The 69,297-nt window shown below is 35.1% G+C and overlaps 1 protein-coding gene across 1 annotated transcript; it reads right to left on the bottom strand.

Moving 5' to 3' along the window:
• Positions 1-25,612: 25,612 nt before the first annotated feature.
• Positions 25,613-58,945, bottom strand: LOC123542861 (zinc finger protein 808-like). The gene is made up of 3 exons (XM_053532116.1): positions 58,676-58,945; positions 45,760-46,725; positions 25,613-26,557 (listed from the first exon to the last, which is right to left on the bottom strand). Exons 2-3 carry the CDS (start codon positions 46,429-46,431, stop codon positions 25,640-25,642), a joined length of 1,590 nt encoding a protein of 529 aa, XP_053388091.1. The 5' UTR covers positions 46,432-46,725; positions 58,676-58,945; the 3' UTR covers positions 25,613-25,639.
• Positions 58,946-69,297: the final 10,352 nt, after the last annotated feature.

Here is a 69,297-nt window from a genome sequence, read left to right on the forward strand (position 1 = left end):
ACTACAGATCCGATAAGAGTTAAGGGTTATCCTATTCCTTTTCATTTGCAGCCAGTAGTGAAAGCGGAAGTAGATAAAATGTTGGATTGGGAGTAATCGAACCATCAAATGCTCCGTTTTCCTCCCATATTGTCCTCATAAGGAAAAAAGATAACAGTATCAGGTTCTGTACAGATTTTCGACAGGTCAACAAACTGACGGTTTTCGATGCTGAACCTATGCCAATCACGGAGGAGATGTTTTCTAAATTATCTAAGTATAGATATTTTTCTAAACTAGATTTGAGCAAAGGTTACTGGCAAGTTCCTTTCTATGAAAAGGCAAAACCCATGACTGCTTTTGAAACCCCGAAAGGTTTGTTTCAATTCCGTAAGATGGATTAGTTAACGCCCCTGCAACGTTTTGCAGACTGATGCGGAATGTTTTGAAGGACCTTGGGCACTCAGATAGCTTCATTGATGATATCCTGGTGTATACAATCACATGGCCAGAACATGTAATAGCTCTTGCTGAGTTGTTCACCAGACTAAGAGAGGCTAAGTTAACAGTGAAACCGACTAAGTGTTTTATAGGTTTTCAGAAGTTAGAATGTTTAGGACATATGATAGGAGATGTCCAGACCCTTGAACCAGTTCCAAATAAGGTACAGGCCATACAGAATGCCGAGAGACGGAAAACCAAGAAGGCAATAAGTTCATTCTTAGGTGTTGTCGGATTTTACAGAAAGTTTATCCCAAATTTTGCCGCCATTGCAGTTCCACTCACAGATTTGACGAAAAAGGGTCAGCCAAATCTTGTAGAGTGGGGTGAGAGTCAAGAAAAGGCTTTCCAGACTTTAAAGGCTAGCTTAATGTGTCCACCTATTTTGAAGTTGCCAGAATTAGATCAGACTTTTATATTGAGAGTAGATGCTTCAGATGTAGGTTTGGGCTCAGTATTGCTTCAGGAAAGTGATGGAGAGAAATTCCCTGTAGCGTATGCTAGAAGAAATTGCTACCTAGAGAGCAAAATTATTCAGTGATACAGAAGGGGTGTTTAGCGATAGTATGGGCAGTAGCTAAGTTTCACTGGTATTTGTTCGGTAAAGACTTTGTATGAGAGACAGATCATCAGCCGCTCACTTATTTAAATAAAGCGAAACTTAGCAATTCCATGTTGATGAGATAGGCATTAGCGTTGCAGCTATATAGAATCAGTGTTAGAACAATTCCTGGTAGAGAAAATGTAGGCGCAGATTATTTGAGTAGAGTGTAGACAGGTGGCTATATTATATGGTGTACAGATAGTGACAGTGTGTTTTTTTGTGTGTGTTATTTTCAGTATGTCATTCTGTTTTCATTTAAGAAAATTATATTTTTTTAAGTTGGGACGTGTGTCACAAACTGACATACGGGCCTCATTGTAACTGTAGTGTAAATGCAGGTATTGCATCATCTTTTTGTAAATTTTTGAGTTATTAAGATAAATGTCTGATTTTTCGCATAAAATACCTCTCATGTTTTTCTGTATTTCATAACTTAAATTTCCATGTAAATTTTATTAAATTCGGTTCAGTAATAGGAAAGTTGATATCTTATAAACTTCAGTAATTCATAATTTTATCCCCAAAACCACTATAACGGGCCTTAAATTGTCAATTTCAATCCGCGCCAAAGTAGTCAGATTTCCCGGCTATATCGTGAAACCCGTAGAAATACAAATAGTCAGAGTACACGCATTAGTCGTGAGTCCCATGAAATTTAGTATTTGGCGGGACATTACACTATAAATAGACTGGTCTAGATATGCCTAGCGCACACCACATTTCGACATTAGACGAATCTATGTCAAATTGATTTTTCTTGGTAGAAATTTATGCTCGATCGAGGTAGGAGGTTTATTTGTTAGATTTTTGTATAATTTTTGAATTGCGATTTTCATTTAGTAAAATTTTGGTCATTCTACAGAATTCTGTAACATTTACTTTTCGGCATGTGATTTTGGCTAGTTTCGGTATGTCAGGATTATTTATTAAATTTTTCAGGCTTTTGTAAATTATTTCGAAAGAGGAATCTAAAATGTTTCGTTTATATAAGCTGTAAGATTTGTACTGAAATTTGAGTAACATGATAATTGTAAAGTACTCTTTCAAAAAAATATGTCAAACATTTTGTTGTTATGGAACGCCGATACTGCATTGCACTGTAATGTTAAATCTATGTGACAAGTCTTGTACCATGTATGTAATATGCTACTGTAATTTGAAATTATTGTGTGCCAGTCTATAGCACATCTAAACAGTGTCCATTTTGTTGTATGGCATTTGATATTATATTCATGCTAGCTTTTGAATAACGTTTATTTCGCACTACATTGTGCTAATTTGTAGTTGTAAATAATAGCTGCAGTTTATCATTTCCGGATCTATAATTTTTCATCGAAACTTTTCATATCTTTTCCATTCTTCAACATTAGACTTTTAAGTAATTAATTTTAGTAATAATGGAAGAAATAAGTGACGTATTTTAATCACGTGAAGTCTGAACTAAGTAGCACATATATTTTGTATAAGTAGCACGTATTATTTATGGGAGCCTACGGAGGTATGGTGTACCCAAAGGAGCAGTTTTATGCCCTGACTTATTTGTTTTGCTATGGTGCTTACCATATGTTATATATTTTAGCTTCTTCCGCCAGACGACTTTTACCTGGTGATGCTGTCACAACACGGAAGTACAATACCCAAGGTCCATTTGTCTTCACTCGCCTGGATGTGATTTTCCCAGCGCAGAGCTTTCGTCCCATGGTTGTGCCGTAAACCGCAAAGACGATGACTTTAGTGATCCACTGAAGTCAGCTCAGGGATCCAATCACTTACCATCATAGGGAGCCAAAACGGAGTCAACGTATTCACGGTAAGGACTTTACTTGAAGAGATGTTGTATTTTGTGCTACTTAAAGTTCGAAATTAACGGAAACAACTGTGCCACGTCACACTAAAACGGAACTGTCAGTGTTAGAACTTTATATCTAGAGATACTGAGCTCAGATGTTTTTATTTTTTTCTTATAATCGGTTTGTTTTTCATTTATCATTTATTTATTGTAAATAATCATTTTCTGTAAATAAATTTGTAAATATTGTAATGGGTGTTGATTTGTTCTGATGGTTATTGTCCCCGGTACGTCCATCCTGTCACAGAACCTAACATGCCCAATGCACAACTACTGTTGTTACTCATCACTTGTGTGGTTTCATTAAATTGTGTCAAGGGGATGAGGAGAGATGGTATGCACAAGATTGTGTCTACGGACAGACAGACAACCTGAAACCAGTATACCCCTTTACAACTTTGTTGTCGGGGGTACAATAATGTCCTATTCAATTTTAAAATCTATAGGTCAGTTTAGTTACAGAAACTAATTTGAGATTATTGTCAATATTATTATACCAGATTTATATAGCGCCCTTTTCATGATCAGTCACGTTCAAAAGGCGTTTTACATAGTTTAAATGCAGCCACACAGGACGCATAATTCATCCTCTACTAGTACAGACACAGAACGATCTGACCAGAGGGAAAGAGTGAGACAAAGCCACCCCCCCCCCACCCCCCACGACAGAGAGATCAGAAATCAGATACATGCTTGTCCGGCTAACTTAGCCTAGCTCGTTGCGAATAGACAGTCTGGTTCTTTAACGTGCCCAGTGTATAGCACTGATACACGCAAGATGTCGCTGATAACTTTAGGTTTTCGGTGGTACTACCATTTTGAAAATGAAACAAAAACATCGGTATTTCAAACATATTTCTTTATTCGTGGTACTATTAATAGATTTTAATACGCTATTTATATTGCTAAACATTAGAACAGGCTATATAATAACCGTAATACACTGTTAACAACAAGGCATTCTCCTCCTATCATGTTGTGAATGCAAACTTTATATTTAACAAACAAACATGTAGATATATTAAAAATGATATAGACCTTTTAAGTACATAAATCGTTTGCAAGTTTAACCATAAACATATTCAATTTGATCATACTGTTCAATCACATACAAAGTATCAACAACGTCATTAAATCAACACATAAATCATTGATGTATATTATACACAGTTATAAAGATGTTAAGAATCCACCAACAAAATTACGTAATAAATGTAATGACATGTACATGTATCAATAATATCAACCATGTAGCTATACCAGAGCATGTGTACCATATACAATTGTATTCAATTCAAACAAATACACATACCCGAACATACATTTTGTACATATCTATGCATCAAAAACAAAAATAGTCATATCCGATTTAACAACTTGTACATCTATTATACATATCAGCGAAACAAATAGTTTTATATGAACTTACATATACAAAAACCAAACAAGCAAATAAACATACATACTTGGCAACTTTTTGGTGGACGAAGCCCCATGTGCCATTCCGGGCTTTATTTCTGGCATGGATGTGCACACTGGTAGAACCTTTAAGAAACGTTAAGTAATGGGACTTCACGTGAAACCAAAATACCGGTATATTCCATATCTTGTTAATATCTTGGTTATATTTTTTATTGTGAATTTTAATTAAAACAAAAGGACTGCATTCTCACTCTCGCTGTAGTTATCTTTTCCGAGAGTAAATTTTCTATTTACATTGTATTTCCGACTTTGTCCAATAACATAAAATGCGTAAGTGAAAGTAGTGATCAGAGGAGAAAGTAGACGAACAGTTACTCTGTTTATGAGATTATACAGATTAAAATGTTCAATTCTTGTTTTATTATGTAAATCATAGACAAGCAAAGAATTTAACATTTATTCAGCAGTTTGTTGAAGATTCGTTTAATCTACATGCAAACTAAAGGATTTATGGTGAAACTAAAAGTTGCAAGACATTTATGATATCGAGAAATCTGATTACTTGTATTTTCAAAAGGATGGAACAACACGTTCATAACATTGGTAAATAAGCTTTTGTGTGTTCTCATCAGCCATTAATTCTTTCATAGCCATGTCTTTCTTCACTATTCAAATCAGCCCAAAACTCTTTGGAATTAAGTGAGTATGGGTTATCCCGAATGAATGGTTTGAAGAAACAAGATTTTACTTCGTGTTTCCCTTCTTTATCTTTACAGATATAAACAAGTATGTCGTACTGAGCCCGAGTGTCGTAGCAGTTGTTGACTTGCAAAGAGCGAGATTGCTTTGCACCATGGTATTTTTGTGGCTCGATATTAAATTTAGCATCTATCCAAATGTCTTCAAAGTTTTCTAATTGTGTTTTTATGAGCTTCTTTAAATGCATATTGCAATCGTTTACGTCATATTCTGTTGCCTTGAAAATCAGTTTGTTTAGCATGATCAAAGCAGCGCTGCTCCCAACAGTAACTAGAGTATGTACAGCTCCGGATATATCATTTGTTCTTACGAAACCACGAACAACTAAGTAAACAGCAAGTAATGCTAACAGCATAAATACTATTTCAATGAAAGCCCTTATAAAGAGAGAACTTTTTAACCCCGGTGAGAGATTTCCTGGTTTTGATACCAGTTTGTCTACAAATGACTGTGGAATATGCAAATATGGCAAATGTTCAGGTTCCTCATATCTATGGAAAAGAAACAAACCAGTCACAGATAGAAATGTTAGACCGTTTTCCTCTGCAAATATCCCGACACGATGACCATCGTTTTTTTTCTTGTTATTCTGGGGCAATTTCATCGCTACATTTTTATCTTCACTTATTGCTGATACAAAGTGTTTTTCTCGAGTGTCCTCACTTAGTTCAAGTACAAGGTCGATCACCTTTCGATTGAAAGTATTTATTTTATGCTGAACTCCGCTTAAACAATTAACAATGTACGTTAAGATCATAAGAATCAAAATGATTGTGTCAAATATATGCTCATAGTTTAAGAAAAGGCCAATTATAATGTAGGCAATGCAATTTGTGTAAAATACAACACATTCAATAATAAAAACCAGTTCATAGTAACCAATAATTATAAATGTATATACAGGTATTAATATGAAATAGAAACATTTTGCAGATTTGTCTTGCCATAGATTCCGGCAACAAATTATTGTAAATGGGAGCACCGGCAGCGAGCAGAACAATGCGAACATAAAACTAAAAATAACAAAAGGCGGCAGAAGAAAATAACTATACCACGCATATTTAAAGTATATCAATGGATACAGAAAAAGAGACACAACTAGTTTAGTTTTTTTCTGCAACGTAAATTTGTGGAAGTTTCGCAAACTTCGTTTAAATGTTTGTCCAACCGTTAATTTGTTTGATGGTTTTTTGGTAAACATGGTAAAAGGCGAAATAAAAAATATCAGGATGATAACACATAAAGAAATAATGCTGAAAGTATAGAATCCTGTTCCAAATGTAGAATTGGTCATAACATAACTTAAAATAGTTCTGACAATTAAAGGACTGCAAAAAAATAAAAAAGATAAGATTTTGAAAACTGCTCTTAAACAGATAGTACGAAGTGTGTCTCCTGAGTAATAGCATTTGGTTTTACAGCAGTCGCCCCTCACAAAAATACCACCGAATGTTTTGTTGAGACTTTGTAATAGTCCTGTGGAAGCACTGAGTTCTGAAACAAGTTCATAATCTTTCCTGATCACGGATTTAACATACAGGTTGTAGGTTTCTTCATATACAGTTTCTCCATCATCTGAATTGAGCTCCTCCTGTAACGTACTACAAAACTCTTTTAACAATACTCCATCTAAATTCGTAACTTCTGTCCAATGCGAAACATTGGGCTTTTCTCTAAACAATTTTATTTTTAGCTTCAATCTGGTATTCAAGAGGGAGAAAAGATTGTGTTTTTCCTCTTCATACACTGATCTTGGAATGAGATAGATGCAGTGTGACAATACTATAATTGACAAAATTAGTCTAACCCACTTGAAAATATTCACCAAACTATCTTCCAAAAGTTCGATGCATTTAACATCCGAACCCGATAACGAAAGATTACAGCAACTTCCTTTAGAGTCCATTCTCTCTGTACATATATGTAATAAACTGACTTCATCTTCGTTAAATGCTTTGGATGTCATGGGAAGCGTTAGCAAAGAAAATTTCAAGAGCTTATTTGCATCGTCGACTGTCATGTTTCCTAGACAATCTTCAGGTTCTTGAACTAATGAAAGATGCATGTCTGCAATGCCGTAAGATAATGTTCCAAGAGACATATCAAGGTAATCGTCATCCAACATAAGTAAATGTTGTCCTGTAGCATCCGTTGTCATAAACCATTGCATTTGTCCTGGGTATGGTTCATTTAGAGGTTTTGAATTCCATTTTACCATTATATTGAGTTTAATAAGACGATTATCTTGATCAATTAACTTCAGTTGGATAATTGATCAAGATAATCGTCTTATTCAGACGACGCATTAACACTCATAACTGCAATAAGCGAAAAAAGAAATAACCACAAAAATAGTATTATGGACATCTTTCTATCCCTGCCACATCTTTACGTTTAAAGTTTGATAACAAGAGTGTGACTGAAACATATATATTCACAACATATGATAATAATCTTACATATGTTTATCAAAACAGGATCTACCCGTGAATCAAGGTATGCTCTCCTATTATAGACATAACTTTTCTAATATGAAAAAGTACATGACCTTTTTGTGCACTCAAACACTGGAAGATGGCGTGTCTATGGCATGTCATTTGGCGCAATACAGGCGCAGAGAATGAGTGCTTCCACATTTGATCTAATACTTTTAATAGATACGTTTCAGAGTCGAAATGATATAACAGACTGCTGTTACATTTGATTAACACACACGGTATTAACACACCTCTAAGTTATTCTGCCGCCAGACGTGTTCCTTCCCATATTTTACTATTAATTGTTAAAACATTTTTACACGTTGACGTCACTTTGACCTATTTTATTTGGCGCCAAAAATACGCCATGAAATAGTGCTTGCTACCTTAGTTCACATTTTACTTGTTTACATAAAATACATATCAGAAACGCAATAACATATAGCAGAACATATTCAACGAATCGGTTTTACGCTGCGTGCATAATTCACTCGGCTTACGCTCCCTTGAAATCTTTTGTTTTCGTTAAACATTGTTCCGTTGTATATTTCTTAACTTATCTAAGCATCTATTCATTTATACTTATAAATATTTGAATATTGATTAATTACGAAATGATATTCAGATATACTTTTATATCACATATACATGATGAGAAGTCATGAATATGTCTGGATGAGTGAAATATACTGAACAGCAAAAGCAACTATCCAGTTTTATAACTGGGTTATTTTTTATTAAATAACTTCAATTCATAATTCACTTGTGTTTTTCACATTACTCTTGAAGAACTTCACATGTAAATTTTTTTTAAAATCAATCAACCGTGAAGTCAGTAGTCCCACAATAGCGGTTTTGCACGAAATTCACGTGCGCCTGTAATTAACAATTTTCTTTGTGAAATTTTATTGTCATTGGAAATATTGATGATTGGCTAACTCGAAAAACAGCATAAAGTTTAAAAAATAGTGTTGGTTGCACCGCATGACTATCAAATTTAGCGCGAGCGCCCAATTGGGATGATACAATGCAATTGACGCGCAGAAGATATAGCCTTTCAAACGGCTATTGTGGGACTACAGACTTCACGGTTGATTGATTTTTAAAAATTTATCACGTGAAGATCTTCAAGTGTACTTTTGGTATGAAGAAACAGTTCAAATTTGAAAAAAATTATTTCAAAATATACCAGATATACATCTAGATAGTTTCTTTTGCTGTTCAGTATAGTTATTGCCTTTGTTAGATACCAGGCTTAAACTTTGTGGTAATTGAAACTTAAAGTCATGTATGTTACAAAGTGTGACTTGTTCAAATGATCAAAGTTGAAGGATTTGTTAAAACAAGCTATATTTATAATTGAATACATTGTCTTATTATCTAAAATGTCACCAAACGTTCCATATCAGAGCTTGTACCACTTGGTGACAGCTTGTTTTAAAGATATCTTAAATATATATAATTTGTGAAATTATGAAGGCAAATGTATTATTTCATATGTGTGTATTAACTTCCGCTTATTAAAAAGCAAGAATGTGATGTTTAAAATAAATTACTGCTAAGAAATAACGGGCCTGCTAAAAGTTACTAAAATCTAGTTAACCCTGCTGAAATATTAACGGTTGTCTAAACATTATTTTAGCCCACCTGGCAGGTATTGCTCGTTGGATGTCTGCCATCTGTCCGTCGTCCACAACTGCCTCCAACAACATCTCCGTCTAAACCACTGTTGTCAAATTTAACCAAACTTCACAGGAATGTTTCTTTGACGGTCTCCTATAAAACTGATGCAAGGAATTTCATTGAATGCCACAACCACAAAAAAAACCCCCAAAAACTTAACTTTTTAAATAGTCTTATCTAAAACAGTAATGCCATGTGCTTATTATCAGATAATTTGCACGTTGCATTGTCTGAGTTTGTTCAAATCATGTCCCTGGCTTTAGTACACAGACATATAAAAACTTAAAAGTCATCTTTTTAAACCGTGATGTACTGAGTAAGATGTTTGGCATATAGCAATTGTGGTGGTACTTCACCAAATTCGTACAATGCAAGCTCGTGGGGACCATATTGGCCCCATTCTTTAGAGTTCATTTGTTTAACATAGATGTATATCGAAACAATACATATAAAAAAATATATATATATATATATCGAAAAAAAATCTTCCTATCTTAAACCTCAATCCCTTGACCTGTAGTTTGGTTATCGTTACCAAGTTTCGTTCAGTTCATCACTATTTGGATCAAAATAATCCTTTATAAAAGAGAACCTTTCAAGCTTTCTTGTATTAGCAGTACTATGCATTAGGTTTAAATAGTACATGTACGACAGTACTGAATATGTGTATAGATAAACACAGAACAAATGTATACTACCACTAAAAACTGGCTGTGTTGTAACAATCAATTGTAACTGAATGGCATTTAATTGTAGCTCTATACAGAATATTGATTAATATGTTTAATAACGTTAAATACATTTAATCATTTGAAGTATTTCCAAAGATGAAATATTATACTGAAAGATGGAAATACGGTATTTTTAAGAAATGTCAGAAAGAGATGTAAAGTATCCTAATTTCTGTCCAAAGTGTTATCGTCGTACTAAAGGTACAAAAGATGTCTTTGCTTGTTAGTCTGTATCAAGAAGTCTTTATACTTCATTGATCACAGAAAACTGTACAAACGAGTTATAGAAAGGTTGTACCAAATATGATTATTTTCTTTTGGCAGGTTATCAATATGAATTAGCTCAGAAAAGAGTGACCAATTTTCTACTTCTTTGAAAAGCATTCAATTTCCACTGGTTATGATCACTTTGCACTCACCAACGCGGGGTTCGAAATCTCACAAGTATGTGAATAATAGTGATACAGAAGCCAGACAGCTGGGTTTGGTAGGTCCATGCTTCTACCCAGGTACCCGCCCATGTCTGTAACATTATCTTCCATCATGCAAAGCCGAAAAAGTTTTTAAACCCAACAAAACCAATTAATGAAGGCTGGTAAAATATTCATATTAATACCTACATCACCTTTTTATCGGAAGCCATAATATAAAATACCGTGAAAAAATATTTTAATTTATGCTATTTGTGACTATTAAGGAGGAATAGCCCTTTGCATTTTTTTTACAAACCGCGTTTGATTTTGATATCATATTCTAATACTAGTATGCTAGTCTCTGTTAAAAAAAAACCTTACGCTAGAATGACGTTACGGTCACGTGCGATGACATCAAAGACGTTTTTTGCCACCAAGAAAGAGCGCTTACATATTTTATTTACTGTTTAGATTAAGAGCATATTAGAATCGAAATGACTCATGGCAAAGAATGTTTAACACTATTTATACGCTTGGGCGGTAGTACGTCATACAAATAATTTCACTCGGGCCGACGTATATCCACTCATCGTGCATAAATAGTGTTAAAACACTCTTTTGCTATAACTTATTTCTTAATTAAAATAGAAGCTACCCCCATTATAAATGCCGTTAAAAAGCGATTAAATTCGGTTTATTTTCTCTCATCTGTTTGTTTTCAATTTACAGCAATGAAATTTATACCTTTATGTGTATTATATAAAGGTCTAGGAGGCTATACTTTTGTTTTCTAAACGATGGAAAAAAATGAAGAAAAACATTCTGAAAATTTTAGTTTTATCTAAAATTCGCACACTCGTTTTCTTTACGGGAAACAAAACAGACCCACTTTAGATATTGGTAGTAATCTACAATTAGGAAATAATTTTTATTCCTCGTCCTTTGGGATCATGGAGTCCATTCAACAGATGTGTAATATGTGTGCTTGTTCCGCTTAACCAGGTGCTGAGGGGGTGGGGGCGGTCTCGAGAGGTGTCTGCTATTATTATTTTTTGGCTGCATTCTTTGCTTCCATATACTAGTACATATTATATTTTATCTTATTTCTCGAATAATTTTTCTAAAAAGACTTGTCAATATATTCGTTCCTATCTGTACTCAATTTTGTTCGTACTTTAAATAATTCGAATGTAAAGTTATTATACTTTATAAATTGTGCTCCTGCTTAACAAATTTTTCAAAGAAGCCTAATATGAAAAGCTATTAGTTTATAATAACGAGAGACTTAAAAATCGCTTTAAAACCTTCCGGGTCCAGTTGTTCGAAACTTTAATAGGCGATTAGGCTAACGTTTGATTAACTTTAAGAGCTATTTTTCGGCATTTCAGACGACTTTGAAAAACAAATGTATGAGGTAAGAATTATGAACAATGAAAACTCTTTACAATAAAATCAAAACATTATACCATCATTTCTCACCAAGTCTAGTATTTTGAATCAAAATTTAACAAGCGGTTAGTTTAACAGCCGGTTAAAGTTTCGAACAACCGACCCCTGTTCGTATTTTTATAGTCTTGTTGAATTCTGGGCCCTGGTTTTGCGTATTTAAAGCATGTTTATCGTTTTCAACGGAAGAACATATCTGTAAAGAAGTTAACAAAAAACAAGCATATTGTATAGCCTAACACGTCTTAAGTCAAATGAATAAATCCTGGTCCACTATTAAAGATAAAGGTTTCTATCTAATGATGAATCTGATGTCTTGAACAGACATTAAAGGGGGATGTTCATTTCCCAGGGAAACATATTAACATTCCAGCATGTCAATAATTAATAGTCATCAGCGAATTGGATACTCAGTAAGTGGTCGGCAGAACCATATATTTATTTTGCATATTAATTACCATCACATGTGTTTTATGGTTTGGCTTGGTATAATCAGTACTTTCTTCTTTTTTTTTCAAGAAAAAAGAGACTGTGTAAACGATGCTGTTTGCAGCTGTAGTATTATTTTCTTTGCAATGTCATTCTCGCTATTAATTCTTACGCTGGATAATATAGTTCTCAGCATTTTATAGGTCCTAATAATGGAAGCTATTTAGAAGAAATTCAGCCACTGTCTAACACCTTGCAATAATAAAGTTATTATGGATGAATTTCATAAAAAAAATAATGTGATGTAATCAATGTTAATTATATTAATTAATTATGAGATGACTATATGTATACGCTGGTCAATATCCAATCGTAAGTGTTATGTGCGTTGTCTGCAAATGTTCCGTATATACGATTTTTCAAGTTAAATTAAATTTTGTACTAGATCATAAGTCGACGGTACACTTTTGAGGATGAAACAATTTTGTTTATTCCCATTATTACAGCTTCTCAAAGAAAACAAAACGAATTGACTCACTAGTCTGTGTACACTAATCATTTCTGAAATAACTTTAATTTTGCTGTTGCAAAAATTATATATAGTCATAGTGTATAAGCGATTTTAACGCGTAAGAAAAATGATCTAACATGACTGTCCGTGTAAGACTGTAAGATTCTTTCACTGGTTATAGGTGCAGATGGGAATTTCCGGCCTCGAGGGTAACGGTTTAGGAGGTAACCGGGTTCCTACCGAGTTACCGCCAAAACAGTTACCCAAGAGTCGGATAGATCTATTCCCATCTGCACATATAACCGATGACAGAATCTTTTTCTTGCATACCGATATCAAGAACTAGATCTAATAATATAAATAAAATCAGTCGAACGGCTTTCTTTTTAGAACCGTTTTTCATATAGTATCGTATTTAAACAAAGCGCGGGAAATCAACGTCCGTAAATAGGAAAGACGTCATGACGGTTCAAAACAAATATTCTAATATGATCCGATTCATTTTCCTATTAAACAAAGAAGGTTGGAAACAGTGAATTATTAAACAACAATTCACTGTTCTGACGTCACAATTATTACGTCATAGCGTGAAACGGCGTAGCGGCGCGCTGGAAAAGAAACCGATTGAAAATGGGGAAGTATGTAATGAATGCCAACAAGGATGTTCTTTAAAGTCCTTGGTAACGTGTTAGAATCGAAATAATATATCTCATTTAGTGATTTGCTCTTGAATAAATCACTGTTTGTCGTTCAGATGCGTAGTATTACATCACTCGGGCTGCGCCCTCGTGATATAATTCCTTCGCATTTGAACTCCAAACAGTGATTTATTCAGCGACAAATTACCGATGAGATATATTTAACAAATAATCAAGGCCTTCGAGTTGTTTATCGTCTAATTTACCACGGTTCAGAGTTCAGATGCGTAGGGATTGAACCACGAGGGCGTTAGCCCGAGTGGTTAAATACTGAAGCATCTGAACGATGAACCGTGGTAAATTAGACGATAAATAACAAGAAGGCCTTGATTGTTTTCATTCCGACATGCTCATTGATATATTTTAATAAATATTATACTGGACTTCATTTACGCGAGGAGTAATGTATCGGACGTCATGCGGTAATTTGACGTCATAATTGACGTCATAATGCTCTCTTACCGGTCCGCGCGTCAACCGTTGTTTACCGCAGAATATACAGAGCTTGATTTCCTTCTTTGTTTAACTGGAAATCAAGCCGAGTCATGTTAGAATATTTCTTAAACAATGTTTAGTTCCGGTTTTGTTTTATCAGTTGTAGCGTAACGGTATGAAGTTTTGATGAAATAACGTGATTTGAATCGAGAATTATACTAGATCTACCAGGAACTAATAGGAACTGTCAAGGTATTGAATTTTTATTCCGTTTTTTTTTTTTTTTTTTTTTTTTTTTTTTTACAGCACGAGAGTCATCTTACACACCCCGGGGTATAAGATGGATTTTTTTCCAGCACCATGCAGCAAAGATACCGGAAATCTCCATCTGGTATGCAAGAAACGCTATAATTCCTCCTTCCGTGGGAGAATGTCGGTATTATTTTGACAGTAGAGCTTATGTAAATCTTGGTTAAGTATGTTACATAGACTTGTTCAGGTTATCAAGCTGAAGGATTTGAATCACTTTATTGACAAATGTTGCTGAATTTGGTAATTATCATTTAGATAATAATTATATCTTTCTATATATGTGCAAGTACCAGTTAGTGACAACTTGTTCATCTTTAAATGCTCAAATCGGCCACCGCGAGGGATATTTTGAGCTTGTGAAATTTTAATTATTAAGGCAAAAGTAGGCACACATATTTGTGTCATAACGTCTCATCATTAATTCGTTAGTTTGATACTGATTTGGGAAAAGGCTACACAAATATTTAAATCATCCTTAATATTAACTGCTAACCCTAAACGTTTACAACAATATGCTCTATGTAAACAGTGATGGAAGAAACACGTTAATATATCGTGGTAGTATACAGTGAAATGTTTCAGTTCTTGTTTTCTTTTTTCACATAAGGTGCTGAGACTACATAAATGTTTGTAACTATATGGCGAAGCGTTGGTATGAGCGGCCTTTTATCATTAATGTACTCCATGATGCAAAATGATCAGAAAAATAACAACACTGAGGGCCATGTACTTTGAGACTTTTACCGTCGCTACACGACACCTAAAAATTGCTCTGGTCGTTAGTAAATATTTTGAAATATTCTACGAAATCGATGCGGGGCTGACGTGCACTATCCGTCGCCTCTCATGCACACACTCATCAAACCGAGCGTGCTATTTATACACGGTGGGGAAACCACGTGACTAAATCGGATAACGTGCACGCAAAAGTGCTAAAAATAGGCCCGCTTCAGGTATGTTTTTTCACTATTACTTTTTTGATCCGCAATTGTTTTAAACGAGATAACGTGCATAAACCCCGCAATAAAAAGCTCTTTCAGCGGATATATGTAACTTGATGAAACCCCCTCCCGTTTTTACGTAATCCTTGCCCAACCGATTCGAAAGATGCAAAATATTTTGGTAACGAACACGTCTGTTCACAAGTTACGCATCTAGACATATTCTGCAGAGAATTTTCGCTGGAATGTAGGTTTAGAATAAAGCTTGTCATTGTCCAAAGTCCTGTACCAAATATTTAACATGACTATTGATGAATATTGAAGATATCGTAAGACAAAGGGTGCGGTAACGTACACGTTGCGGTTTTCAGGAGGTAACGTACACGTCATTTTCCCCAGAGGATAACGTACACGTCAAAGACTATTTATCATGCATGTAGAATATATTTGTCTTTAAATGATTGAACTGTAAACATTTTGATATTGTTAAAAAAAGACGCAGATGCTGGAAATAGGCTGTTTTTCTTTCGATAGGTTAGTATATACACAAAAATGCTACAGTGAAAATGAGCAGCGTCATTCCTCACCCTAACTTGGAAATAATTATACGTTTACTGCTCTTTAAACGTTTCTTGTATATCTATACATAAAAAGGTAAAATGATAAAATTTTGAAATTATTTTGCTCTAAATATATCATATGCGCAACCGACCATGTATCTTTGAGTGAAAATGTTGACAGTTGTTTACGGGGGATGGAAGCCTAGTACTTGTTCTTTCCAGTAACGATGGTTAGTTTAGTTGTCCGCACCATATGACTATGACGTTTGAAAGAGGACGTAAATCAAAGACAAACAAAAATAAGTATTAACATTTAATACGCACATAGATATCATTGTTGCACCGAGGGTAACAGCATTAAAACTATCATAATTATAATCTATTTATAGCATGGAGAATGAATAAATGTGCCAGGAGTGCAGAAAGTCTTTTCGGAGAAAAAGTAATTTAAAGAGCACAAGAAGAGACACAGTGGAGCGTGTCCTTACACGGTTGTGGCAAAACTACTCTTCAAAAGCCCATCTAACCAGACATCGGTAAGTTCGGAATCTAAATCTAAGATCATAATGTATGGGTAGAGCGTTGGACTTGTAGCCCGGAGGCCGCGGGTTCGAATTACGTCCGCAGTATTTGACTGCTACCATCACAATGCATTCGTTCCTCGCGAGTACTGGCAGAACTCAAGGAAACAGTCATGGAGAGTGGACGATATAATGTGTATGAATTTTACTCTACAATCGATCTAAAATTATAAATTATTAAAGAAACCTATACACTTTAAGTTTTTTTTCTATCAAGAATCGACTAAAATGATGCCACAGCGAGTACTAGACTCCCATTCTCTATAAGCAACTGTCAACTTTCCACATAACGTTTGAACGTGGCAACATTGCATGGAAAGTCTTACAGCGCTTGTAATGTTATGATTTATCCTTAGCGTTGGAGTCCTGAAATTATGGTTGCAGGGTTGTATGCGCTAGATCGAATCAGATACTAATGTTGGGGAAATGTGTAAGTGGCTCGTAAGCTCAGTCGGTAGAGCTTTTGCCTTATAAGCAAAAGGCCGCGGATTTGAGTCCCGGTCAGGCTGCATATCGTTAGCGAGGGGCTCGAATTCATGACCGTCTATCAGTAACAGGTTACAGCGACTTGAGATAAGCGACCTTAAGCACTTGACAACGGAGACGGATCATAAATGTATGTGGTAACATTGTTCAAGAGTAAAATAAAACGTGAAAAATAAAGGTTTCCTTTAAATCTAAATTTCAAAGGAATCTTTATTCGATGGCGGGCTTTCCAGTCCGTCAGCATTTCACAACAACTTTGGCCAGGCTCCTAATATTAGGGTACGCCCATGTACTGTATTCCATAACATTAAACACTTTTAAAAAGTTCCAACATATCATCAAAGGCTTAAAGATACATGAATACTTATGCCAATGATGATCGGGTACTATAATGTTAAAATACTGTACACATGCGTGGTTGATATGAGTGGCCTTGCGAAGAAGGTAACTTTGTGTTTCCTCGACAGGTCAAATTATCCATTTGATATTTATGAAATCAGTACTCAACTGTATTAAATTATTGTATGGATTTTTATAACTGAAAAATGGGACTACCTAGAGTTATGGTTCTTCGATACTGCACATCCTCCCATTGTGTTCTGTCATTGTGTGAAGTAACAAATTAGCACCATTAATACTTCTTGAGTTATGCTCCGGACAAGAAGCGTGACGGACGCCTATCAGTCGGCAGACGGACAGACAGACAGACGACGGAAAAGTGATCCCTATATGTCGCAGCTACTTTGTAGCAGGCGACACAAAAACTGTCTAAGTTATCTGTACTTGTTTAAAAATACTCACATTTTTATAAAATCGCAATCCAATATAGCTTAGTTTAGTTTAATAGTTAATTATAATCTCTTTAATGTTTATACATGTACAATAAATTAGGGAAAAAACGAAATCATTATCAAAACATATAAGATATTTGATTTTGTGACTTAACCGAGTCTGTTACTTTAAAGCTTTGAATGTAATTGACGCATTTATAGATCTATATTATCAGAATATGTCAGCATTTATAACTTAATCATTCATGGAATGGCTATAGTCTTTAGATATGCTAAATTTAGGTCAATACTGATATGTTGTTTCAGTAAGGAGGTCTAAATGAATATCTAGCTGACCAGCAAAATGATATGTCACTAACCTCCAGAAAGAATAACATATGAGCCGTGCCATGGAAAAACCAACATAGTGGGTGTGCGACCAGCATGGATCCAGACCAGCCTGCGCATCCGCGCAGTCTGGTCAGGATCCATGCTGTTCGCTAACAGTTTCTCCAATTCCAATAGGCTTTAAAAGCGAACAGCATGGAGCCTGACCAGACTGCGCGGATGCGCAGGCTGGTCTGGATCCATGTTGGTCGCACACCCACTATGTTGGTTTTCCCATGGCACGGCTCATATTACTTCCGCACGATAGTTTAAACGACAACGTGTTTATATTATTGGTTGATTGTTATGGTCCCATGCATAACTGAACTGAAAAATGTTGTCAATGATACAAATAAAGTGCATGCTGTCATATTATACAAAAAGATTTTCTGTATTGAAATGTTTTAATGAAGAAAATCATGGTTATCAAACATGTTATTCGTTCGAGTTATCGGTCGGAATTTATACTAATTCCAGCATCTTTTAACAATACCAAAAAATGTTTACAGTTCAACGGGTCATCAAAAAGATTTGAACACATGGATTTGATTAAACACCGCTGACAGACAAAACTATATGGTTTATTCCCAGAAACCTAATCGACTTTTGATATTTGGAAAGAAAACAAGTTGACATTTAAAATGGAAACTGCTAACAATGTCTACTTGTCAAAATAACATACACGTTTAGACCATAAAATTCCAACTGCTGCTCATTTTCACTGTAGCATTTCTGTATATAATAGCCTATCGAAAGAAAAACATAAAATTCCAACTGCTGCTCATTTTCACTGATATAATAGCCTATCGAAAGAAAAACAGCCTATTCCCAGCATCTGCATCTTTTTTAACAATATCAAAATGTTTACAATTCAGTCATTTAAAGACAAAGATGGTCTACATGCATGATAAATAGTCTTTGACGTGTACGTTATCCTCTGGGGAAAATGACGTGTACGTTACCTCCTGAAAACCGCAACGTGTACGTTACCGCACCCTTTGTCTTACGATATCTTCAATATTCATGAATAGTCATGTTAAATATTTGGTACAGGACTTTGGACAATGACAAGCTTTATTCTAAACCTACATTCCAGCGAAAATTCTCTGCAGAATATGTCTAGATGCGTAACTTGTGAACAGACGTGTTCGTTACCAAAATATTTTGCATCTTTCGAATCGGTTGGGCAAGGATTACGTAAAAACGGGAGGGGGTTTCATCAAGTTACATATATCCGCTGAAAGAGCTTTTTATTGCGGGGTTTATGCACGTTATCTCGTTTAAAACAATTGCGGATCAAAAAAGTAATAGTGAAAAAACATACCTGAAGCGGGCCTATTTTTAGCACTTTTGCGTGCACGTTATCCGATTTAATCACGTGGTTTCCCCACCGTGTTATAGCTTGGTTTCACATGGTTGGTGTCGCGGGAGTGAAATAAAGCATTAACATAAATCTGGTGTTACACTTGTGTAATAAAGCTTTGACATTGACACCGTTTTAAATATTGGAGACGTTGGTCGAAATTACTCAAGTCTATCATATATAGACAAACTAAACGAATTTGTGATATTTCTGCAGAAAACAATAAAAATCTAAAAACTATTTGTTGTTGGAGGGGTTTCTCGCAATGTCGTCTATAAAAAATACGAATTTTCAATTCCCGCTCTTTGTTCACTTTGATTATGGTCACACATCTTAACAAGAGGACCATGATGGTCCTGAATCGCTCACCTGTCCCCACATGAACTGAGTATGACGTCGTTTATTCTGACCAATTTTCATGAAGATCCATTGAAAAATATGATCTCTACAGAAACTGATACAAAATGAAGGGAAAAGTAGGGGTCATGTATCTTCTAAGAGAGATTTCCCTGGCCACATTTGCTTACTGTAAACGGACATCAAAATCACACTGCTTTGACCTGGAAGTACTACTATACAACAATTGAGATTCACTTCACCAAATACAACCTACTCTCACATTTTTCCTACCAAAATGTCACAAATACATCAACAATGAAATTTAAACAGAAACTAGCTTTAATTTAGACCTCTGTTGCCATGTCAAGTGAAAAATTAGTGTTCAAATATAGGCAGCCATTACGCGACTAGACTAGAGGGCCCCCGCGCTGGTTCCTTTAGTTTAGTTAGGCCTTATTCTGTAATGTTTCTTAGATTAATGGAACAAGAGGGCCATGAAGTCCCTGTATCGCTCACCTGACCTATTGACCTAAAGATCACCAGGATGACCAAATATGGCCTCTAAAGTGTTAAACAGCTATTCCTTTGATTTGACCCTTTTTAAGACCGTGTTATACCATATAAGATGTGTGCTATCAATATTCTTCTCTTTATAAAACTATTTATTGATTGTGAACCATGAAATCAACATGTCTTAAAAAGCCATTATTATTACATACATGTATAATGTTCAAAATCATTTTTACTAAGATTGCATTCAAATAAAATTGAATTGCCTAACTTATCTAAAATATTATTACAGAACAGTTTCCACTGTGAGGAGGGACATAATTATATACATTTGTAAGTTTAAATAACCTTATGTGTTATCTCCTGTGAACAAAACACAGGGACTGAACAAAAACTAATACACTAGTTAGTAGTTTCTGTATTCAACAAAGTAAAACTCGCTTATAACGATATCATACGAACTGTAAATGTTTCTTTTAACTGAAGATCGCTGAATCCGCACAACTTTAAGATGATAACAGAATAAAAGATAATTCTTTCCGTTTGGGTTTTGGCTGTATCCCAGTCTGCTATATTCTATGCAAGTAATTATATATCTATAAAGAGAAAATATATATTTATGGAACCACGAAAGAGAACAGAATTTAAACAGAATTCAATACATGCAAAATTATCAGTTATATTCAAACATCTCCTCATGTGTCTTCAGAACACTGATTAGATTACATCCCATGACCACGTGTGTCACATTCAATATGTGTCTTTAGATGGGTGCTGAGATAAAATGTACAACAGTCATAGCATTCAAAGCAATTCTGTTTTGTATATACTCTTGCATACTTCTAAAGAGTGAGTGAGTGAGTTGGGTAAGGCCATTACTTTTTTATTTTTTTGGTTTACGAACCGCCAGGATGACACATTGTCGTAGGAGGAGGGAAAAAAAATAAAATTAAAAAACAGAATCAGAATTTTTTTTCTCCGTAGGATACGGACCTTTGAAAGGAATATGGGTCAATTCTACATAACATCACACAGGCTGCATGTTATAATCTTCTTTCCCACTTTTGATACTTTTTCCTGCAAATATACCTGTGACCTTGGTTATATTTGATTAAAAATGAGCCTTGGGGCTTGTCATAGCAGCTTGAGAAAAAATTTTGTCTTGGTATTTCTGTGAAATTACATTAATATACAGCTGGGCAGTTAGCTGTAACATTTTTCTTGAAAGGACTGTACTATACATAAAAACTGCATATATTCTCACATACTAAATGACTGGAGACATAGAAGTCATAATTATTATTTTTATTTTATTGTTAAACACTGACTGAAATTAATACCTTCTGTTAAAACAACAGATGGAAGAATCTAATATTCCCCACAATTAACAACACTGGATATATGATTTTACACCCAGCAGCTATCAAGCATCTTGGCTGTTTATGGACCCAGTCTGAAACTTAGGGGTACAACTATATGACAACATACACTGCACTGTGCCTAATAAGCAATTATCTTTTTAAGTGTTAGGAATAGGAAGTGTCTAGCCATCTGGTAAACAGACACCTAGCCTACATGTTCTGCCCGTCTGTTAACTGGAAGCCTTGCCTTTCCTCTTATGGTTTTCTTGGCATTTGTTAACTTAATTTATTTTATGAATAGGCCTAATGTAACACAACAGTTCATTTTTGCAATGATCTTTGAAAATTCTGTTAGTCAGTATTTGTCTTGCCACATCTACTGCACAACAACATTGGAAAAGACAGTAATTACATCTATAATCAACATTAATCTGATGTTAATATAGAACTACAATGATTTCATTAAAAATAACTTATAAACAAGGAAGTGTCTAGCCGTCCGGTAACCGGACGCCTAGCCTGCGTTCTAGTCGTCCGGTTACCGGACGGCTAGCAAATCCTCAGACACTTCCTATAAACCAATAGGTTACCGGACACCAAAAAGCTGTACAGGCTAAAGGTTATAACACACTAAACAGCCACCACTATATATTCTATATAAAATGACAAGTTTTCACAATGCTGCAATACACACCTAGACCCATTTTAAATTTCTTTAACTTACATTTTCTTGTAGAGCAACATTAATACTGTAAAAATATCCAAAGAAAAGTAGGGGTCATGTTTGATGCAAGAAAAATATTTCTGGTCAAACGGACACACCGTAATTTTTACACTGAAATGACAATCACAATTTCGGGTAGGGGTGTATGAATAAATTTCACATGTTAAATCAGTCTGGGGTCTTTTTTCAACATGCAAATGCTACCAGTATGTCAAGTATAGGCATGCAATATGATTTCAATCAATATATAGCAATGATTTCAAGGAAAAATCCTTCTTACAGCAAAAAAAACTGAGAACTATTTGAATCCGCCATTATGCGACTACCATTTTTTCATAGGTGCTCAGGCTATTTAGTGTCTGTATGCCTAAACGTTTGCTTACCGGGCCTTACAATTACACAGTTTTGATGTCCCCCGTACCAGTTTATATCATCAAACAAAAGTACTGTAATCACTGTGTATTTAAATGATATTTTTCGGGAAAAAATGCTCTCAAGTTCGCATAATAAGCAGTGCATACTATACTAAGAATCCCCGTAATAAGCATTGCGCTAATGGGATGACAGTTACCATAAACATAGTTGTATACTAAATACAGACTGCATATCACCGACAATTGGCCATTTTTTCAGGAAAGCACTACGTCGCAACTTTGAATGTTCTTGCATTTTCATTAAAATTACTTCAAAACTTTGGAAATAATACAGCCTGGGCGCAGCCATTTTTAAACGTTTCGTAAATTGCGTAACAAGCATGCTGATTGGGCGCAGTATATATCGGAAATTTTAATTGGACGTTTATGTCATGCATAAGATATGAAGTTTAAAAATAGAATTATAGGAATTCCTAATGTTGATTTGACTCGTTCGCCGTGATGGATATTCGAAGAACGAGACTTTTTTTTTCTTTTTGGAATACGCGATGCATTTTTTCTTCTGCAAGCTTTCATGTCATAGCGGGGGGAATAAAAAAATACGTTTTTCCAATTTTATTTTTTTTTTCTGAAAACACATTTTTTTGAGCGGCGGTTCCATAAACCGAAAAATCAAAAATAAAAGGCCTAACTGCAAATCAACACAAAATGGTCATATATTGCCGAAACTTCTAAATATGACTCCTTGTATTACATGCGTACAGATCAGAAGGATTAACAACTTATAGAACAGGAAATGCCTGCCGCGATGCATTCAGTAACTTTGCAAGGAACAGAAATTATTTTGTCACTGTGCACTGGACATTTTATGTACTAATCTCAAATCAATAACAAGAGCTTGTAGAATACGAAATGCCCCCTTGAGGCATTCGGTAACTGCACAAGGAACAGAAAATATTTGCTCACTGTAAACAGAAGGTCCACTGTTCTGGCTCAATGTAATCTTGACCATTGACCTACTGACCTCAAATTAATCTGGGGTCATCTGCTGGTCATGATCAACCTCCTTATTAAGTTTAGTGATCCTAGGCCCAAGCATTCTCAAGTTATCATCCGGAAAGCGTTTAACTGTACCGGGTCAAAATGATCTTGACCTTTGGCCTACTGACCTGAATATCTATAGGATTTGTTTGCTGATCATGACCAATCTCACTATCAAGTTTCATGATCCTAGGCCTAAGCATTCTCAAGTAATCGTCCGGAAATGGTTTACCTGTTCCAGGTCACTGTAACCTTGACCTTTGACCTACTGACCTCAAAATCAATAGGGGTCACCTGCTAGCCATGATTAACCTCTCTAGCAACTTTCATGATCCTAGGCTCAAGTGTTCTTGAGTTATCGTCTAGAAACTGTATAATTGTTCCTGGCCTATGTGACCTTTGAACTTTGATTTAATGACCTCAAACTTAATAGGGGTCATCTGCTTGTCATGATCGACCTCCCTATCAATTTTCCTGATCCTAGACCCAAGTGTTCTTGATTTATCATCCAGAAACCGTTTTACTGTTCCTGGTCACTGTGACCTTAACCTTTGATCTACTGATCTCAAAATTAATAGGGGTCATCTGCTAGTGATCACCAACCTCCCTATCAACTTTCACGATCCTAGGACGAAGCATTCTTGATTTATCATCCAGAAACCATTTAAGTGTTCCTGGTCACTGTGACCTTAACCTTTGATCTACTGATCTCAAAATCAATAGCGGTCATCTGCTAGTGATGACCAACCTCCCTATCAACTTTCACGATCCTAGGACGAAGCATTCTTGATTTATCATCCAGAAACCGTTTAAGTGTTCCAGGTCACTTTGACCTACTGACCAAAAATCAATAGGGGTCATCTGCTGGTCAAGGGACACTGTGGCCTTGACCTTTGACATACTGGTCTCAAAAACAATAAGGGCCATCTGCTGGTGATGAACAACCTCCCTATTAACTTTTATAATTCTAGGCCAAAGCGTTCTTGAGTTATCATCCAAAACGGATTGGTCTACATACCGACTGACCGACCACCATCTGCAAATTAATATACCCCTCCTTCTTCGAAGGGGGGCCATAATTATGACTTATTTACCAGTCGTAAGTGATCTCAGTACCAAATGCCATTTAAGAACAAAGCAATCTCTAGGTATTTGGCGAAAATATATCTACTGTTCTGGGTAAATTTGACCTTGATCTCTGACCTACTGACATCAAAATCAATACGTGTCATCTTCTGGTCGAAACCAAACTTCCTTTACTTACTACATATATAATCTCCTGCACAGTTTTGACTGATATTTTTTTGAAAATATTCATTATTTCTTAATATTCATGTAAATGAAGCATAGTCATGACAGCAGAATCTCAAAGAACTAGAATGTGTCTGTAGGACACAGGGTGTGCCCCCCATTGGTACATTTGTCACAAATAAGGGACAATAATTCAAATGTTTGCAGCGTTAATGGGGTTTAGCCTAAACATACATTTTATGAAAAGAATTCATTATTCTAGGACATATATTTTTGAGCTATGAGCATCACAAACAAAAAATCATATTCTGTAAATTACAGTAATGTTATATAGCAATTGCTAAGGATCTTGTTAAAATTCAAGATAATATATACATTAAATCATCTCTGTCGTGGGAAATAGTGTGTGTGTGTGCGTGCGTGCGTGCGTGTTCGGGTTAAACGTCTTTTTCAACAATTTTTCAGTCATATAAACGACGGTGTCTACTTGTAAAAAGTATATTCCAATACTGCAATATTATCAGTAACCGTGTACACACATATTAAACAAACATCTTATCCAAATGGATTCACTACATACATTGCTGTATTTAATTTTAAAAAGCATTATCACAGACATCAAGCTTAAATTTCTACCCTAGCTCTTTTACATGTGTAAAATCACAACGTTGAAAGTAAAAAGGTAAATTTTATTTATCCACGTTATATAAATAAATTCTCTCCAGTATGTATTGCCATATGCCTCTTTAGATTACTGCCACTGTGACACTCATAATCACAAACATCACATTTAAAGCTTTTTTCTTCACTGTGTATTGCCATATGCCTCCTCAAATAGTACTTTTCATAACACTCATAATCACAAACATCACATTTAAAGCGTGTCTCTCCAGTATGTTTTGCCATATGCCTCTTCATAGAATAGTTTTGATTACAGGCATAATCACAAACACCACATTTAAAGCGTTTCTCTCCTGTATGATTTGCCATATGCCTCATAAGATCACTTGTGTAGCGACATACATACTCACAAATACCACATTTAACGCGTTTTTCTCCAGTATGATAACTCATATGCCTCATCAGATCACTTCCGAAGTGACATGTATAATCACAAACACCACATTTAAAAAGTTTCTTTCCAGTATGTATTGCCTTATGCTTTTTTAGGTCACTGCTACAATGACATACATAAGCACAAAGATCACATTTAAAGGACTTCTTTCCTGTATGCTTTGCAAAATGTTTCTTCAGATCACTCCTACAGGCACTCGCATAATCACAAACATCACATTTAAAGCGTTTTTCTCCTGTATGTATTGCCATATGCCTCTTCAAATTACTGCTAGCATGACACCCATAATCGCAAACATCACATTTGAAGCTCTTCTCTCCTGTATGTTTCTTTAAATGTTTCTTCATAGAGCTTCTTAAAGCACACAAATAATCACAAATATTACATTTATAGCATTTGTCTAGAGTATGTGCTGCTATGTGCTTCTTCAGATGAATTCGATTTTTACATACATACTTACAAAAATTACAGCTCAACATTTTCCCCCCAAGATGTTTTCCAGTGTGTGTCTTCAGATTCTGTTTCCAGTTACATGAAAAAATGTACAGTCATATCAATCGCAGTTAAGGGATTTCTCTCCTGTATGATTCAAATATTTACTTTTAGCTCATTACTTGTACAAAATGTATTATTTAACAACACACCATTTAAAGCATTTTCTCCTGTATGTATTCTCATATGTCTCTCCAGATTATCACAAATCGTGCATCTTAACTGTTTCTCTCCTGTATGTTTTCTACTGTATCCTTCAGTTTACTCCATATATTACTGAAAAAAAGGAAGAAAAAATTAACTTTCTTGCAAAATGGGTACAATTTTTTCTGTAGATTGTTCATACGCTTTAAATAAAAAACAACACAGTATACATCAAATTTCGCGTTCATTTCTGTTAAATTCACAATGACGTAAAAAATGAGAATTCAGCGTACAGTTTTCCACAGATTCTCAAAAAATTGAAATGTAAATGTTGTGAAATGCACTTTTTCTGATTGGTCGATAAGGATCAAAACAACGCATCATAAAATATCATGGCTGAAAAACAAGGTCAATACTGCCGGATAGCTGTCGATTTATGGCAGGTATAAGGTAATGCTGTGTATTTCAAGAATATCAAAACTTTCTTTCTTCGTGGACATGCAGGGCTCAGGCTGTCAGTCGCCATTATCGCCATTTGCAATTACTTTATTTAAATGGCGAATATTTTTTCATTTTGACGACATGGACTGGCGATAATTTTATTTAATAGCTGCATGAATAATTATGCCACCTGCGGTCAGCTAGCAAAGAAAAATTGATAAAGCAGACTGTTTATTGCCTTGTGTATTCCAAACACGTGTCAACTATGCCGATAAGGATAGATTACACCAAACCGGAAGCGACTACTCAGTGTTACATGTGAAGTAGTCCAAAATGTAGTTCCATGCTTTGGATGAAATCTGGTATAATGAGTGACATGAGGGGGTGACAGTTAAATATTTGGCTTATTTTTATTGCTTATTTATTGAGAAAAGATCTAGACCATTTTCATTGTGAATTTCCTGGAATAAGTTTCATTCTTTGCAAAAAATGTCTGCCTACTCGTAATTGCTAAACGTCTGTTTTCATGGGGGCATTTTTAGAGGGTGATATTTCTCAGAACAGATTATTTTTCTTATATACAACATAACATGTCAATATTTTTCTATTTTTTACAAGAAGACATGTCATACTAAATGACCATATACGGTTTTCATATCACTGAAATGCTTTAAAGTGCTGAAAATTAGGTCTGAATATTTTATTGTTAATATGAAATAAATAAGGAACTGAATTTGTAGAGTGTAACCATAACATTGCCCAAGGTGGTAGAATGCAGACGAGAATTAAACCAATTATAACCAGAATGCAATCTTACTAATCTAGCATTTAAGTCACATTTAACTGGCAGACTACTTTTTGAGAACATTTTCAAACTCCAACGCAAATTTTCTTCAACTCAATAGTCGGCAGACGACACTTTTAAACCAAATTGTAAAAGCTGCAATTCAATAGCGTGCCAAATATCGCATATTTTCGTGACCTGATTATTTTGTACTTTTGGGGCAATTTAACCAGTGCAGTTGTGGTTAAAAGAATTATGGAAACACTTTTGATATGTAAAAAGAAAATGTGTAAAAATTATTGATACTCAACTGTGCCCATTCTGTGTGTGCACGAATGGGGCTTGAGCCATTGCACAGTCAACAATGTCAGACGTACAGTATCAATTATTTAAGCTGCCTTACACAAGCTAAATATGTGTTCAGCAAATGTTTTCAGAATCCATCAGAATGTAGCATTTTAAGGTCTAATCTTTGAAAACATTTATAGTGGAAGCCCACCATAATATTATGAAGTAATTCTCTGAATCCCTAATTCCCACACCCCTGTTGGGGCTTACAACTTTTCAAAGCAATCAAAAAAACATTTGAGTTAAGATTTGTTCTTTTTAATTATAAACATTACATGCAAAAGTCTGCATCAGTTTGGCTATTATTTTTTCATAGGCAGTGGCTAGGTAGCCGGTTCTGGCTACCTAGACGTTTAGTCTACATAGCCCGTTCCTGCTACCTAGGCTAAAGGTCTAGGTAGCCGGCTCTATATTTACGTACATTGTATTGTACATGTATGAACATGTAAGTTCAGGTAACCGGATATAATAAACTATTATAAAAGATCATTATGTTAATTTAATAAATTACATTTCTTGTGACTTATTATTTATTATTTCTGTTTTACCTGTTTATTTCACTGTATTTACGCACTCATAACATATCGGCGGACATTTTGTTATGTTAAAACATATTTGTAACATATTTGAGACACCGTGATTTATTCTTAAAACAAAATTAAACAAACTGTTTATTAATAAAAAGGACAAAACAGAGAGCATCAACGTACATTAAATGATTCGGTTCTTCTGAACATACCGGCGTTTGATCCTTTTATGTGCCTGTTTAAAGTGATAATTGTTAGTAGTCATCACTTTCGCACCTCTATGTGCATCTTTAATTAATTAATTATTACGTAATTTCTCCACCAATTTGTTTATTAATCAATAATCTTGATTGGTTCTAATTGTCTGTTTGAACAAAATAATAAACTCTATTCTAAGGCAGCATATACTTATATGTTCATATACGATATGTATTATATATAGAGCTGGCTACCTAGACCTTTAGTCTAGGTAGCCGGAACCGGTTACATAGATTAAAGGTCTAGGTAATTGGAACCGGCTACCTAGCCACTGCCTTTTTCTTAGGTTCAAAAGTTGGCTATTATTTTTCGGAGTGTGAGCCCTGGACATGCTACTTATATCACGGTGTTTAACAATTTCCATTAATGTATTTGAGTTGCCAGCAAATTTAAAAGGCAGTGGCAGTATCTCGTTTCTGCAATTTTTAAGTGAAATAAGTAAGTTTACAACATCATTTATGCATAGACTAACATACATTTGATGCCTCTTAAATACTTCTGTACTCCTAGCCAATTCTCACAGGGCTGTCTAGGAATACAGAACTTCAATAATCCTAGAATCAGAGGCTAGGATTACGGTACCATAATCGTAGCCACTGCCAATTTATAAAGCAGCCACTAACTAATGTACTATGATGATGTAGTAAGTAGCAATAACCATAGGAAAGATAACTCTTGCAAAGCCTTGTTCAGGATTTCCAAAAAATGTGTCCACTAAAAATTGAAATTCTCGTGTTCATTTTTCAAACCTATCTTATCATGTTACATGGAGGGTATTTGAATTACTGTATGATTTTCAAGACTTAAAACTGTGCAGATTAGAAATTATTGATCAGGTCGGATATCCAGGCACTTCACCAATTACGTTGCGTAGCAACAAGTGAGAGGTGAAAGTAGACGCCATTTTGTAAAGAGAAAGCATTGTGTGTATCACAGTTGTTCTTGTTTTTATTAATTTAAAGTGATTGAATGGAAAAACAAAAAGATGCCAACATTTTAATGACATAATATTGCAGAATGCACCAATAATCATTTGATAGAGAGAGAGAAACCTTTCGTTCTATTAGTTTCCTGATGTGAAATTGAACAATGATTGCCGATTTAAATGGGAGTCGTGCATGCGGCAGACAAAATCCTGACGGCTCTGAATGGATATCAACTGCAAAGTACATTTGCAGTCAGCACTTCCGTAGTTTTTACTATTATTATTTTCCAAAGTGAAAGTACCATGTATTTGAATGGGGCTAAATTTTCTGTCATATTTCTTCATTGAATGGTTTCATAATCTCACTAAAGAAACTTGGGAAATGTTCCTTTATAGTGGATGAATAAGTTATATTAAAACAAATCAAATACATGCAGCGGAAAAAATGCAATTAACTGGGAAACTTTTGCACAAAAACCTGAAAAAGTTGTCAGTGTCATAATCTAGGACATGACTTTAACAATCCATAAAACTTTATCGGTAATATTTACATTCAAAAACACAATTGATTTATCATCCATAAAAATATTAGAATCCAAAAACATAATTTTACTCCTGTAAATCAAAATTAACAAAAAGAGGTGGTTGTTGCTATAGCAAGCTAGCTTGTCTAGGTCGTACACAATCTCAATGTCGAATTATTTTAACTATACACAATATATTAGAATGAAATTTTTGTACACAGCAATAACTGAAAATAACAAAAGATAAATTTTCAACTGATAAGGTAAAAACTGTGTAAACTTACTCCAAAGTCTGCCTTGGAATTTCTCACATACAAATGGCGTATATTTTCTAAGGGAAGTAACTATGCGGAAAGAAACGGCTGGCGACGCCAAAATTTAACAATTTTTTTTCTTTGTTGAAGGTCAGTAATTCAAATCCTTCTTTGTTTCATATAAAACAAACAACAACTTCAGCCGTTTTCATAAAAGTTCTATCACATATTATAAAATTATAAGTGACAGCAACAGTTCAAACATCGTTGAAATTTTTTGTAATAGATCTATAACCACTCAAACTATTATAAAGTAAACAACGCAAATTCAGACCAATACAAACATTCATTTTTATTAGACAGTGCAGGATTGGAATAGACTGAAAGAGAATACCCCATGCGCAGAAACAGTTGAGAGCTTTAAATCAGCACATCGTTACTGAACGACACTCATCCCGAAGTCTTATATTACCAGAATTGATCCTGCGTCGTATATTTACAGATACAGATACATGCAGATATTAACGAAAAAATTAAAAGAATAATAGGGGCTAAATAGTTCTGAAATGCCAGTCAGTTGTGGTCTGCTACCCTAACATGATCTTCGTCTCAATAGCATAAATAGTTTTCCCTATTTATTCTATATAAAACTGACATTTTTAATGAGCTACCAGACATAGCTAGACCCATTTCAAAGAACAAATCCTTACTTCATTTTAAAGAGTTATGATAAAACTGACTTCTACTTCTATTTCTACGGTGCTACTCCCAACAATCATTTACTGATTATATCTGGGAGGTCGGGGACAATCTATTGAAATAACCTATGTTACATGATAAAAACATTGTAGGTAAAACTGCTACATACCATGTTAAAAATAAAAACGACGTGATGGATTAGTGCATGAAGTATTTAGACTGAGAGTGAAACTTGCTAGGCTTTCACTGGCCTTGATGTTGTAAGGCAAGTTGTTCCGGTAACGAATAGTCATAGGAAAGAAAGAGTTCATATGGTATTGTGTTCGTGAAAAAGGAATAAGGTAGTTGTGATTTCTTGCCCGAGTAAGATGGTTATGGTCTACAAATACGAGGTTATTACTGATTTTATACAGCATGATTAATGAAGCTTGTTTTCTTCTTTGATCTAGTGTTTGCCATTTGAAAATTTCTTGCATAGACGTGACACTGCTAAATTGGGAATAATCATTTAAAACATAACTAGCTGCAGCACTTTGCACCCGTCCAATTTCATACGCTAAAGTTTTCTGCCATGGAAGCCAAATTGTACTAACATAATAAAATCTGTAAGTTTTGTAGGGTGTTTCTTTAAAATTAATATCATTTCTCCGAACATTTCTTTTTATAAATTTAAGGGTGTTTCTTGCTTTAGATGATGTATTTTCCATAATTATGTTGTTGTTTTTTCAGTTAAAATCTTCACTGATGGTAACCCCAAGATATTAAGCATATTTTGTTTCTTTTAAGTCTGAGTAATGAAGTTTATCAGGACATTTGATGGTTTATTTCTTTTTTGAATTTCTAATAATCTTACATTTGTCAGGGATGAATTCTATAGACCATTGATTTTCCTAGTCTTCTAATATGTTAAGATTTTTTTTTTTTGTAATTTTTGTGAGTCAGATGAATAATCAATAGTTAAGTAAACAATAGTGTCATCTGCAAAAAGTCTGACTCTTCTCTTAACTGCGTTGGGCAGGTGGTTCCAAGCCAGTATTCTATATCGGCCCGATATCAAACCGACGTCGTTGTCTATAACGGCCCTATATCGGCTTCAATTTCGGCTGCAGATAGGGATGATGTCGGCCCGATGTCGGCAGACGGTATCGGGCTAATATCATAATGACATTGGTCTGATATTGGCAAACGATATTTTGCCAACATCGAAACGATATCAGCCCGATATTGGCAGATCATATTGTGGTCGCGAAATAGTGTGACACGTAGTGCTTTATCAAAGTTTTCTTAAAATATACACTTTATAAATTCTCAGAGTATTTTTTTCATAATTTTCTTGAGAACTTGTGTATCGCATGAAGTGTATGATGCTTATTTGATTTTATTGATATAAAAAAATCCAAAACTATATACTGCATGTTTTATACAGTTACGTAAGCTTTCTGTATATTCTTAACACTATTAGAATCGTTCAATTAGAATTTTAAACGTATTAATATTTTCATTATTTTGTAAATATAAATATTTTTATGGCAGCATTTTACATAAAAATAAAAATGCATCTTCATTATTACCTCCCTTTATTAAATATAAAATTTTGATAAATACCGTCTACAAATTTTGTTTGAAACTAGTTTGATTAATAATGGTATACATCATTTTGGCTTAAATTAGCTTACTTTTTCACGTTTATCAATAATATTTTGAAAAATATAGTTATATTAGAGAATCCAATATCGGCCCGATGTCAATGCGACGTACGAAATAGTTACACCGATTGATGTCGATCAATCGATTTTACTATTTTGCGGCACTACAACGGCCCGACGTCGGCACTTCATCGGCACATTTTGCCGACATTCCGACATTATACCTATATCGGGCCGATATAGTCATGCTGGCTGGGTTTATATAGCATACAAAAAGAGAAGGGCCCAGCACAGAACCTTGGGGGACTCCTGACATTATTTGCACTGAATCTGAATTACTACCCTCTACTGCTACTGTTTGAGGTCTGTTTCTAAGAAATGATTTGATCCATACTATTGCTTTTTTGTTTATTCCAAGTTTCATAAGTTTGTATGAAATTAGTCCATTGTCAACTTTATGGAATGCCTTTGAAAAATCCATTACAAGTAAATCAGTTTGTTTTCATGCTTCTAAATTGTCACAAATGTCTTGAGTGAATGAAAGTTGAGTCTCACGTCTGTGTTTTTGAACGAAATCCATGTTGGAATGGAGAAAGTAGGTTACTGGAGTCAAGATGAGTCATGATATATGAAACCAGAATGTGCTCCATTAATTTTGAGGCAATGCATGTTAAAGAGGTAGGTCGATAATAACTAGCTTTAGATTTAGGACCTTTTTGTATGCTGGTACAACAACTGCTGTTTTCCAGTCATCCGGAACAATGCCAGTATGTAAAGAAGCCTGAAAAACTTTAGTGAGGAATGGAGCTACTTCATAACATAACTCTTTAAGCAATCTTGGAGATAGTTGATCGGGGCCAGTAGTTTGAGAACACCATCGAAGGATATGTTTCTATCACACGTTCCTTTACTTTCCTGATAGTTTCCGTTTTTTAAATAATTTAAATTCACAGGCTTGTTTTCGATTCATTGGTTTTGGTTTTGAGAAAACAGACTGAAATTGACTATTGAGGACTGTTGCTTTATCAATTGGTTTAATATATGTTTTACCGTTTTGACTGTAAATACTCACCATATTTTCTGTATTTTGGCTGTGAAATGAGGATGCCAACTGATACTGCATTGAGCATATGGCACAAGACCATAAAGTGTTCTTGAGTAGAATACTTCAGAACATGGAAGATACAAGGAAAATTGCCAAGGAAAATGTTGACAGGGCACAAGAGAGATACAAATCACAATATGACAAGACAGCGAATGAAATTAACTTCAGACCAGCACAAAGGGTGTGGCTGTATTGCTCACAAGTTCCACCAGGAAAGGCACCAAATTTGCACAGGAAGTGGGTTAGACCCAATTATGTGGTACAGGTGTGCCCAAATGATACATATAGGTTCTGGAACTGCCAAACAAACAAAGAAGTAAATTCACGTGTCGACGTACAAAGGATGAAGCCCTACTACGACCCAGTGGACCGTCCCACCAATCCCCTCCCAGAGGAAGACAATGATGCTGAGTTGGATCCTGAGGAGATCAGAGAAGACCTAAACCTGCAAGAAAGAGGAAAAGGGCAGCAGGACTAACCAGTCAGACCACGGGACTTGCAGCTGTCACCAGTACAGCTGCATCCACAACTGCAAACACAAGGTCAGCAGCAACAGCAGCAGCCGCAGCCACCACAACATTATCAACAGCAACAACAACAGCAAGACAAGCCATCCACAAGCAAACAAGCAGACATAGCCGAATCAAGGGAAAAAATACACAATAAACTCTTGTGCATTCGCATCATAACATGCAAAACATATTTTTATGTACAACGGGGATCTTCAAAGCCAGAATGGTGCACTTGGCAGGCTACCAGGGCACTTGCAGAAGATATCTACATAAAGCATGGCACACTGACAACAGAACGTAGAAGACAAGATAAAAAAAATCTTCTCAAATTCAGGCTAGATAGGCAGGAAGGATAACCAGCGAAAAGGATTTTTACTGAACTGCTCATTGAAACGGAGCATATAATAGAAATCTGCAAAGAGGACAATGACAAGAAAAGCTATCTGATCAGTCATCAGAATAAAAACATTTCTCCAGACTGGTATGAAGAGGAAGATGTGCCTAGTGTTCTATTAGTGAATTATTTAAGACTATTGAAGAGTGATTTTCAGCAGCTGCAAAAGAAAGGATTAGAATAAGCTTGCATTGGAGTACATGTAGTTATATTGTAGTACAGCCAATTTAGCAGTAATATTGTGCCGTTTAAGTGCCATATATTAACAAGAGCTGTCAGCTGACAGCGCGCTCGACTATTCTCAGTACTCGATAGTATAATGTAAGCTATGAGTAAAACTTTAACATTACAATAAGCATATTCTAAGTCGAAAAGGGGCCACAATTCAGTCAAAATGCTTGATAGGGTTGCCTCCTCCTTTTAACAGACTGGGGCCATGATGGTAAACACGTATGCAAAATATGAAAGCAATATCTCAATTGACTTTGAAAATATTTGGGGTGGTACGCAAACTCTAACATTACAATTAGCATATTCCAAGTCGAAAAGGGGCCATAATTCAGTCAAAATTAAAAGAATGGGGTCATGATAGTAAACCAGTACGCAAAATATGAAAGCAATATCTCAATGGACTTTGAGAATATTTGGGGTGGTACGCAAACTTTAACATTTGTGACGCTCACGCTAACGCTAACGCCGACGCCGGGGCCAGTAGGATATCCTCTCTTATTTTTCGAATAGTCGAGCTAAAAATTTGAAGAGATTGTTAATAAGAGTCCATAACATACACACTGTTTTGTTAATGGCAGTAGACACGTGACATGATACCCACCCAGTCACATTATACTGCGACACCGGGCTGACCAGTCCTAGCACTACCCTCTTAATGCTGAGCGCCAAGCGAGGAAGCTGCTAGTACCATTTTTTACGTCTCTGGTATGACCCACGACCTCTCGCACTCGAAGCGGACGCTCTACCACTAGGCTACCGAGGAGGTTCATGGCAACAGATATCTAAATTAAGGGGACGTATATTGCAACATTCACAGTTCATACAGAAATGCGGAAGGGGTGCATATTCAAGAAATCGATGGTGGGAAAATAAAAAACATATTCCTAAACTGATATAATAGTGATGGACACCTGTAATATTCAGTATTTTGTGGGTAAGGATGTGGTACTATGAATGTAATAGGAAAACAGAGGTCTTTGTGAAAGTACATTCAACACAAAATATTAAGCTTTTGTATAAGGAAAAAACAGGTTTTTTTACAATAACAGTGTTCCAAATAATGTTGAAGGGATGAGATTTTCTTTCTAACACACCTGGTTTGCTTAAACATGTAAAAATTTAACGCCACGTCATTTCAGCTCGGGATGGACGCCATATTTCTCATTGATAAAAATGTAAACAAAAAAAATCAGAGTGGGATTAGCATTGCAAGGGCATAACATGACATTCTACACAATGAATACCTTAGAACAGATATATAAGACGCTACACAGGTCAGGCGGGTTAAATGCATAATGGCGATCACTTGAAATTCATCTTGAAAAGGTGGTTAATTTTAGTTTATTTACATGGTTTTTAATTTTCCCACGACTTCTCGGCGATTCACTGCAAATGTATTACTGCGCCGGACGAAAGGTAACTCTAATAAACAACGGGAGACAACTTAGGTGTCAGCACGTGTACGATTTTTAAAAAAAACATGTCGATGATTATAATTTCTTATCAAATAATGAATCCTATTCAGATATTCGTCTTTAATATTAGAAAATTATTAATTTCTGTGGACATTTGTCAAAAAATATAACTTACATTGGACTACTTTGCGCATCAAACTGGTTTCCGCTTCAGTTGTGAGGCACTTCCGTTATACTTTTTGACAACAATAACAAAACACAAAATGAATCAATAAAGTCACTTATAAACCGACTGCTACTTAAATCAGTGTAAGTAAAGTTGTTGTTACAACATTATACATGTTCGTTACGTTATGAGATAAAGTTTATCTTGAACTGCGTAATCCATTAATTACGTTTAGATGATATTGCATTTACAACTTATTTGATCCCATTTTTTACGTGAATGACAGCATTCTCGTGCAACTCGTGAAAACAGAGTTATGAAAAGTATGGTGGAGAATTCAAGGACAAATTATAAATGACATTAAAGTGAGGATAACTGTATATTCGTCCAGTTTTGATCATTGACATGCCTGCTGTGTATTAGTAACTTTTGTGAACAAGATTAGAATGTTACTTTTGCACATATACACATTGATTGGACCTCTCAACCAAATTTCATACCTTATTTTAGGGATTTTTAAGACAATACATTTTCAAAAGTTTGTTGAATGTGTTTTGATATTTAAGTGCATTGTAGTTCATGAATACCAAGTTAAAAATTAATAATGGCAACATTTCTAGGCCCTTATTGTAAGCCACTAGACTTCTGTAACGATAAATGTTTAATGTATTAAGGGGAATATACTCTTTTAGTTTTGGAATGTGGCATTCCTTGACCACCGTATCTTTTCTTATGCACTGCTTTGTAAACAAACTAAATAATTTGTTTTAGCTTACATAATGTAACTTATTATGTGAAATGAAAAGCAAGACAGTGACCATATTTCACATTCTTTCTTTAAATTAGAATCTGTAGGACATTGATAAATGTTTGGACAAGGTGAAGCACTATTATTTTCGCACCAAAAAGTCTAAATTGTTGACTTTGAGTGTACACAATAAGTCTTACGAAATTCAACAATAACTTTCTTGTTTCAGTTTTCTCATTTTTATTTTAGTGAGCAATCCTTTGTGTACTTATAACAGTTGAAACAGTATCCATTTCATGTACCGAAACCTTGTACTTTTTTGCAGGTAAATTTTATCATACCCCACCCACTTTTTTCTAATTTCAAAGTATGCGTCCCCTTAAAGCTAGTTTCTGTTAAAATTTCATTGTGGGAGTATTTTTGACATTTTGGTAGAAAAATGGGAGAGCAGGTTGTACATTGTATTTGGTGAAGTGAAGCTCAATTTTAGTACGAGTAATACTTCCAGGTCACAGAAGTGTGATTTTGATATCAGTTTACAGTAAGCAAATGTGACCAGAGATATCTCTCTTAGCAGACACATGACCCCTACTTTTCTCTTCATTTTATATCCGTTTTAGCATAACTCTTTAAAATGAGGTAAGGATTTGTTCTCTGAAATGGATCTGGCTATGTTTGACAGCTCTTTAAACAAGAGCTGTCTGATGACAGCGCGCTCGACTGTTCGAAGAATTGATTGAAGAATGGGGTCAAAATATTTCCACCGATATTCAGACAAAAGAAATAAATAGATTAGACAAACAATGTTCCTGTATTACTTTGATTTCGATAAGTCTTGCACTAAATGACAATATATGAGCCAATTTCAAAGTCCAAAAAGGGCCATAATTCAGTCAAAATAGTTATGTACTCTTGCCTACAGATGGAAATCATAATGATAAACAAGTGTTCAAAGTTTAAAAGCCATATGTCAAATAGTTTTGACAAAACATGGACTTGTATGAAAACAGAACCAATTTCAAAGTCCAAAAAGGGCTATAATTCAGCCAAAATAGATGACAGAGTTATGTTCTCTTTCCTACAGATAGAGACTATTATACTAAACAAGTGATAAAAGTTTCAAAGCCATATGTCAAACACTTTACAAAAAATATGAACTGGTACGAAAAACTTAACCAAGATTTCTAAGTCAAAAAAGGGCTATAATTCAGCCAAAATCCTTGATGGAGTTACATACTCTTGCCTATAACTGGACATGGCGATGGTAAACAGGTGTTAAAAGTTTCAAAGCTTTATCTCAAAAGACTTTGTCAAAATATGAACTGGTACGAAATATTAACCCAGATTTCTAAGTCAAAAAGGGCCATAATTCAGCCAAATTCCTTGATGGAGTTATGTGCTCTTGCCTATAACTGGACATGGTGATGGTAAACAAGTGTTGAAAGTTTCAAAGCTTTATCTCAAAAGACTTTGTCTAAATATGAACTGGTATGAAAAACTTAACCAAGATTTCTAAGTCGAAAGGGGCCATAATTCAGCCAAAATCCCTAATGGAGTAATGTACTCTTGCCTATAACTGGCCATGATGATGGTAAACAAGTGTTGAAAGTTTCAAAGCTTTATCTTAAAAGACTTTGTCAAAATATGAACTGGTACGAAAAATTGACCATGATTTCTAAGTCAAAAGGGGCCATAATTCAGCCAAAATCCTTGATGGAGTTATGTGCTCTTGCCTATAACTGGCCATGATGATGGTAAACAAGTGTTGAAAGTTTCAAAGCTTTATCTCAAAAGACTTTGTCAAAATGTGGACTGGTACGAAAAACTTAACCAAGGTGTGACGCCGACGCCGACGCCGACACCGACGCCGACGCCGTGGTGAGTAGGATAGCTCTACTTATTCTTCGAATAGTCGAGCTAAAAATACCAGTTTTATATAGAATATATAAAGGAAATTATTTACCTGTTTGTGACCATTAGTGATCCATTAAAACAATCAAGAAATGGTTGCAATGGATCACTAATGGAACGTGTTCCAATAAATGGATCGCGATATTGAAGCCAGTTATTAACTTTACAGAGCCATTCAGAAGGCTTTATCCTCTTTTATTAGGAAACATATGGTTTTAATCCATCCAATTTACCATTACAGCATATCTTCTAGCTGCTATGGTTATGTTATGTAATCTCATCTAAGGTATAATATTGGGGGACAAAAAGGGGAACAAAAATTAGCGCATTTTGAAGGTAATAAGTGTACAGGATGGACAGGATATGGATTTATTAAAGAGAAAATGGTGGTTGCTATTTCATTTATTTTCTATGATTTGCAACTAAAGGTATTTTCTTAATAATTACAATTCAGTATAAATAAATACATTTTTACATTGTGATTCTTTAGATTTCAATAAAACAAGTGAATGTAAGAATACAAAGATTTCTTTAATATAACGTAATAATTTTTAAAATGCTGATTCAAATGACCTGTATACTTACTTATATGGAAACTAGTTAATAAATGTATGTTTCTCTTTATCTATCCATATTTCACAAAGATGGAATTTCTGTTAGCTGCATGATTTATCAAATGATTTGTATAAAACTGAATCCATGAAAATGTTGAATGACTGCTAAATTTGTAACTATATAATCATATATATATATCATTAGTTAACATTATTGAAACAATTTAATACATGTATTTGAATAATTTTAATAGAAAGGCCTTTTCAACAGTTACTGCATATCCCTGCAAATCCAGGCCACACCCAAGTCACAAAAACGATTTGCCAAAACAGAATGGTTTCAATTAAATACAGCCTGTAGTTAGGAATATATCGGTGTGATGAAACGCATTCCATTGAGCGATCTAATAAGCAATCTATATTATTATATATGCGTTCCGTTAAGCGATCCATTATACGATCTATTATGCGATCCATTATATATACGATCTATTATGCGTTCCATTGAGCGATCTATTGTGCGCTCCATTAGCGTATTGTTAAATGACACTTTAATTATGTTAATTAGTGATCCATTAGTTCCTTTGCATGTGAAATTGGAACATGGATTTGCTGGTGTGTATTGGATTAACAACACGCTTGCGGATCATGGTTTTAGTGACGTTTATTGGCAGTGTTTATTGGGCTTTTTTTAGTTTTGGTAGGTTTCAGTAAGATTTACAAAAACGTGGCAGTTAGGTTCTGGTAACATATAAAAAACATGACAGTTTGTATCGTTACCTAGGTTCCGGTAAGATACAATGTATATAAAACGTGGCAGTTAGGTTCCGGTAACATATATAAAACGTGACACAAATGCAGAGCAATATACACACAAAACAAAGTCATATGACCTTTGACCCCTAAGTGTGACCTTGACCTTTAAGTGAGCAATCCGAAACATGCGCTCTGCACATCATTTTGATGAAGTGAATATTTGTGTCAGGTTTCTTTGAAATCCTTCAAGAGTCACAGAGTGGAAGGGAGATTGCTAACCAACAGACAGACAGACAGACGGACACGGAGGCGATAACATAATACGTCTCTTAGGGCATATAAAAAGGAATCGAGATCTTATGGTGATACAAGTTGTGTGCAAGTTTGGTTAAAATCAAATCATAAATGAAGCTGCTATTGTGCAGACAAAGTCAAAATAGCTAATTCTGGCCCTTTCAGGGGCTATAACTCTGGAATCCATTATGGGATCTGGCCAGTTCATGAAAGGAACCAATCTTATAGTGACACAAGTTTTTGTGCAAGTCTGATTAAATTCAAATCATAAATGAAGCTGCTATTGTGCTGACAAGGTCAAAGTAGCTAATTCTGGCCCTATCAGGGGCCATAACTCTGGAACCCATAATGGAATCTGGCCAGCTCAAGAAAGGAATCAAGATCTTGTGGTGATACAAGTTGTGTGCAAGTTTGGTTAAAATCAAATCATAAATGAAGCTGCTATTGCGCAAACAAGGTCAAAATAACTAATTTTGGCCCTTTCAGGGGCCATAACCCTGAAACCAATTAGGGGATCTGGCCAGTTCAAAAAAGGAACCAAGATCGTATGGTGACACAAGTTTTGTGCAAATTTGATTAAATTCTAATCATAAATGAAGCTGCTATTGTGCAGACAAGGTCAAAATAGCTAATTCTGGCCCTTTCAGGGGCCATAACTCTGGAACCCATAATGGGATCTGGCCAGTTCAAAAAAGGAAACAAGATCTTATGGTGATACAAGTTGTGTGCAAGTTTGGTAAAAATCAATCATAAATAAAGCTGCTATTGTGCAGACAAGGTCAAAATAGCTAATTTTGGCCCTTTCAGGGGCCATAACTCTGGAACCCATAAGGGGATCTGGCCAGTTCAAGAAAGGAACCAAGATCTTATGGTGATACAAGTTGTGTGCAAGTTTGGTTAAAATAAAATCATAAATGAAACCACTATCGTGCAGACAAATTGTGGACGGACGGACGGACGACGGACGAAGGGTGATCACAAAAGCTCACCCTGTCACTATGTGATAGGTGAGCTAAAAACGTGGCAGTTAGGTTCCGGTAACATATATAAAACGTGACAGTTTATATCCTTACCTAGGTTCCGGTAACATATATAATACATGACAGTCTGTATCGTTACCTTGGTTCCAGTAACATATATAAAACATGGCAGTCTGTATCGTTACCTAGGTTCCGATAACATATATAATACATGACAGTCTGTATCGTTACCTTGGTTCCATTAACATATATAAAACATGGCAGTCTGTATCAAACGTCGATATGTTGCTGAGAGTGGTTCGGCTTGCCTTCAGTCATGTTGTTTGTGTTCATATCATACAAAGAATTGAGTATCATAGAGTTTACATGTCGTGCATAACTAAAAATTACAGCTTAAAATAATTGTGTTTTGTTTTGTATTTTTGATTATGTTTTTATAACAGAAATTCATTCTGCGCCTATCACAAAGAGATCGACAACCACAAAAGTGCAACGTTTGGTCTTTCTTGGAACATGCTGAGATATTTGTTATTACTGCCTTACCGCTTTGAAACTGCAAATTAAATTTAGATGAACACTGTTCTTTGTTGTTTCAAATTTAAAAGACAAATGCCTTACGATACATTTCCAAGTTCTGTTTAAACCAGTTTATATTTGCGTACATAGGGGTCAAACTTGACCTAGATTTTATCCAGGCAAACATTCTGATCAAATATGAAGATTCAGTGTAAAATGCAGTCCCAACTGCATACACAAGGTTTACCTTTGATATGACCAAGTGACCTAGTTTTTAACCCTAAATTGCCCATATTCGAACTTGGCCTAGTTTTCATCCAGACAAGCATTGCTATGGTGGGCTAAACAAGAGCTGTCACAGGAGACAGTGCGCTAAACTATTTCGATGCTGAACATATCTGAGGAAGCTGGAGCTGTCACTAGAGTGTTTAGTGACTCCAATTGTGGATGAGGATATTGCACAATAGCTAGGGTCTGTGTCAAAAATGCGGACTGAGCATCTCCTGAATCCTGGAGATCGACCTTTATCTCAGGTCAAGCTATTACAGCTGAAAATGATCATGTTACATGGTCTGGTGGTTCTGGGATATTTATTGCCATTCGCACATGTTTATAAACAACCCCTTGGTCTGTAGATTACAGGGAGCACTTTGGTAAAAATTATTGAACTAGGAAAAATACCAACTGAATAATTGATACATAGTGGATTAATGGTGTTGTTCATACTTTTTATATATTATGTATTCTGCTTTTTAATTTGAATGATTTATTAAAAAAAGATGTTGTACAGATGATTGATTCTATATATTAATAATTCATGTTTTAATTGCTAAAATGCGGATTGTAATCTACAATGGTTCAGAATACCCAGTAGAAGGAGTTTTAAGAATAGAATTAACACTTTCTACAAAGCAGAAATCATGTATAATGTGGGGAAAATGAAACTGCTCCCAATGTTAATACAATATTCAAAACACATAATAAAATGCATGTATAGTATATTGCACATACTTTTTTCAATTTTATATGGTATACTTATTTTCTGTAACGAAGTTACTTTATTTAACTCTTTCTGTATAAAAAATATTTTATTTCAACCTGAGTTATGTTTTGAAACCACATGTGCACAGGGCAGCAGCTACTAGCAACAGAAGTTGTAACAATATGTAAATTTATACCAATGCATCATTGAAATAAAATAGTAATTATGATAACAGTTACTGTTATATGAAAAGATAGCAGACGTCTTGAAATGTGAACTATAACTTGATTATATAAGGCTGGTAAAGGTTTTTAAATCACTAATACCATCTTCTGCTAATTTCAACTAAAGCTTCAATGGAATATTAGGGCTTTACACCTATGTGCAGAGTTAAAAATTGTCGTTAAAATCTGATAAATTGATGCCTATTTTGCAAAAGTCACACACATATGACTGCCTCTATTCTCACACAAAAAATATTCTTCATTTATTAAAAAATCAAAATTATCACAGTAATAAATGTGCAAGTTTTGCAACATCTAATCCGTTTGCTATACTAGTAGCTGAATCCATTGTTAAAATATTCATTCTGCCTATGTCCTACTTTAACTGAATATCTGTTTATTATTCTGTTTAACATCATTCTTAGATATCATTCTTTTATATTAAAACAAAAAATATCTTTTGCACTTTCGGCAATGAAATACTTGCTGCTGAGGATACACTGTTGAATATATTTACTCAAAATGTTGTTTATGGAAGGGTAATTGACTTCTTTTCTTATTATGCACTGTGCTATTAGATTAGACTTACTGGTATCAAATAACATAATGCACTTCTAAATAGTTTATACATATTTATAAATCTAACCAATAAGAAGACTATTCATATGTTTTCATTTAAGGTATTATTGTTTTAACATGATTATAATTGAAGACTAGGGGCAATTCAGACCTTTCTGATTTTTTGGTGTATGATTAAAACTAGCCAGATTAAACTGAAGCACAAAATTAAACCTCAGCTCATGTGCTTACCACCTGTTAACTAAATGCGGATTAAGATCTCTATCCACAGGAAAAATTTATTGCAGTGTGCCATACTTGTGATTGGTCAGTTAACGGTTTATCATGAGATATCGGTCACAAGCTCTGACCAGAGTTTACCAGACTAGATAATCAGAGCCAAGACTGATGAAGTCAGAATATATAAAAAAAATATTTTTTCTAAAAAAAAAAAAGATTATCTAGTCGGTAGCCAGACTACTGCTGACCTAGTTTTTGCCCAAACATGACCCAGATTCAAATATGTCTTAGAGATCATCAATACCAACAATCTGATCAAGTTTCATAAAGATTGGGTCGCAAATGTGGTCTCTAGAGTGTTCACATGCCATTCCTTTGATCTGATCTACTGGTCTAGTTTTTGACCCCACATGACCCAGTTTCGAAACTGACCTAGAGATCATCAAGACAAACATTCTGACCAAGTTTCATAAAGACTGGGTCAAAAATGTGGTCTCTAGAGTGTTCACAAGCTTTTCCTTTGATCTGACCTACTGGTCTAGTTTTTGACCCCACATGACCCAGTTTCGAAACTGACCTAGAGATCATCAAGACAAACATTCTGACCAAGTTTCATAAAGATTGGGTAAAAATGTGGTCTCTAGAGTGTTCACAAACTTTTCCTTTGATCTGACCTAATTTTTGACCCTACATGACCTTAGTTTCGAATTAGACCTACAGATCATCAAGACAAACATTAGGACCAAATTTGATAAAGATTGGGACAAAAATGTGGTCTCTAGAGTGTTCACAAGCTTTTCCTTTGATCTGACCTTCTGACCTAGTTTTTGACCCAACATGACCCAGTGTTGAACTTGACCTAGAGATCAAAGGACTAACATTCTGACCAAGTTTCATAAAGTTTAGGTCACTAATGTGGCCTCTAGAGTGTTCACAAGGCAAATGTTGACGCATGATGCATGAAGCCGACGGACGCCAGACAATGACTGGTCACAACAGCTCACCTTGAGCACTTTGTGCTCTGGTGAGCTAAAAAAACATAAGCACAGGCATCACATTTAGACATTTTTCCTCTAGATGTTTTACATGCATAAAATCACAAACAACCTTATTTTAAGCAATCTCTCCAGTATGTTTTGCCATATGCTTCTTCAAGTAAACGTTTTGATTACAGGCATAATCACAAACACCACATTTAAAGCGTTTCTCTCCGGTATGTACTGCCATATGCCTCTTCAGATCACTTCCGTAGTGACACATATAATCACAAACACCACATTTAAAACGTTTCTCTCCAGTATGTATTACCATATGCCTCTTCAGATCACTGCCATAATGACTCGCATAATCACAAACATTACATCTGAATCGTTTCTGTCCAGTATGTACTGCAATATGCGTGTCCAGCTTACTTCTGTTTTTACATGCATAATCACAAAAATCACATTTAAAGAACTTCTTTCCTGTATGTTTTGCAAAATGCCTCTTCAGATCACTGCCACAGGCACTGGCATAATCACACAAATTACATTTAAAGCTCTTCTCTCCTGTATGTATTGCCATATGCCTCTTCAAATTAGCGGCATGGTGGCATGCATAATCACAAACATCACATTTAAAGCTCTTCTCTCCTGTATGTTTTTTGATATGCATCTTCAGAGAACTTTTTGAGGTACACAAATAATCACAAATGTTACATTTATAGCACTTTTCTTGAGTATGTGCTGCCATATGCATCTTCAGATGAAAGCTATTATTACATACATACTTACAAAGGTTACAGCTCAACATTTTTCCAACAGTATGTTTTCCGATGTGTGTCTTCAGATTACTGACAAAAATGCACAGTCATATCATTTAAAGAATTTCTCTCCTGTAAGTTTGCAATATGTACTTTTAGCTCATAACTTGTACAAAATGCATTATTAACAACACACCATTTAAAGCATTTTCTCCTGTATGAATTCTCATATGGCTCTTCAGATTATCACTTGACAACATGCATTATTACCACATATCTTGCATTTTACGTGTTTCTCTCCTGAATGTTTTCTACTGTACATTGTATATCTTCTACTTGCATTACTGAAAAAAAATGAAAACAATTATTTAATTATTATTATAATTATTATTGTTATGATACCAGATTTATATAGCGCCCTTTTCATGACAAACACGTTCAAAGGGACTTTAAAGCAACTGCAGCTACACAGGGCATGAAAGTACAGGCACAGAGCGATCTCACCAGAGAGACAGAGTGAGATAAAGCCCCCAGAACAGACAGAGAAAACTTTTCAGATACAGACACGTCCGGCTAACTTAGCCTAGCTCTTTGCGAATAGACAGTCTGGTTCTTAAACGTGCCCGGTGTATAGCACGCGAAGCCGTCTTTCCTGGGAAAAACAAGTACAGGCCTCTAACTTTTTGTAAAATGGTTACCATACTTTGATAAAAAACAATTACAAGAGGGCCATGATGGCCCTATATCGCTCACCTGAGTACCATTGCTCAAAATAATATGATCAAGTTTTGACATAGAGCACATAGACATACACATTAAATATCATCAGGATAAACATTTTCTTGTAACAGTCCCTTTTGACCTAGTCAGGGCCAATTTCCATACTAAGTTTGAGGGTTCTAGGCTCAAATGCTGCATTTTAGTAACATGACTATTCCTTACCCTGGAAGACTTAAATAACATTTAAAACCAATTTTTAGATGCTGCTGAGATATATTCGTTTACATAAAATAAAGGGAGGTAATTTGTCATAAATTCAGTCAAAAGTTATCTACCCTGATTGTCCGAGTCCATCTGATGGCACAAATGACATTTCAAATCAGTATCTTCATTGGTTACTGAGATACACCCATTTTAATTTGAAACAAAGGGAGGTAATTTGACATAAAATCAGTCCATAGCTATCTACCCTGATTGCATCAGTCCAACTAAAGACAATAATGAAATTTCGAATGAGTTCTATAAATATTTATCAAGATAAATCCATTTTTATTAAAATCAGGGGAGGTACTCATGCATTGGTATATGCATGTAGAAGATACAGAGTAAAAGCCTATACAACAATATATTAGTAAAGTATTCATATCGATAACTCATATCCTTAGGTGGTTCTCAAGTTATGAAACAGAAACTGTTTTCCATTTTCAAGCCCCTGTGACCTTGACCTTAAGGCTTTGATCGGACGACCCCAAAATCAGTAGGGGTCATCTACTCTGCATGTCCAATCATCCTATGAAGTTTCAAAATTCTGGGTCAAGTAGTTCTCAAGGTACTGACCGCCGCGAGTGACCGGAAATGTTTTTCCATTTTCAGGCCCCTGTGACCTTGACTATCAATAGAGTGATCCAAAAATCAATAGGGGTCATCTACTATGCATATCCAATTATCCTATGAAGTTTCAACATTCTGAATCAAGGGGTTCTCAAGTTATTGATTGGAAATGGTTTCCATAATCAGACCCCTGTGACCTTGACCTTTAATGGAGTGACTACAAAATCAATAGGGGTCATCTGCTCTGCATGACCAATCATCTTATGAAGTTTCAACTTTATGGGTGAAGTCGTTCTCAAGTTATTGATCAGAAATGGTTTTCCATGTTCAGGCTCCTGTGACCTTGACCTTTAACGGAGTGACCCCAAAATCAATAGCGGTCATCTACTCTGCATGACCAATCATCCCATGAATTTTCAACATTCTGGGTCAAGAAGTTCTCAAGTTATTGATCGGAAATGGTTGTCCATGTTCAGGCCGCTGTGACCTTGACCTTTAACTGTTAAACTGTTAAACAGAGTAACCCCAAAATCAATAGGGGTCATCTACTCTGCAATCATCTTATGAATTTTCAACATTCTGGGTCCAGTGGTTCTCAAGTTATTGATCAACAAGAGGGCCATGATGGCCCTATATCGCTCACCTGTTATCATTGCACTTGAGGACAAGAAGGTCCTCAGAAAAAATATCTAAGTCCAAAGGACAGGAACAACAAAGGAAAGAAATTTAACCAAAAAGAAAAACAAAATTCTAACAAGGTACAGATATGTCAAAATACACCTAAAAATTGGAGGTACCATCCATGTTGTACCACAGAAAAATGGTCTCGGTTTTTCCCTACGGCCAATAATAAAAAAGTTACTAAAAATAAGCTATTTATAGTAATGTAAAAGGGAAGTAATTCAAAAGAAAATTATTGTAAGTTAACAAAAGAAGGATCTGCCAAATAAATCTGTTGACATAAATGAAATTTCAGATCAGTATCTTCATTAGTTACGGAGATATACCCATTTTAATTTGAAATAAAGGGAGGTAATTTGACATAAAATCAGTCCATAGTTATCTACCCTGATTGGCTCGGTCCAACTAATGACAATAATGAAATTTCAAATAAGTCCTGTAGGTACTTACTGATATAAATCCATTTTGACTACAATCAGGGGAGGTAATCAGATATAAAATAACTCTGGAAACTACGATTGGATCTGATTTGTCATGGAATCCAAGATTTATTGTTGTTGAAGATATTTTGGAAGTTTGTATCAAATAAAACCATAAATGAAGTCTCTATATGGCTGCAAAAGCCAAAATAGCCAATTTTGGACATTTAAGGGGCCATTACTCTGGAACCCATGATGGAACCTGGCCAGTTTAAGAAAGGAACCAAGATCTTGTGGTGATACAAGTTGTGTGCAAGTTTGGTTAAAATCAAATTATAAATGATGTTGCTATTGTGCAGACAAGGTCAAAATAGCTAATTTTAGCCCTTTCAGGGGCCATAACTCCGGAACCCATTAGGGGATCTGGCCGGTTCAACAAAGGATCTGAGATCTTATGGCAACACAAGTTTTGTGCAAGTTTGATTAAATTCAAATCATAAATGAAGCTGCTATTGTGCAGACAAGGGCAAAATAGCTAATTCTGGTCCTTTCAGGGGCCATAACTCTGGAACCCATAAAGGAATCTGGCCAGTTCAAGAAAGGAACCAAGATCTTATGGTGATACAAGTTGTGTGCCAGTTTGGTAAAAATCAAATCATAAATAAAGCTGCTATTGTGCAGACAAGGTCAAAATAGCTGATTTTGGCCCTTTCAGGGGCCATAACTCTGGTACCCATAAAGGGATCTGGCCAGTTCAAGAAAGGAACCGAGATCTTATGGTGATACAAGTTGTGTGCAAGTTTGATTAAAATAAAATCATAAATGAAACCACTATCGTGCAGACAAGAAATTGTTGACGGACGCACGGACGCACGGACGGACGGACAAACGACGGACGACGGACGAAGGGTGATCACAAAAGCTCACCTTGTCACTATGTGACAGGTGAGCTAAAAATGGTTTTCCATTTTCAGGCCCCTGTGACCTTGACCTTCAACGGAGTAACCCCAAGATCAATAATGGTAATCTACTCTGCATGACCAATCATCCTATGAAGTTTCAACATTCTGGGTCAAGTGATTCTCAAGTTATTGATCGGAAAAGGTTTTCCATGTTCAGGCCCCTGTGACCTTGAACTTTGATGGAGTGACCCCAAAAAACAATAGGGGTCGTCTTCTCCATAAGCCCTGTCATCCTATGAAGTTTGAAGGTTCTAGGTCCAATGGTTCTCCAGTTGTTGATGGGACATGAAGTGTGATGTACGGACAGGGCAAAAACAATAAATCTCCCCCAGAGTGGGGAGACATAATAAAGCTGCTATCATGTAGACAAGAAATTGTTGACGGACGGATGCACGGATGTCCAGCCGAAATGAAAGAGAGGGCCATTTCTTTTGTTATTATCTTTTGTTTGAATAGGTGGCCCTGGTCCTTTAATCTATTTTTAACGGATTGAAGCTATTGTTCTCTTTTATTCTCTTTACCATTACTCTTTCATTTCAGTTGTCTGCACGGACGGACTGACGACGGACGAAGGGTGATTACAAAAGCTCACCTTGTCACTATGTGACAGGTGAGCTGAAAATAGCAAATTTTGCCCCTTTAAGGGGCCATAACTATGATACCCATGATGGGATCTGGCCAGTTTTTGAAAGGAACTGAGATATTATGCCAATACAAGTTGTGTGAAAGTTTTATTAAAGTTGACTGCAAAATGTTGTCACAAGGCAAAACTGGCAAATTTTGACCGTTTAAGGGGCCATAACTCAGGATTCCATGATGGGATCTGGCCAGTTTTCGAAAGGAACTGAGATATTATGCCCACACAAGTTGTGTGCAAGTTTAATTAACATCAAATACAAAATGTGGTCTCTATCATATTCACAAGGAAATTGTGAACGGACAGATGACGGACGGCCACAAAAGCTCACCCTATCACTATGTGACTGGTGAGCTAATAAAACACATATCACTACTAAATGAAGAAAAGAGACTTCATTTAATTAATAATATTTTAAAATGCTGCGGGTAGTGAAGTATTTATTGGCCATTTCCGGAGAAAAATAAAACGCAAAACATTTTCATTTCTAAGAATCCAAAAAGAATAATTATTCAATATTATTTCCTAAACTTGTAAGTGGATATATAAAAGATAAATCCCCATGCTAGGCAGTGCCTTAATTCATATTATGGGTTAGTCCAAATAATTCAATTATTAATTGTACTTGAGAGTTGAATATCGTTAATATTTTTGGACTTGTCGATATCTGCCTCAGAGTACAAACCAGAAAAGGAAAAGAATGTGATAGCACTGTCCCCTTCTTTGCGTAAATAACAACCAACTTAATCCGTTGGGCAGGAATTATGTTATGACAAAGTGACGGATCAAAAAAAGAAATACATACATATAAAGCCTGTAATTTTTCCTTTCCAATAATGTATATATTATCTAGATTCCTTAAAAAACTTTCAAAGTATGACAGAGGTTTAAATCACGTGTACTACATATTGGAAAATGGCCGATACAGGTAAACACATTACTACACGAAGCGTTTTCATTGGTCAAGCCTCCGACCGCCATTACATGAAGACGATTGAAACGTTAGAGGTTTAAATTTTTTACAACAGAAATTCTTGATAAATATGTCATGTTCTTATGTTTTTTATTTACTATTTATGATTTAAAACAACAGGTAAGCTGTTAGGGCTAAAAAAATCGTGACTACTGATAAATCGTAATTTCAAAAGACCACAGTTTCCACCACAGTTTTGATTGTTTCTGGTTGAGACCTCTAGGTAGACAACGTAAAATATCAAAATGTAAAATCGGTCTACCCGAGGTCTCATTATTTAGACTAATTATGGGTCAACTGAACTAGTCTGTTTCAAATGAACCAGCCTAGTTAATAAGGCCATCTCTGACCTGTTCAGTCAATAAACAGGTCTAGGAAAGTGGTTTATTTACAGATTATTTGTAAATTTACAGATACTCTATAAATTTACAGATTTTTAGATGCATACCATAAGTAAATCAATTAATTTCAAGCTACGATTTTGAGTCCAAATATGATTTTAGCAGTTTTCAAACATTTGATCTGTAAATTTATAGATCGAAAAATCTGTAAATTTATAGATTATCTGTAATTCTAACATGGCTCGAATTGATTTCCAGTTAAACAAAGAAGAAAATCAAGCTCTGTATATTCTGCGATAAACAACGGTTGACGCGCGGACCAGTAAGAGAGCATTATGAAGTCAATTATGACGTCAAATTGCCGTATGACGTCCGATACATTACTCCTCGCAGAAATGAAGTCCAGTATGATATTTATTTAAATATATCAATGAGCATGTCAGAATGAAAACAATCAATGCCTTCTTGTGATTTATCGTCTTATTTACCACGGTTCATCGTTCAGATGCTTCAGTATTTACCTACGCATCTGAACTCTGAACCGTTGTAAATCAGACGATAAACAACTCGAAGGCCTTGATTATTTGTTAACTATACCACTTTCATAGACCTGATAAAAAAACTGAACGTCGAACGTAGAATTAATTCAATTATTTTGACTGTTCACAATATCTTAGAATAGATTTTTTGTACACAGCAATAATAAAAAATAACAAAAGATAAATTTACAACTGATAGGATTTTAAGAAATGGTGTAAACTTACTCCAAAGACTGATAACACTCTAGTGATTTCTCACATACAAATGGCGTATATTATCTAAGGGAAGAAACTCTGTGAAAGAGACAGGTGTATTCCCCGGAAAACCCGGAATTTTACGGCTAATTTCCGGAAATCATGTACATGGCAATAAGTTTCTTATTTGGTGTTACAATCGAAGTATTTTGATATATAATCATTTTTAGCATCTTTGGGTAGAAGTAATTTTCTTCAAAAATATTGTAAAGTATAACCGACTGTTAAAATTAATCGTTTTTTGCCGTGAAATTGTCATATTTGGAAAACCCGGAAATCATTTACATGGCTACACGTTTATAATTTGTTGTTGTTTTTTTTAAACAAAATATTTTGATCTATAATCATTTTTGAGCATCTACGCTTTGGGTAGAAGTAAATCTATGCTTTAGGTAGAAGTAAATTTACGCTTTGGGTAGAAGTAAATTATTATAGAGATATTGTTATATTATTATATTTTAAGTATAACCGACTGTCAAAATTGAACTTTTTATTTTTTGCCGCGAAAATATTTTCATATTTGGAAAATTTGGAAATCATTTTCATGGCTATAATAGCCCTGCTTATAATTACTAAATGTACCTATATTTTGCACATTTTAGTAGAGGCTCATGAATGATAGTATATTTGTTCAAAAGCAATTAATTAATGTATGACTGGCATTTCTGGATATGGAACACTCAATTCAGTGGACCGTGACGATGGCTCATCAATATTTAATGACGTCATAGCAAATAAATATGATTTTTTTTTTATTAAAATATACAGGTTTTCTGAAAAGTATGATCTTCGATACACATAAACTATCGTAGCAAACATTTTGTTTATTTCAAAGACTGATACATACTGAACAATTTTAGATTAAAAATTAATGGAACTAAGCATGCTTAATTATATTTTAGTTCCTCTTTTGTTAAACGGTCCAAAAAAAAAACAATTTAATTGCCTAAGAATTTTTTTAAGTCTTCTACATGTTTACTTACCTAAGTTATATTTTGTGCAAAGTATAGTACTGTTTCTTTATTTTGACATTATTCAAGTTTATCCTTTTTTAGATATGGGCATTCAAACTAGAGAGTGCCAAAAATGATCAACTTGTATTCGTGCATTTATAATCAAACTTAAATCTTTCGCGTGATTGCTTTAAAATGTCACCACCTACACAACGCCTCTACATCCTTGTGGTAGAGCTTCCGCCTCGATTGCGGGAGGTCGTAGCTTCGTTCCATGGCTAGGTCATACCAAATGATTCCAGCGGCCCTGGTTAGCATTAAACTCCCCTTTCGTACACTCTTGACAATAAATTCGATCAGAAATGAAATGTAGAGAGTGATAGATATAATTTGAAAAAAAAACTAGTTTCACAATCGACATAAAATAAATCAGTCGAACTAAGTCTGCAATCATAATGCATGGTTGCGTTTGGGTCTTACAAAGGTTCTTCTCATATATTTGATTAATTATCTAAGTGTAAAGCGGCAGTCGTAAAAAAAACTTTCCACACTTGACTTCGGTACTATTTTTTTTTGCGTGCTTTTTAACTATGGAGTCAGTTCAGGGTATCCGAACAATAGAATGCCATACCAGGCAGTTCTAGTGTACGCGAGAGTGTCGCACATTATATCTCTTGAAAAGATTCTGTCAAACTGAGTTTGATATCATTTTGCTTGGTTGCGTCCTATGCTTCCATATGACATTCGCATATATTTTGGTTCCATATGACATTCGCATATATATTTTGGTTCCATACGACATTCGCATATATATTTTGGTTCCATATGACATTCGCATGTATTTTGATTCCATATGACATTCGCATGTATTTTGATTCCATATGACATTCGCATGTATTTTGATTCCATATGACATTCGCATATATATTTTGATTCCATATGACATTCGCATGTATTTTGGTTCCATATGACATTCGCATGTATTTTGATTCCATATGACATTCGCATATATATTTTGATTCCATATGACATTCGCATATATTTTGATTCCATATGACATTCGCATATATATTTTGATTCCATATGACATTCGCATATATATTTTGATTCCATATGACATTCGCATATATTTTGATTCCATATGACATTCGCATATATATTTTGATTCCATATGACATTCGCATATATTTTGATTCCATATGACATTCGCATATATTTTGGTTCCATATGACATTCGCATATATTTTTGTTCTCGCAATAAGCGACATAGCTACGGTCCTCGGTTCCTGATAAGCTCTTGTAAAAAAGTGAAAAGATGCGCTGCTGAGTGGTTACTAAAATTTTGTTTTGTTATTACTACGATTTCTATCAAGTACAATGTTGTGAAATGCACTCGAGAAAATAACAATCTAAGAATTTAGCTGTTTAATTAGACTTTCTGCCATCACTTTATTCTTGAATTCCTGGGTATTCTATAACTAGTACCATTCAACATTTCAAACATATAAAATATTCAAAAACAACAATAGAACATAAAAATCTCGCCTGCCCACGAAACGTTAAATGAATGACCAACTAAACACAATTGAAATTAAAACAATCTAGCCAAACACTATCTGCCCTGACTATTCTTGTTATGTAAAATACCAAAATACGCTAACTATGCTAGAACAACCAAGCCGTGCACAGTATTCTGCTAACTTTGAAATCTTTTATTCCAAGTCACAGTCGCCGCCACATGTGCAAAGTGCAGTGCACTTAAGGTTCGCCTTATAGCATTTGCATCTCCCTCTACAGTCCTTTAAACAACCGCACCGAATGAACCTAGAGCATGAAAATTGCACCTGAGGTAACAATGTCCATACTGGTTCCCATTTTCCATTGCCATATTTCCATCCCCATTCTAATGGACTTGGTAGCTGTGGCTGCTTTACTAAATCTTGACCCAAATCTTGTCCGGCCTGAAAACTTGCTTTCAAGACATGATGCTGAAGCGCAGCCTGTGTGGGAGATCTTGCAATGACCTTGGCCGACGACAAAACAGATATTCTCTTGCCTCATTTACATTTACAGTTGCAATAGGGCTCATTCGCTCGTAGTTGAGGACAATAAATCTTTCGATTGTATCCATGAACTGTTCTTCCAACCGTGATGGAACTGACGACAGAGAATAAGATGTGCCAGTAACTTCTGGAAACACACACCAAGTGTCCCATGCTCTCTTTTTTCCTTTGCCATAGACAAACGACACCACGTCACATCCAGTGATGGCGTGAAACATTTGAATGGCTACCGACTTGGTTGGACCCAAAAATCGTGCTATCTCATCTGCTGGTATATACCTGAAACATTTTCCAATACCAAATGCAATTCACACCTTTGGTAACTGCAGATCGTTTAGAAAGGACACTGCAATAACATCAACATCAGTATCAGCAGTTCTGAGTATAATGTTATTGTGCCCTGATCTCACAGTGTCAAGCAAATGGACCATTATTCTAGTAGCGGCCTCCTCATGTGTACATGGCTCAAGTTTGTCAATGATCTGATCACTTCTGGAACACAAGACTCGCTCGCCGTGAGTGCAAGAAACAGCTCTGTTTCCCGAAGAGAACGCAGCTACAATTTCCTCTGAGAGTAGTAAAAATAACACTTCTTTGTTATCATCTACTCTGAGAAACGACTGCCAGTTGCTAGGTACTTTAGTGAACAGCAGGACGTTGCGCGTTGTGCCGTGACCACGTTTATCTCTTGCAGCGGCTTCCAAACTGTTCTCGAAGTATCTGTCCCACACAATGTCAATTCTTTGAATCTTTTGAGTTTCTCTGTAAATGTAGGGCATAAATCTATTATCTATGTACTCCCTGAAAGTGCTTGGGTCAAGTGACTTTATCATCTGCACAATAAATACGCCATCAAGTATTTGAGCTGTTGCGTTTTCAAAGTCTTCTTCTGCACAGCTAACTAATTCCCCTAAGCACCGTAGGAAGTCTGATTTTGTACCGGACTTCATATCTCCAAGTTTTGAAATAGAAGCTGACCATGGCTGGTTTTCGTACTTGAAAAACTGACCAAGATCACTGTCCCTAGACTGACAAACGATGTACAATCTGGAAAACAGGTTACAGTCCTCTTTCAAAACAGTCATTTGCGTCTTCCTTCGGCTTGAAGTTTTCTGTCTAGAAAATATAGCAAATTTGACTTTTTGTTGTCTTCAAAGCGTTATTTGATAAATAATTTACATTGTTCAGTTCCTATGTAACGTATACTCTTTATCGTGTTTACAATTTTAGGGTCCATTACTTCTCTTCTGTCTGTTTTCAGGAGTTCGCCACTATTTTCACTAAAATGATTGTCTCGATTTTCTTGAAGAAATGTACATGTATTCTGAAAGCCTGTTCTGTGTTCTGAAGTCATATCCAGTTGTATGCCAATGATACTGTCGGCTTTAAGACTTCCGATGTTCGGAATAACTGGATCATTATTTTTCAACGCTGCTGAAAGTGCAACTGTGTACGAATCAGGCAGTTGCGCTATTGTTTTCTGTAAATCTAGAGTATCATTTGAGTATCTCTTACAACACCTTGGTCGTGAACTGAAGGATGTTGCATCACGGAAATAACCGTTCCATTAAAGGAATTTTTTGATGTCGTAGAACTTGGGTTGTGGTCAATATTATCAACTGCAGCTGTGGTAAAGAGTTGCTTACGAAGTCTTGATGGGGCAACTACATCATCTTGTTTATACTGTGCATAGACAATGTTTGCAATATGCATTTTCGGCCGAAATACTGACCTTATTCCGATAAGAAATTTAATATTTCTTATCAAATTTTATTCCATTTTCATCTCTATTTTCAGGAAAGACGTAATACTAAACATATTACCAAATTCCATTGTGAAAATTCGAGATTTTGGAGAAATATAGGCATTTAATTGAAGCCACCCCTACCCATATACTGGACTAAATCTAGGCCTTATGGTCGCTTCATTGTATTTGTTAAAAGTGTCACCCATATGCATTATTTTCACTTCGGTTTTGAAATATCATTCATTCCGTCATGAATATAACTCGAATTTGATCTTCAAAACTTGCCACGTTGGGTGTATATGAACATGAAAACCGTCTCATTCCATGCAGAATGTATTCTAGTGGTAAGAAAGTGTGATTAAAGCACTCATTCTACACGAATTTGCGCAAAAGTATGGGAAAATCTTGATCTATTGTTATGGACTTCTTTCGACTTCTTGTGACGGAAGCACATTTTTGACCAAATTACTGACCTTATTCCTTTTGTTACAGCAGGGTCTTTCACCTGGTTACACTGATCTGTCAAGCACCACAGATAATATGTAGTATAAACGCGCGGAAGAGTCTAAGGCACCTCTTCAATTCAAACCCAATAAAAGACTGTAAACATGGAGTTTTAGAATTAAAAATAGGCTAGAAAAAATCTATAGAGGATATTTGTTTGTTTTGGGTGAATCTGGAATATATCTCACTGAGAAGTGAGAAAAATTCAAATATTTTCACGAGCGCGTAGCGCGAATTAATTTGTGAAAATTTTCTCACTTCGAGTTGAAATATATTCCATAGTCACGAAAAACAAATTTTCTTTTTATTTTATACTTAATTACGTTGAGATGTGCCTTTGCAATAAATTTTAATCTCAGCGCGGGAAACAGACACGCGTAAACAGACATCCTGTTTTCAAGCAAATAATTTAAAATTCATACACAATGTGCAAGTAGATCGGCATTTACAGTGAGTGGTATCAGTGAGTGATATGGATTATATCTCACTGATAAAACACAGTATTTCATCAGTTAGCATAAAATAAAACACTGTTCCTTCGTTTGTTAATGGTATCTTTATGATAGAGTACAAATTATTTACAAACGAATATTTGCCGCAAAGTGATAGTCGGAAAACGACGGTTGGGTGAAAGATGTAGATGAAGATAGAAACGCAAACAAAATTTACCTGCTTGGATATAATAATCCATAGTAAAGTGAAGTTATTCACTTTATCTAATCACATGGAAAATGCGTCTGCAATTGAAATATGTATCTACCATCTGGCTCCCGTAAATACAAGCAAATGCACATAAAATAGAAATGGTACTGCGTCGTGCACTTTGATGGGTAACAGATGATTTCTCACCTCTCTCTCGGGACACTGTTACTGAAATGCAAGGAAGACTGGATTGATGCTCTTTAGAACAGAAAAGATTGGATTCCCGCCTTGTAATGTTTTACAAAATCTACTATCATCTTGTTGCCATCAACCTCCCAAGTTACATTCAAGACAGACGCACCCGTATAGTTTCAGACAAGTACTTGGGAGGTGGTCTTTATTCACAAGTTAAAACATACTGTAAATATTTAAATGGAAAACAAAACATATCGCCTTTAGAGCCAGGTAGCCTCTGTTCAGAGGTGGTCTTATCACGTTTGACTGTAAATAAATGATCATCAAATCATACATTTTCATCGCAAGTGTCGACCAAATCTACCGCTCTTCATTAAGCAAACACACATAGGGGCTGCCATGAAGCTATGGTACGTACATGTATGTTTCCATTACATGCACTTAATTAGCCTAGTCATTGCTGTTGAACTGTCAACATGTTGTCATGACAGTAATGATCCTGTAATTCCCTTTGAATTAAACACACGGGAACTTGCAAAAAATAAAAGTCCAGCGACATTTCATAAATATGTCTAAAAACATACGGAATGTTATACACTTTCACAAGACAAACCATTTAGGCCATATCAGTTTGCTTCAAAATGTGTAATAACAAACTTTTTGGTAGATTTGACTCATGCAATAGAAGATGCAGGCATGTTTGTTTTAAAGAAATTTCTGTAAACATTTATAACAAATTTATAAATACATTCCATGTTATATAGGTTATACACCAAAAATGTTTAATAATGTGCGGATACGATCTTTGTTACAGAAACATAGTCAAGAACCAACAACTAGTACAAAAAAACTTGATTCGAATCTCTCACTCATTTTAAAAGTCTTTGGAGACTGAAGATGATATCAAGTCAGAGCACAATCTTGAAAAGAACAAACTTTTTGAGGGACTGTTTTCTGCATACAGAAAGCTTTATTCCACTGAACCTGCGCTAATAAAGGTCCAGGATGGCCTGACGAAGTTACATACTACATTTCCCAAGCTACTTTACCACCATAACTGACAATCAGACTCTATAACATGGACTTCTACACCGTTTCAAAGGTCAGATGTCAACATTCTAAACAATAACTACCAAAATGTGTGCATTGATGGTAAGTTATCGACGCTTATGTTGTACCTACGGGTCAATACTGGATCCCAAAAGTTACATATATTTGCCGTTGGTTCAAAAAGGAGAGGATATGGAATAATTCGTTGTTACTATACCACAGCCTTTCTAATGTACATGACTTTCAGCCTGTAAAATCTTTAATTAGGTATTGCCTCTTATTACTAGTACATTTTAGATAATAGTTACTTATTAATAACTTATTACTATACCTACTAAAAACACATTTACAATTTATTTATAAAATATTGGAAGGAGCCTTAATATATTAGTTTTTTTCTCATAATAGCAGTAAGCAAATTAGAGTATCAATGCAAAGGAGAGAAAACATATAAACACATTATCGAAAGTGCCTATGAGTTAATTGGCTATAGTTTGTATGATGTGATCTTATGTCTCTCAATTTTCCAAATTGTCGAGTCTTGCAGTTTCAAATTTCGGGGAGGCTACCAATTATTTATCTAATCTGAAATTAAGATTAAAAATTCCGAAGATTATCCCTAGTATCTATATTAAACAAGAGGGCCATGATGGCCCTGTATCGCTCACCTGTTATCATTGCACTTGAGGACAAGAAGGTCCTCCGAAAAAATATCCAAAGGAACAACAAAGCGAAGAAATTTAACCAAAAAGAAAAAAAATTCTTACAAGGTACAGAATGTCAAAACAAACACCTAAAAATTGGAGGTACCATCCATGTTTTACCACAGAAAAATGTCTCGAGTTTTTCCCTACGACCAATAATAAATAAATATCATCAAGCTAAAAATTCTGACCAATTTTTATGAAGATCCATTGAAAAATATGGCCTCTAGAGACGTCACAAGGTTTTGCTATTATTTTACATAATGACCTAGTTTTTAAAGGCATGTGATCCAGTTTTGTATTTGACCTAGATATCATCAAGGTGAACATTCTCACCAATTTTCATGAGGATCTCATGAAAAATATGGCCTTTAGAGAGGTCACAAAGTTTTTCTATTTTTAGACCTACTGACCTAGTTTTTGACCGCATGTGACCCAGTTTCGAACTTGACCTAGATATCATCAAGATTAACATTCTCACCAATTTTCATGAAGATCCATTGAAAAATATGGCCTCTAGAGAGGTCAAAAGGTTTTTCTATGTTTAGACCTAATGACCTAGTTTTTGACCGCAGTTGACCCGGTTTCAAACTTGACCTAGATATCATCAAGATGAACATTCAGATCAACTTTCATTCAGATCCCATGAAAAATATGGTCTCTAGAGTGGTCAAAAAATTTTTTTTTTATTATTTGACCTACTGACCTAGTTTTTGACGCATGTGACCCAGTTTCAAACATGATCTAGATATAATCAAAAAGAACCTTCTGACCAATTTTCATGCATATCCCATGAAATATATGACCTCTAGAGAGCTCACAAGATTTTTCTATTATTTGATCTACTGACCTAATTTTGGACCGAACGTGACCCAGTTTTGAACTTGACCTAGATATTATCAAGATGAATATTCTTACTAATTTTCATGCAGATCCCATGAAAAACATGACCTCTAGAGAGGTCAAAAGGATTTTCTATGTTTTGACCTACTGACCTAGTTTTTGACCGCAGTTGACCCACTTTCGAACCTGACCTAGATATTATCAAGGTGAATATTCTTACTAATTTTCATGAAGATCCATTGAAAAATATGGCCTCTAGAGAGGTCACAAGGTTTTTCTATTTTAAGACCTACTGACCTAGTTTTGGATCTCATGTGACCCAGTTTCGAACCTGACCTAGATATCACCAAGGTGAACATTCTGACCAATTTTCATTTAGATCCCATGAAAAATGTGACTTCTAGAGTGGTCAAAAGCAAAAGTTTACGCACGGACTGACGGATGGACGCTACGCGATCACAAAAGCTCACCTTGTCACTTTGTGACAGGTGAGCTAAAAAGTAGCGAATAGAAGTATGCAGATGGATTTGTAAAATGGGTTTAAATGCAAGATATTCTTGTAATTATTCTCAGCCCGTTCAATTATTCACCGTTTTTGTCCAAGTCGCAAAAAAAGTTGGTTTTTTTTATTCTTACCTTTTCCTATTGAACAGTACGATCAAAATTTCAAGCTCACAAGTATATACAGTGCTATATACATTGTTCTCATTTATGTACATTTATAGGTTTTCTTTAATTAAATAAGAAAAATATTAAGGTACTCGTCCCATTGATAAAAGGCTAGAAAGCTCGTTTGTATATTGTAAAAGTGGCTGAGAAATAAAATGATACATGTATATATATATAAAACTTCCCAACATGAATCAGAGGTGGAGGACAAATGATTTCACGGAGAACATACGCCCCGGCTGAGACCGACACTCTACATACTGAGCTAAGCGGGAGGGTTCTGTATCTATATGTACTGTACATGTGTATATACAATGTATATATTTGCCAAAAGTAGTATATACATGTACATATTTCATGTCTTTTTGCTAGACATTTTACAGAAGTCAAAAAGTCCATTTGTTGATAAGTTTTTGTTGATTTTATACATCTTTGCAATTACTGATTTATTAACATACAAGATTATCTTAAGAATATAGAAGTAAATGTATTCATTTTATTTTATATGTGGCGGAAAGTTAAATGAAAACACACATGAATAACTTTAGTCCGAAAATAAGTTGTATTCTTTACAGCATGTATCAGAACATGTTCCGATGAGATCTTCATTAGGCATAAAAAAAATTGTTTATTTCCTGTATCCCGACCTACCCTAAATTTTTGGCCCAACCCTAAATGTTTTTATGGCCTTGGAGAATACATGTTTCAACTTTTTAACAAAAAGTTGCAAAACTGCACTTTTTATGCTTTAAACATGACCAGTGATGTTAGAAATCAACTTACTGATGCTCTATAGGCATAACCCCCTTATTTGGAATAATTTTTTGACACAAAAATAATTTCCGGAAAGTCTCGCTTAATAAAAAAAATTCCAAAAAAAAACAAAAATTTCCGACATACCTACCCTAATTTTTTTGAGCATGTTACCGGAAACAATCGTCCCACAGTCATATTTTAACTTTCGCATTTTGCATGTGATTAAATAAATAACATTTTCAAACATGCAGTTAAGATTTTGTTTAACATTTCATTTTTTTTAATTTTGAGAGCTTGTAACACGTGTAAACTGTGCAGATTCTGCGATATTAGCGCAATGAGAACACTGTGTTCTTTTGCATTTAAGAACACCACTATTTACATCCGAAGAAATCATATTACTGTGACTGAGACTGTGAACCACAATATCACAAGCGACCTACAAATCTTAGTGATAGCCATAAATTTGATAATAGGCATTTTCCTGATACTTCTACAAATGTGTCAGAACAAATTCAATTCTGGAAATCACTCTATTAGTGATTTTTCTTTCATGCCAACTGACTTGGTAAAAATGACTGGTTTAGACTCTTGAAAGTGACTCATTTGATTCATACATTGAATACAGCCTGGCCTTATGGCATGAATGCTAAAATATCATTTTAGCCTCTCATTTTTTCATACAGGTTCTTCCTAATGTATTTTTGCATATTAAATGGATTCACTGTATTTTATGTTGAAACAAGAGCTGTCACTAATGGTGACAAATGCCCCCCACAGCGCATTGACCTCTGACCTGGTGACCTTGACCTATGACCTGGTGACTCCAAAGTCAGTAGGGTCGTGCACTCAATAAGTACTAATCTATCAGCATGTGAAGTTTGAAGGTCCTGGGTGCAGTGGTTCACGAGTAAAGTGCCTTCATGCAAAAAGTTAATGTTGTGACAAACGAACGAATGACCTAACGAACAGACTGACAATTGAACTTGCAAACTAATATGCCTCCCTTTGGGTGCATAAAAATACCATAATCATCAGCATTACATTTAAATACTTTCTCCCGTAGATGTTTAACATGCATGATATTACAATTTTATTTTACGCCTTTCTCTCCAGTATGTTTTGCCATATGCTTCTTCAGATTACCGCCATAGTGACACTCATAATCACAAACAGTACATTTAAAGTGTTTCTTTTCACCGTGTATTGCCATATGCATCTTCATAGAATAGTTTCGATAACAGGAATAATCACAAACACCGCATTTAAAACGTTTCTCTCCAGTATGTTTTGCCATATGAACCTTCAGATAACTTTTGGAGCGACACACATAATCACAAACACCACATTTAAAGTGTTTTTCTCCAGTATGTTTAGCCGTATGCCTCTTACTGCCACGATGGAAAACATAACCATAAACATCACATTTAAAACATACCTTTCCTCTATGTTTTTTAAAATGCTTTTTCAGACTACTGCTACAGGCACTCGCATAATCACAAACATTACATTTAAAGCGTTTTTCTCCTGTATGTATTGTCATATGCCTCTTCAAATTACTGCCAGTATGACACGCATAATCACAAACATCACATTTAAAGCTCTTCTCTCCTGTATGTTTTTCAGTATGTATCTTCAAACAACTTCTTGAATCACACAAATAATCACAAATATTGCATTTATAGCATTTGTCTTGAGTATGTGCTGCCATATGCTTCTTCAAATGAAAGCGATTATTACATACATACTTACAAAGGTTACAGCTCAACATTTTTTCCCCAAGATGTTTTCCAATGTGTGTCTTCAGATTACTGACAAAAATGCACAGTCATGTCACATTTAAAGAATTTCTCTCAACTGTATGTTTCCAAGATGGTTTTTTAGCTCATATATGGTACAAAATGCCGTATTAAAAGCACCACTTAAAGCACTTTCTCCTGTTTGTATTCTCATATGACTCTTCAGATGATCACTTCGGATGACATGGATTATCACAACTCTTGCATCTTAAGTGTTTCTCTCCTGTTTGCTTTCTACTGCATATCTTCTGTTTACTTATACATTACTGAAAAAAAGAGTGAACTTTTTGTAAAATAGGTACCATACTTTGATACAAAAACAATTAAAACATAACAGGTCTAAAGCTGTTTTAGCTCAATATAATATACAAGAGGGCCATGATGGCCCTATATCGCTCACCTGTTATCATTGCACTTGAGGACAAGAAGGTCCTCAGAAAAAATATCTAAGTCCAAAGGACAGGAACAATAAAGGGAAGAAATTTAACCAAAAAGGAAAAAAAAATTCTTACAAGTAGGGCTGTCATTGATTGGGTCTTAGGCGTATCGACGATACCGATATATCAGAAGACAAATATCGACGATACATCGATATATTGATTATTAAGTTAGATTAACGACCTATTTGTTCATATGCATACTATATACCTTCCAGTAAATGCTATTTTAAGTTTTATTGCCTACTTTCCATATTTCTGTTTGATTGTGTTGTATTTGTATTTATGAAATAAAAGAAATACATAAAAATTAATGACATCTTTCATTTTTATTTTGCCTTCACTCCTTTCTTTGCATTTATCCAAATTTACAACTTTGTGAACTTTAGTTGCTTTTTAGGGTCTGAGTGTTTATTTGGGTAGTTTATTCTCTCTGTAAAATATCGATTTTTGAAAATGGGAATCGATAATCGATCGACCAAAAAATATCGTTGATACATCGATATCGTTTCTATCGATGACAGCCCTACTTACAAGATATAGATATGTCAAAATACACCTAAAAATTGGAGGTACCATCCATGTTGTACCACAGAAAAGTTTGTTTGTTTGTTTGTTTTGGGTTTAACGCCGTTTTTTAACAGTATTTCAGTCATGTAAAGGCGGGCAGTTAACCTAACCAGTGGTCCTGGATTCTGTACCAGTGCTTACCTGTTCTCCGCAAGTAACTGCCAACTTCCCCACATGAATCAGAGGTGGAGGACTAATGATTTCAGACACAATTCGTTTATCAAATAGTCACGGAAAACATACGCCCCGCCCGAGGATCGAACTCACGACCCCGCGATCCGTAGACCAACGCTCTACCTACTGAGCTAAGCGGGCGGGCTCCACAGAAAAGTGGTCTTTAGTGTGTCCATGTGTTGTTTTTTTTTTTATCCGTGCACTCTTGTTGATTTCTTTTTCAAAATTTTTAATGCCAACTTACCGAAAAATCTCACTTTTTGTTACCTAATAATAGGCATATATTGTCGTAGTATTTCATCTTTTTCAAATCCTACCATCAAAAGTTTCTCTTTAGTACTTCATCTGCATGTTACACGGCCATGTTGCTAACGCATCTTTGTACTTGTGTAAATATCTCTTAATGGAGAAGAATTCATATAAGTTTTTGTAAACTTGTTTTCTAATCCATTCATGTACAAATTCATGTATATTGTTATATGTGCAGTTTTCTAAATAAATACTGTTTAAACCAAAGTGGTCTCAGTTTTTCCCTACGGCCAATAATAAAAAAGTTACTAAAAATAAGCTATTTATAGTAATGTAAAAGGGAAGTAATTAAAAAATATATATATTGTAAGTGAACAAAAGAAGGATCTGCCAAATAAATCTGTTGACACAAATGAAATTTCAGATCAGTATCTTCATAAGTTATGGAGATATACCAATTTTAATTTGAAATAAAGGGAGGTAATTTGACACAAAATCAGTCCATAGTTATCTACCCTGATTGTCTCAGTCCAACTAATGACAATAATGAAATTTCAAATAAGTCCTATAAGTACTTACTGATATAAATCCATTTTGATTACAATCAGGGGAGGTAATCAGATACAAAATAACTCTGGAACCTACGATTGGATCTGATTTGTGATGGAATCCAAGATTTATTGTTGCTGAAGATATTTTGGAAGTTTGTATCAAATGAAACTAAAAAATGAAGTCTCTAAATGGCTGCAAAAGCCAAAATAGCCAATTCTGGACTTTTAAGGGGCCATAACTCTGGAACCCATGAAAGAATCTGGCCAGTTGAAGAAAGAAACCAAGATCTTGTGGTGATACAAGTTGTGTGCAAGTTTGGTTAAAATCAAATCATAAATGATGCTGCTATTGTGCAGACAAGGTCAAAATAGCTAATTCTGGCCCTTTCAGGGGCCATAACTCTGGAACCCAATATAGGATCTGGCCGGTTCAAGAAAGGAATCGAGATCTTATGGTGGCACAAGTTTTGTGCAATTTTGATTAAATTCAAATCATAAATGAAACTGCTATTGTGCAGACAAGGTCAAAATAGCTAATTCTGGCCCTTTCAGGGGCCATAACCCTGGAACCCATAAAGGAATCTTGCCAGTTCAAGAAAGGAACCAAGATCTTATGCTGATACAAGTTGTGTGCAAGTTTGGTTAAAATCAAATCATAAATGAAGCTGCTATTGTGCAGACAAGGTCAAAATAGCTAATTCTGGCCCTTTCAGGGGCCATAACTCTGGAACCCATAACGGAATCTGACCAGTTCAAGAAAGGAACCAAGATCTTATGGTGATACAAGTTGTGTGCAAGCTTGGTAAGAATCAAATCATAAATATATCTGCTATTGTGCAGACAAGGTCAAAATAGCTAATTTTGGCCCTTTCAGGGGCCATAACTTTGGAACCCATAATGGGACCTGGCCAGTTCAAGAAAGGAACCGTGATCTTATGGTGATACAAGTTGTGTGCAAGTTTGGTTAAAATAAAATCATAAATGAAACCACTATCGTGCAGACAAGAAATTGTTGACGGACGCACGGACTGACGACGGACGAAGGGTGTTCTCAAAAGCTCACCTTGTCACTACATGTATGTGACAGGTGAGCTAAAAACAACATTTTAATCATTAAAAAGTCAAAGTAATACAAAACATGTGTAAAAATCAAAAGATTTATACTTTAAAGGCTCAGGTTTTTACACTTGTATCACTTGAAATTTGATTCTAAAGCTCAATTACATTGTCATTTCTAGTGGTAAATTTCTACTTCGGGATGTATATAAATTATGCCAAGTTTCATAACAATACAGTATAGCAAAATTAATTTTGTCAAAAATATAGAGGTTTTCTGTTTATATTTGTATAATATCATATTTAAAGCCCTGCTCCCGTCCTACCTTTTAACCTTAAATTGCCACTGAAAAAGCATGAAGATCCTGACTATGAATAGTGACGCCTGTCAAAATAGAGTCTATTTTATATAAAAATTAACTGTGGTTTTGCATGCTAAAGTGTGGCACGTGGTCGTTAACTGTTACCTATTGTTATCATGGGTTGCATACACACAAGAGAATTTGAATAGCCGGGGAGCAGGGCTTTAAGTTGTTTTTATGTCCAAAGTGTACAAAAAAAAAATAATAATTTAAACATGTTCTTATTTTTCAAGAGAACATGCAGTCTTTTAAGCTATAATAATAGTAACAAACATTAAAGCTTATGATTTACATGTAGAAACTGAGTTAGTCAATAAAAATTAAACTTTTGCTTACTGTCAAGTTTGGAAATATCCATAATGATAATATTTTGCCAGTTTACCATTATTACAACTGAAAAGACATTTCTGTAAGAAAATTGCACCCTATAATCCTATTAAACACCTGGGGGGAACCCATATGACCAGAAAGTAAAGTATGGAGCACGATTTGTAAACAAACCGTGTCACTTCAGGTAAAAGTTTTGGTCATAATTTTATTAATACTAAATGGAATTTCATTAAAACAATACGAACGCCTTTCTCTTCAAAAGACAAAAACAGAAGTTCCGTTTATCTAGCATAATTAAATGATATACGCTACTTTAGCTAGAGTAATAGTAAGGTGAATATACATGTAAGGCTTAGCGATATGACAACTATAAAATTACAGATCATAAAATATAGACTACAGTAAACAATTGTAATGATATTGCTTGTAAGATAAGATAAGATAAGTTTTATTTAAAGTCGGCAAGAACGCAACATTATAACATAAGCTCTGAAGAGCTTTTGAACCGACTATGACAACATGATGAAAACAATAAGAACATATTATATAAAAGCTGTAAAAAAGAGAGACAACTCAAGCAGGTCATGATTAAAGCTACATGTATGCTGGAATTGCTGATCTTGACCCAAGGGTCTAAAGTTGCCATAAAAAAGATCTGTGTAAGACAATGAAAAAAAAGGACACAACTGTGTATTGCTAGAAAATGGTTTTAAAAGACCTATTTACTCAGACTTTATCTTAGACTAAGACTCCCTGTGTAAAATCTTAATATTTAAACTAAAACAAAGGTATTAAATCCATATAATATTTCAATGAAACTTCAAAGTTTTGTTGTTTGTAGCATCATCTGGGGCTTGTGCAGTGAAATATATCTAAATTTAATTGCAAAAACAGTGTGATATTT

Source organism: Mercenaria mercenaria, chromosome 19, assembly GCF_021730395.1.
Source record: "Mercenaria mercenaria strain notata chromosome 19, MADL_Memer_1, whole genome shotgun sequence".
NCBI lineage: Eukaryota > Metazoa > Mollusca > Bivalvia > Venerida > Veneridae > Mercenaria > Mercenaria mercenaria.

Bases quoted from the DNA above. Each gene is read 5' to 3' on its own strand.
- LOC123542861 (XM_053532116.1), bottom strand. From the start codon at position 46,431: ATGTTGAGCTGTAACCTTTGTAAGTATGTATGTAATAATAGCTTTCAT. The intron at 26,558-45,759 runs GCTTAAAATAAG...TTGATATGACTG, and splicing joins CAAAACATACTGGAGAGATT to TACATTTTTTCATGTAACTG.